The 72,089-nt window shown below is 32.9% G+C and overlaps 3 protein-coding genes across 42 annotated transcripts; 2 read left to right on the forward strand and 1 right to left on the reverse strand.

Annotated features, from left to right (window-relative positions):
- Positions 1-4,273: 4,273 nt before the first annotated feature.
- LOC127708773 (recQ-mediated genome instability protein 2-like) lies at positions 4,274-28,216 on the reverse strand. 9 transcript variants are annotated; one of them, XM_052213914.1, is made up of 5 exons: positions 27,730-27,817; positions 21,130-21,239; positions 18,649-18,839; positions 17,706-17,808; positions 4,274-4,501 (listed from the first exon to the last, which is right to left on the reverse strand). In XM_052213914.1, the coding sequence occupies exons 3-5, from the start codon at positions 18,814-18,816 to the stop codon at positions 4,350-4,352; spliced, it is 423 nt and encodes a 140-aa protein (XP_052069874.1). In that variant the 5' UTR covers positions 18,817-18,839; positions 21,130-21,239; positions 27,730-27,817; the 3' UTR covers positions 4,274-4,349. The 9 variants fall into 9 exon arrangements, with proteins under 9 accessions (XP_052069874.1, XP_052069864.1, XP_052069886.1 ...); XM_052213904.1 differs by having other exon boundaries at positions 27,649-27,817; XM_052213926.1 differs by having other exon boundaries at positions 27,759-27,804.
- LOC127708565 (uncharacterized) lies at positions 27,857-48,995 on the forward strand. Of its 32 annotated transcripts, none has more exons than XM_052213518.1 (9): positions 27,857-28,029; positions 35,510-35,600; positions 37,864-37,916; positions 39,790-43,042; positions 43,416-43,643; positions 43,794-43,943; positions 44,020-44,318; positions 44,394-44,542; positions 44,618-48,995. In XM_052213518.1, exons 2-4 carry the CDS (start codon positions 35,510-35,512, stop codon positions 40,696-40,698), a joined length of 1,053 nt encoding a protein of 350 aa, XP_052069478.1. In that variant the 5' UTR covers positions 27,857-28,029; the 3' UTR covers positions 40,699-43,042; positions 43,416-43,643; positions 43,794-43,943; positions 44,020-44,318; positions 44,394-44,542; positions 44,618-48,995. The 32 variants fall into 32 exon arrangements, 28 of the variants coding, with proteins under 28 accessions (XP_052069478.1, XP_052069508.1, XP_052069456.1 ...); XM_052213548.1 differs by having other exon boundaries at positions 44,468-44,542; XM_052213496.1 differs by lacking the exon at positions 44,618-48,995 and adding an exon at positions 43,192-43,344 and having other exon boundaries at positions 43,419-43,643; positions 44,394-44,611.
- Positions 48,996-52,104: 3,109 nt separating this feature from the next.
- On the forward strand, positions 52,105-54,861 carry LOC127738033 (uncharacterized). Its single transcript, XM_052249093.1, has 2 exons — positions 52,105-52,856; positions 53,402-54,861. Exon 2 carries the CDS (start codon positions 53,419-53,421, stop codon positions 54,859-54,861), a length of 1,443 nt encoding a protein of 480 aa, XP_052105053.1. The 5' UTR covers positions 52,105-52,856; positions 53,402-53,418.
- The last annotated feature ends 17,228 nt before the right edge of the window (positions 54,862-72,089 follow it).

The following is a 72,089-nucleotide window of genomic DNA, read 5'->3' on the forward strand; positions in this document are numbered from 1 at the left end:
GTCGAACATTGAAAAAAAACATACTTAAAAGAACGTTAAGAATCAGAAGAATTACAGGAAAGAGAGGGATATCAACAGTGCAATATTATGTAGATAATGTTATATCACACGAGTAGTTGTGGTTGTGTGTGTTTGAATTCTTGTATTATAATCTTATAATTTTGTCTGAGTCTTTAGTTTTCTATGTTGTTTTGTGTTCTGTTGTTTGTCTTTTTCTGTTTAAGCCATGGCTTTGTCAGTTTATTTTCGACTTATGAGTTTGAATGTCCCTTTGGTATCCTTCGCCTCTCTTTTATAAGATCACCCTGCGGCTGGACCCTCAAAACAATCAAACATCTGACCCCAATGCGTGTATCTCATATATCCCATGGATCTTGAGGTTAATGATACTACCAAAGCAAACAGATGTTCTTCATATCTTTATCTTTTCCTCGATACTGAAACAGATGGACGACTTCAAACTAAAATCTATGACAAAAAAATGATGATTTTAACTTTCCAATTGTAAAACTTACAATTTATCAGCTGTAACATATCCGCCGCTAAAAACTGTCAACCGGAACCAAAAGAAAATTCAAAATGTAAGTCATCATTATACATTTTCCTCTGTCCCATCGAATGGCGTTTACATATTTCAATTAATTCGTTACGCTTATGCATGTTCACAATATACGGATTACATTTTACAGGGGCGTGACCCTTACACAAAAACTGCTCCAAAAGAGTTATGATAAAGAACGACTAAAATCGACACTACATAAGTTGTTCGGTCACCATCACAAATTGGTTGACCGATACTATGTCTATGTGTCACAACTCACTACCGACATGTTTTCGCGGTCTAGGATCTTTAGATAACAGATTAGTCGTCTGGTTTGTAATGTTATCGATTGTGACATTTTGACTGAGTGTACATTTGCGTGATGGGTAATGTATGCATAGCAGGAGATTTGAACATCGGTAAGTTACTGCTGACTACATCTAGGATAGCGACACATGACCATGTGCACACGACACAAGATTTGACAGTCCTTGATAGTATTTTAAAATGTGTTTGCTCATTCGGATTAGTTAAAAATTGACATGGTGATGAATTTTCTATTCCACATTAGATTCCAACATTGCTTTGCTCTACTGGTGATGCAAGAAGGTTTATTGTTATGCAAACCTTTTCCTTAATTAAAGGTTATCATAACACTGTTTTCGCTAGAGAGAGAACCATGCATATCAAGAAAGGTTGGGGAAGAACTTATCAATCTAACTTCCAATGACTGGAGGTGCGCTGAAAGGTTTCTTCAGCAAATTGTCGGCCACCATTTTATTGGCAGACGACTTACACGGTCATCACGAACAACTGTTTAAACATACGACTACAAAACAAGCCACATTAGTGTCCATTCGAATACCAAATGTCTGTTGAAATGTTAATCCATCACAGTCAACAATTATGTTGTCGATGAAAAATTCAAATATTTTGATGATATCATCTTCGGTGTATTTATTGTTGGAATCAGTGTGGTTCTTCACAAAGTAAGATGTTCCATCACCTTAAACAAAGAATTGAATTAGACTTCAATATTTGTTTAATGAGACGATGTAGTCAATCTCTCAATTGAGCATTGGGAATAGAAGTATTAAGTGTAGAAAAATCAAAATTATGACATTACTAAACATTGTATAAGGATTGTGTTTGAAGATTTTGGAGTAGATCTTTAGAGATTTTAAGAATCCACATCTGATTAACACCGCTGGTTGATTATGCCTCATCATAATATTTCTGAAGGCCATATTTTACTGTTGAAAGAATAGTGGTAAGAACTGTATAAAGATGTTTAGTTGACGACCCTGCTATATATCATTCTTTACAATGCTTTTTTGTGAAGATTACGTATCCAAAATAAAGACGAAAAGGGTGGATTTGTGAAATCTCCTCTTTTGTGTGTGATGTATGGTATATGTGAGATTCCCAGTTGTGCTGTGAATTGAAAATTCTTAAGTAAGACATTCCACGTAACGATTTTGGCAAATGAAACAATAGTGTTAGAGGCTTTGTCTGCTGGAAAGACTGAAATAATAGTCCAAAATTGTTTCATAAAAACAAGTCGAAACATAGGTACAAATATCTTGTTTAAGGAAGTGTTAAATCATAAAATGCAAAACAAAAACTAGTCTGATTCGAACATAAAATTATCTGAAACAGAATATCAAGATGCTTTTTATTTCTTTTAATTGAAAACATATTTGTTACGTTTGGAGGACGTGTTTTTTCAAATGATAAAATGCATGCCACATTCATAAGGGATGCAACTGTGTTCCTCTTCTTGTCGATTTGTTCCTTTATTTATATGAGACAGACTTCATACAGGAGTTTTTTATGACAAATGAAATGAGCTTACATTATCCTTTTAACTTAACGTTCTGCTATATAGATGATGTCCTCACTAAATAATTCAAAATTTGGTGACTATGTTGAACTCATCTATCGAACCAAGTGAAATAAAGGATTCCATAAATTCAATTACATGACTTGCATCTAGACATTAACAATGAGGGTCAGTTGATAGCACAACTTTATGACAAAAGGGATAATTACAACTTTCCAATTGTGACGTTTCCATTTCAATGTAGCAAAATTTATGCAGCATCTAAATATTGAGTATACATCTCCCAGCTGATACGAATCTCTAGATCTTGTGTGTCATATCATGTGTTCCTTGATAGAGGATTGTTGATAACAAGGAACATGTTGAAATAAGGGTTCCTAGAGGTAAATTCATCCTTCGAAAGTTTAACTGGCGTCATCATGAGTTGGTTGACCGTAATAGAATATCTGTGTCACCGACAACTATGGATATATTCCAATTTTTGTAGCCATTCCCCCGTCCTCTTTTCTAAATGGTGACATCACAAATGAGAAAACATCGAATTTGTACTGACCATGAACAATTAAGACGGGTGCTATATGTGGAGCAGGATCTTCAAACTCTTCTTGAGCACCTGTAATCACCCCTGGTTTAGTTGGTGTTCGAGTTGCTTGTTCTTATTGTTTTGTATGTAGTGTTTTGTAAACTTGCTTGTCTTTTCGTTTTTTGCCATGACTTTGTCTGTCCCTCTTAGACTTATGCGTTTTAATTTGCCCTTTAGTATCTTTCGTCTCATTTTTAAGTAGTTGGATCTTAAAATGAACATTTTACTTACACAATGAAGGATAAAACAGATGGAAAAGGTAAATTCAAAATGTTGGAATAGCCAGAATAGACCGGTTTACTCCTTCTCTGCCCACATGTAATTATACCAAATATCAATCAGTTGACCAATAAAAAGGACCAAGGGTTCAGGGGCAGACCCAGCATCCGGTGAAAGCAGGGTATAATTGTATAAAATGGAAAAATCAACCACTGAAAGTAGCGAGACAAATTTTGTTTTTAACAATTTCAAGCAAAAGAAAATTTGTTGTCAATGAAAAGGGGAGCGAACTCCTCTACACTTTTTCCTGAATCTGCAACTGGGGTTTACTGAGCATAAAATTATGTAGTTTGTTCAAAGTATATAGGTGTCATGTATCTTTTTAGGTAATTTATTTATCACTTTGTAGTTTCTTTTTGTGTGTTAATAAAGAATAATTAATTACATTAGATTTATGTTTCATTATAATACGTTATTCTGATTGGCTAACTGCAATCTCGCGTTATTCCTTAATCAACTTCATTACACAATGAAATTTATCATTCATGATGACACAAGGTCCCACAATAAAGTGCACATGTAAATTAAATAAAAACTTGATAAAAATCGTGTTTTCATGATCCTAGCTAAAAAATGTAATTATAAGTATTGAATGCTTCTTTTTGTAACTTCATAGGGTTGTAAAAGCGTTGACTGTGTGCACATTTTTAGAATGAAGCACTTCATACAAAATGTACTTTGATCAACGCTTTTACACCCCAATGAAGTTACAAAAAGAAGCATTCAATTCTTAAATAAAAAACTTAAATCAAAATATGTTTTCCGTTCACTGATATTTATTGGCAGTCATACTACATCTCCTTATTTATACTGATACATTATGTATAAATTTGAACATTTTTTAAAAATGTTATTGTATATCTTTCCTATGAAGTAAGTGTACATATAAAATTAGGAAGGAGCTTCTATAAATACTCACATCAGGACTTGTTGATTGCTTACCAAATAAACATGTCCTTGCTCTGAAAAATATATGTATTTGTAAGAAAGAACAAATTTGAAAATGTTCTTAATAAATAAAATTGAATTACATGTTTGCTTAGAAAAATATATTTATTTGTAAAACAGAACACATTTGAAAATGTTTGTAATAAATAATATTTTTATTCTTTATTTAAAATATGTTCCAGAACTTCCAGTATCCAACATGTTTCTAAGTCGACAATGTGGTTTGTTAAGTTCTGGAATTTAAGAGCTCTCATTACTGGTATATTTCCTACTGCCATCAACTGTCCAATAACCATAGCATACTGTCCTGTAATATAAACATCAGCTGTTAAATACCAATAGCATATTATACTTGAATATAAACTGTTTACACCAGGATATTATACTTAAATGTAAACTGTTAACACCAATAGCATATTATACTTTAATATAAACTGTTAACACCAAAAGCATATAGTCCTATAATATAAACACTAACTGGCCAATAACCAAAGAATATTGTGCTGTAATATAATCATCAACTGTGAAAATACTAAGTGTACTGTCCTGTTGTATGATCAACAACTGAAGTGTTCCTCAACATAAACATCAACTGTCCAATCACAATATAGTAATATTAGTGTAAAATATTAAATATCCTATTTTATCAACCATAGACTACTGTATATAATCAATTATACAATAACCATGTATACTTAAGAAATAATTCATGGGGGCTTTAATTTATACTGATATCACCACAGGTTGGCCTTTATTGTTTAAATATTTTACCAAGAGCGATAGCGAGGGGTAAAATATCGGCATTAAGGGCAAACCCATGGCAAAATCAAAGTGTTTGAGGAACGTCCTAATAGAATACTAATTTAAACATGAAATGTCTGATAACTACTATATTGTCTTGTTATATAAACATCAAATGTTTATAAATATCTATTGGTGATTGCACACCATCTTGTCATATGACCATCAGTCGTCTGTAGCATAGTATCCAGTACTATGAACTCTAAAAAAACTATGGGATAATGTTTAGTAAAAACTGTCCAATAGCACATTTTCCTGCAGAAATGCTAAAATACATATGGTTTCAGGGCCATTTTGATTCAAAATCCTTGAAGTTGGCTTCCAAACCACTTAAAACCTTTTAAAATGACCCAACCTACAGCCTGTAAGTTTTGTCCATGGTCCATAATTCTTTCAAAAGTAATTCATTCAGTAAGAAAGGCTAATTTCAAATATATACAAAAAATCATCATGCAATACTTCTAAAAATAAAGTCAATTCAAGCATGAAAAGAAAGTGTATCACTTTTCATAAAATAAGTCAGAGTGAAATTTCATCAAAAGTAGGACTCATTATGGTATTAAATTATAAAATTCAAATCCATGTCAATATCTAGATCTACGGACATGACAAAAATTACCAACTGCTGTTCTAATTTAGAATTACAGACTGATGGACAATGGTAAATTGATATGCCTGAGCTACTCTGTAGCAAGTTATATTTGAACATATATTCAGACTTCTACAACTGGCTCTTTTCACTGAAAGTGGACAACAAATTATAGATTTAAGTAGAATGACTTCACAAACATAATTATTCATTAGCTGTTGATTAAACTTCCTGAAATGGTGTAAAAGGTGTCAGAAGACTGACATTATTCACAGAGTAGTGAGTAATTTATGCAAAGGTACCAGGTAAATGACACAGGGTCCTTGGAACTACTAGTTTTGCAAGAAAAATTTTGTCTATGTGTACCACCATAATTTGTTTTTAAAAAAATAACTTGTATTTTCATTTCCCTACATTGTACTATGTACCAACACAAAAAGTACTTAATGATGTTTTAAAAACTTGTAAAATAGCCTCCTACTGGTTTTGATTTGAGCGCCACTGAGTCTTGTGAAGATAAAACCTGTGTCTGCATACTAAAATACAAGCCTGATATCTTTCATGACTTTTTATAAAAGTAAATGGTTTCCTGAAAAATATATGTTGTGACATGGAACTATTTTATGCCATCAATAACAAATTGTTTATCCTCTCAACATCTTTTCACAGTTCCTATTTCCTGATTAATGTTATTGTTCATTATCAATGAAAGAAATCTATTCAATCAATGACAACTCTTACAAGTTTATCATGCAAGGAAAATTATTCTATTTTTTCTTTTTCAACATCAATTTATGTAATTGTTAATCTGCACTTTCATTGACAGCAGTAATGTAAACATATTTTCTAGGAAAAAACAAATTCAATAACAAATTTCAACTGTCAGATCAAAGGTTAGAAAAGTACACAACAGGTTAACAGATCATTAACCATATTCCTTACAAATCAATATACAAGACCATGAGAACCAAATATCTGCAACAAAAACAAAGAAACTATTTTAAAGCTGATCAGCTGACAAGTATTTTACTGTGATTGTAGATCTGGACATTTATGAAGCCCACATCTCTCAACTGCTATTTATAGCTATATCAGAATAATTAACCATTTATGTGCTTTGATCTAAATGTCTCATGTGTGATTATTCTGCTAAGCTATTTTTGAAGGAGTTGTGGATTACTGGAGTATGTCATAGACAACAAAGAAGTGATCCAAGGTGTCACAGACAACAAAAAAGTGATCCAAATATGTCACAGACAACAAAGAAGTGATCCAACGTGTCACAGACAACAAAGAAGTGACCCAAAAGTGTCACAGACAGCCAAGAAGTGATCCCTATGTATCAGACAACAAAGAATTCATCCCAATATCTCACAGACAAGAAAGAAGTTATCCAATGCCTGAAATGATCCAATGTGTCACAGACAACAAAGAAGTGATGTCAATGTGTCACGGACAACAAAGAAGTGATCCCAATGTGTCACAGACAACAAAAAAGTGATCCATATGTTTGTCAGACAACAAAGACGTGATCCAATGTCTCACAGACAACAAAAAAGTCATCCCAATGTGTCACAGACAACAAAGACGTGATCCCAATGTGTCACAGACAACAAAGAAGTAATCAAAATATGTCACAGACAACAAAGAAGTGATCCAAATATGTTACAGACAACAAAGAAGTGGTCCAATGTGTCACAGACAACAAAGGAGTGATCCAAATATATCACAGACAACAAAGAAGTGATCTAATGTGTCACAGACAACAAAGAAGTGATCCCAATGTGTCACAGACAGCCAAGAAATGCTCCCTGTGTGTCAGACAACAAAGAATTCATCCCAATATCTCACAGACAACAAAGAAGTCATTCCAATGTCTGAAATGATCCAATGTGTCACAGACAACAAGGAAGTGATGTCAATGTGTCACAGACAACACAGACTTGATCCAATGTGTCACAGACAACAAAAAAGTCATCCCAATGTGTCACAGAAAACAAAGAAGTGATCCTAATGTGTCACAGACAACAAAAAAGTCATCCAAATATGTCACAGACAACAAAGAAGTGATCCAAATATATCACAGACAACAAAGAAGTGATCTAAAGTGTCACAGACAACAAATAAGTGATCCTAATGTGTCACAGACAACAAAGAACTGATCTCAATGTGTCACAGACAACAAAGAAGTGATCCCAATGTGTCACAGACAACAAAAAAGTGATCCAAATGTTTGTCAGACAACAAAGACGTGATCCAATGTGTCACAGACAACATCAAAGTCATCCCAATGTGTCACAGACAACAAAGACGTGATCCCAATGTGTCACAGACAACAAAGAAGTAATCAAATTATGTTATAGACAACAAAGAAGTGATCCAAATATGTTACAGACAACAAAGAAGTGGTCCAATGTGTCACAGACAACAAAGAAGTGATCCAAATATGTCACAGACAATAAAGAAGTGATCTAATGTGTCACGGACAACAAAGAAGTGATCACAATGTGTCACAGATAGCCAAAAAGGGATCCCTGTGTGTCAGACAACAAATAATTCATCCCAATATCTCACAGACAACAAAGAAGTCATCCCAATGTCTGAAATGATCCAATGTGTCACAGACAACAAAGAAGTGATGTCAATGTATCACAGACAACACAGACGTGATCCAATGTGTCACAGAAAACAAAAAAGTCATCCCAATGTGTCACAGAAAACAAAGAAATGATCCCAATGTGTCACAGACAACAAAGAAGTAATCCAAATATGTCACAGACAACAAAGAATTGATCCAAATATATCACAGACAACAAAGAAGTGATCTAATGTGTCACAGACAACAAAGAAGTGATTCTAATGTGTCACAGACAACAAAGAAGTGATCTCAATGTGTCACAGACAACAAAGAAGTGATCCAAATGTGTCAAAGTCAACAAAGAAGTGATCCAATGTGTCACAGAAAACAAGGAATTGTCCCAATGTGTCACAGGCATCAAAGAAGTGATCCCAATGTGTCACAGACAGCCAAGAAGGGATCCCTATGTGTCAGACAACAAAGCATTCATCCCATTATCCCCTAGACAAGAAAGAAGAACCCAATGTCTGAAATGATCCAATGTGTCACAGAAAACAAAGAAGTGTCCCAATGTGTCACAGACATCAAAGAAGTGATCCCAATGTGTCTCAGACAACAAAGAACTGATCTCAATGTGTCACAGACAACAAAGAAATGATCCAAATGTGTCACAGACAACAAAGAGGTGATCCCAATGTGTCACAGACAACAAAGAAGTGATCCCAATGTGTCACAGTCAACAAAGAAGTGATCCAATGTGTCACAGAAAACAAAGAAGTGATCAAATGTGTCACAGAAAACAACAAAGAAGTGTCCCAATGTGTCACAGACAACAAATAAGTGATGTCAATGTGTCACAAAAAACAACAAAGAAGTGTCCCAATGTGTCACAGACAACAAATAAGTGATGTCAATGTGTCACAGACAACAAAGAAGTGATCACAAAGTGTCAGACAACAAAGAAGTGATCCCAATGTGTCATACAGACAACAAAGAAGTTATCCAATGTGTCAGACAACAAAGAAGTGATCCCAATGTGTCACAGACATCAAAGAAATGATCCCAATGATTCACAGACAAAAAAGAAGTGATGTCAATGTTTCACAGACAACAATGAAGTTATCCCAATGTGTCACAGACAACAAAGAAGTGATCCCAATGTGTCATACAGACAACAAAGACGTGATCCCAATGTGTCACAGACAACAAAGAAGTAATCAAAATATGTCACAGACAACAAAGAAGTGATCCAAATATGTTACAGACAACAAAGAAGTGATCTAATGTGTCACAGACAACAAAGAAGTGATCCCAATGTGTCACAGACAGCCAAGAAGTGATCCCTGTGTGTCAGACAACAAAGAATTCATTCCAATATCTCACAGACAACAAAGAAGTCATCCCAATGTCTGAAATGATCCAATGTGTCACAGACAACAAAGAAGTGATGTCAATGTGTCACAGACAACACAGACGTGATCCAATGTGTCACAGACAACAAAGAACTGATCTCAATGTGTCACAGACAACAAAGAAGTGATCCAAATGTGTCAAAGTCAACAAAGAAGTGATCGAATGTGTCACAGAAAACAAGGAAGTGTCCCAAAATGTGTCACAGACATCAAAGAAGTGATCCCAATGTGTCACAGACAGCCAAGAAGTGATCCCTATGTGTCAGACAATAAAGCATTCATCCCAATATCCCCTAGACAAGAAAGAAGAACCCAATGTCTGAAATGATCCAATGTGTCACAGAAAACAAAGAAGTGTCCCAATGTGTCACAGACATCAAAGAAGTGATCCCAATGTGTCACAGACAACAAAGAACTGATCTCAATGTGTCACAGACAACAAAGAAATGATCCCAATGTGTCACAGACAACAAAGAAGTGATCCCAATGTGTCACAGACAACAAAGAAGTGATCCCAATGTGTCACAGTCAACAAAGAAGTGATCCAATGTGTCACAGAAAAAAAAGAAGTGATCAAATGTGACACAGAAAACAACAAAAAAGTGTCCCAATGTGTCACAGACAACAAATAAGTGATGTCAATGTGTCACAGACAACAAAGAAGTGATCACAATGTGTCACAGACAACACAGACGTGATCCAATGTGTCACAGACAACAAAGAACTGATCTCAATGTGTCACAGACAACAAAGAAGTGATCCAAATGTGTCAAAGTCAACAAAGAAGTGATCGAATGTGTCACAGAAAACAAGGAAGTGTCCCAATGTGTCACAGACATCAAAGAAGTGATCCCAATGTGTCACAGACAGCCAAGAAGTGATCCCTATGTGTCAGACAATAAAGCATTCATCCCAATATCCCCTTGACAAGAAAGAAGAACCCAATGTCTGAAATGATCCAATGTGTCACAGAAAACAAAGAAGTGTCCCAATGTGTCACAGACATCAAAGAAGTGATCCCAATGTGTCACAGACATCAAAGAAATGATCCCAATGATTCACAGACAAAAAAGAAGTGATCCCAATGTGTCACAGTCAACAAAGAAGTGATCCAATGTGTCACAGAAAACAAAGAAGTGATCAAATGTGTCACAGAAAACAACAAAGAAGTGTCCCAATGTGTCACAGACAACAAATAAGTGATGTCAATGTGTCACAAAAAACAACAAAGAAGTGTCCCAATGTGTCACAGACAACAAATAAGTGATGTCAATGTGTCACAGACAACAAAGAAGTGATCACAAAGTGTCAGACAACAAAGAAGTGATCCCAATGTGTCATACAGACAACAAAGAAGTTATCCAATGTGTCAGACAACAAAGAAGTGATCCCAATGTGTCACAGACATCAAAGTTATGATCCCAATGATTCACAGACAAAAAAGAAGTGATGTCAATGTTTCACAGACAACAATGAAGTTATCCCAATGTGTCACAGACAACAAAGAAGTGATCCCAATGTGTCATACAGACAACAAAGACGTGATCCCAATGTGTCACAGACAACAAAGAAGTAATCAAAATATGTCACAGACAACAAAGAAGTGATCCAAATATGTTACAGACAACAAAGAAGTGATCTAATGTGTCACAGACAACAAAGAAGTGATCCCAATGTGTCACAGACAGCCAAGAAGTGATCCCTGTGTGTCAGACAACAAAGAATTCATTCCAATATCTCACAGACAACAAAGAAGTCATCCCAATGTCTGAAATGATCCAATGTGTCACAGACAACAAAGAAGTGATGTCAATGTGTCACAGACAACACAGACGTGATCCAATGTGTCACAGACAACAAAGAACTGATCTCAATGTGTCACAGACAACAAAGAAGTGATCCAAATGTGTCAAAGTCAACAAAGAAGTGATCGAATGTGTCACAGAAAACAAGGAAGTGTCCCAATGTGTCACAGACATCAAAGAAGTGATCCCAATGTGTCACAGACAGCCAAGAAGTGATCCCTATGTGTCAGACAATAAAGCATTCATCCCAATATCCCCTAGACAAGAAAGAAGAACCCAATGTCTGAAATGATCCAATGTGTCACAGAAAACAAAGAAGTGTCCCAATGTGTCACAGACATCAAAGAAGTGATCCCAATGTGTCACAGACAACAAAGAACTGATCTCAATGTGTCACAGACAACAAAGAAATGATCCCAATGTGTCACAGACAACAAAGAAGTGATCCCAATGTGTCACAGACAACAAAGAAGTGATCCCAATGTGTCACAGTCAACAAAGAAGTGATCCAATGTGTCACAGAAAACAAAGAAGTGATCAAATGTGACACAGAAAACAACAAAAAAGTGTCCCAATGTGTCACAGACAACAAATAAGTGATGTCAATGTGTCACAGACAACAAAGAAGTGATCACAATGTGTCACAGACAACACAGACGTGATCCAATGTGTCACAGACAACAAAGAACTGATCTCAATGTGTCACAGACAACAAAGAAGTGATCCAAATGTGTCAAAGTCAACAAAGAAGTGATCGAATGTGTCACAGAAAACAAGGAAGTGTCCCAATGTGTCACAGACATCAAAGAAGTGATCCCAATGTGTCACAGACAGCCAAGAAGTGATCCCTATGTGTCAGACAATAAAGCATTCATCCCAATATCCCCTTGACAAGAAAGAAGAACCCAATGTCTGAAATGATCCAATGTGTCACAGAAAACAAAGAAGTGTCCCAATGTGTCACAGACATCAAAGAAGTGATCCCAATGTGTCACAGACATCAAAGAAGTGATCCCAATGTGTCACAGACAACAAAGAACTGATCTCAATGTGTCACAGACAACAAAGAAATGATCCCAATGTGTCACAGACAACAAAGAAGTGATCCCAATGTGTCACAGTCAACAAAGAAGTGATCCAATGTGTCACAGAAAACAAAGAAGTGATCAAATGTGACACAGAAAACAACAAAAAAGTGTCCCAATGTGTCACAGACAACAAATAAGTGATGTCAATGTGTCACAGACAACAAAGAAGTGATCACAATGTGTCACAGACAACAAATAAGTGATCCCAATGTGTCATACAGACAACAAAGAAGTGATCCAATGTGTCAGACAACAAAGAAGTGATCCCAATGTGTCACAGACATAAAAGAAATGATCCCAATGATTCACAGACAACAAAGAAGTGATGTCAATGTTTCACAGACAACAAAGAAGTTATCCCAATGTGTCACAGACAACAAAGAAATGATCCCAATGTGTCATACAGACAACAAAGAAGTGATCCAATGAGTCGGACAACAAAGAAGTGATCCCAATGTGTCACAGACATCAAAGAAGTGATCCCAATGTGTCACAGACAACAAAGAAGTGATCCAATGTGTCGCAGCACCTTGACATTGTCATACAACACAAAAAAGACATTCAATCCTGATAAAATCACACTGACAAACACATTTTTCATTAACTTAAGTAAAAAACAGACAAAGGTGGCTTAGGCTTTCAATAAAAATCATTAAAGAAAAAGATTCCACATCCATTTCTTCTGTCAAAAAATAATTTCTGCACTTGCAACCGTAAAATTTCTATTTTTTCAAGCAAACTTTTTATTTTAAAAATTTGAAAATTTTTGAATTGAACGGACTCAAGAAAAGACAGTCAGTAGATATAATGTGGACACTTATAAACCATAAGTCACAGATAAACAGACAGACAGACAAGTAAAATGATAATGGGCAAATAACAGTCCACAATCACCACCAAGGAAACTAAATACCAAGCAAAATGCACCACATCAAAAACAGTGGGTGAACAGAGGAACTTGTGATTATATTTATGATAAATGTAACTCAACTGCAACACAAATCATGTTGAGTAGACATTTTCTTTGAAATATTCAATAGACACTAATTTTCAAATTTATTTCTGATATTACTGATGTAAACTGCTGACTTTAAGTTCATTAATTTTTATGAGACATTTAGATGTAGCACTAACTGTGATTGTTTGTATTCTTTGTATTTCAAAAGGACATAACTTCCCAGTAAAAAATTGATGATCTCTGATGTTTAAACTCATCTGAGATATTACTTGTAGGAATAAACCTTTTTCATTAAATTTCAATGTTAACTGAGGGGGCAATAAAAAATCATGAATTGAAGCAAAAAACAGACAAAACAAAGTGCAAAACACTCAGACTCTGTATGTTAGAGAACCTGATAAGCAAACCCTCAGAGGGTCCATAAGTAACTAGTTAAATAGCTACAATTGTAAATTTCTTACACTGCCTAATAGGCCGTTTTTCCATTGAAATTCAAACTTATTTGTCTGGTTTAATAACATTTCAAATCCTGTAAACTGTTCTATTGATAACACTTTCTTTATCTGAATATGAATAAAATAAAGGCAACAGTATATAAGCAACAACCATCAGGAAATGCTGCAGGAATGAACACATTTTACCTTGGTTACAGTAATTACACTAGAAAAACAAAGGTTCAGGTGATTTATTTAAAAATCACTCTGAGTGGTGATTTTTTCACAGTGAATGCTGGTAATTATAGGTGATTCACTCTGAAATATCTCTCTGTATATTTATTTGGTGTTACCTGAAAGGATATTAACCAGAGTGTTATCACCTATTTCACAGTGACTCACTCAAAAGCTGAAAGAGTATTTTTTATCGAATCGCTTTTTATGTGTGTGTGCTGTACTTTATAGTCATATGACTTCCAATTTGAGTATACATATAAACAACATATGATATAACTTTCAGTAAGAACAACATGTCTCTCTGGAATAACCTTCATCAACATTATGGGATGCAAAAATGCAAAAAAATCTAAAAACAAAATCAAACAGAATGGTGTCTAATGGTTTATGAATGTAATGGACAAATTTAACAAAATGTTAAATTTGGAGAAAAATTTAGAGAAACAGAAATTTAAAATTTGATAATGTTCTGAATGTCATCCTATGCTAGTCCTACAACAATGCTCGTAATGTAACTTTGAATTAACAATTGCCAACAAATCTCTGAATTTGTGCATTATCACGACATCAAAAGCAACAGTTTGGGTTTAGTGGTAGTACTTCGCTTGTGTTAATTATAGAAAGACGTGTGTATATTTCAAACTCTGTTTACTATACTGACTAGAGACGTTATGCATACAATAAGCGTAATTTAATGATATGACGTTACAATACGTTACGTTATCAATTAGAGTTGCATAAGTAAGTGTCTCTATATTGCGGTTAATTCGTAATACTCCGGCCGCAGGAAAGTGAAAAAGAAAAAACTTAAATAAAATCAAAATTTCAAACATTCACATTAAATTTAGATCACTTTAGAGTCCATGTTTTAAAACGAATAACTTCTTTAAAGTTCATATATAAAGAAATTAAGTTTACTGAACAGTCTCTATGTAAATCACAAACATGAAATTACAATGTCCATTTGTCTTCCTTTGATCGTCGAAATTTGGTAGCCTTTTCGATTTGTAAATGTTCATTAGAAACTTCAAGTCAATGCGTATATTTGATCAATCGGATGATTTGCAAAGCCGTTTTTTCCTTGATCGGCTACTATATAATTTCTGTATTTCTGGTTCCCTGTTCAGTTTACTGATAATTCTCGATGTTCTGTTCTTGATTACGTTAAAGGTCCTCGGTAGGTCAGGCAAATTCTCTTTACATTGTAATTGTGTTTTCAAGTGATTGTCGCGATGTGATAGAGTTGACTCGTATGTCTCGTAGTAGTGTTTGTCCTTTTTTGTAGATTCATCATGCGTTACTCCAGTAGAGTCCAATTTCCAAAATAGCTCCAGATATTCCCCTTCCTTCTTGTGTTGTACCAATACATTCAACGTAGTAGCTGGTATTATTGATTCTTCTATTATTGGCATTGGTCCAGACAATAAATGTCCCAGTTTTGACTTAACTGCAGTGGGACCCATTCCTCGTAGTATATTGTTTTCGACGATGTCCTAGTAGTAATCTGCTCCAATTAACATAGCTATATTAAAATGTTCATCCTTACTCATAGGATGGGCCAATTTTATACCTTGAAGATATGACAACTTTAACGCTTCGTAATGGGGACGATTTGATAGCGGTGCGGCGATTGTTGCTACTATGAGTACTTCCATTGATAATTTACCTCCATGTATAGTCTCCAAATGAACAACGGCTTTTTCTAGGTCTCTTACATTACTATTAGTTTCTCCAAAGGCAGCAAGACTGAGTGTACTCATTCCACAGGGTTTTAATTGTAACTGTTTTGTAGATCCTCCGTTATAAAAGATTGTTGTGACCCTTCGTCTTAAAGAATATTTGTTACAGTGGAATTATTGCCTACTGAAACTTGTGATACTGCTGTCTTTAAGAGTACGTCGGTTCTCTGTTTCACAGGATTTTCATACGATGTGTAAACTGTAGCTGTGTGTGTTTCTACTTCACTATTCATACTATTTACGGCTGCGCTTGTTTGTCTGGTTGTTTGGTTCTCAGTGTGTTGTTTCTTATGACATAAGCTAGTGTGATGCTTTCTGTTGCATTTTCGACATGTATATTTAGACGTACACTCTGAAATTTTGTGACTTCCAAAGCAGTTAAAACAAAGATTTTTCTGTTTGATAAACGCATAGCACTTTTCATTCGTTGCTACTTTTGTGCACTCAGATGCAAAATGTGGTTCTTGGCAAAACACGCATAATTTTACCTTATTTTTTTTGTTCTTATTTCCTCCGTTCTGTTGTATACTAGTGATGTACCTTGGTGTTGCTGCAATACGGAATGATGCGGTAGGTGTCAAAGTGTCGGACATTTTGAAATTTCCTGCTTCCTGTACATATGCTTCTTTGCCAATGGCTTCTCTCAATGATCTAATATCCCAGCTATTATTACAATGTTCCCGAGTTAGGCTTTTACGCATTTCAGTGGGAAGTTTACCAAATATAATCGGTACAAGTAGTGACCCAAAGGTATCTTGAGATTGTCCCATTGACTCTAATCCCTGTATACTGGTTTCCATTTTATCGTAAAAGTAACTAATGTTTGTTGGTGAGAGTGACGGGCTGGGCAGTTCCAACAAGTTTTGCATGTATGCATTGATAATGTGTTGTTTTTGTCCAAAATGCTCCTTTAATAGATGAATTGCTTGTTCATAGTTGGCGCTAGTGAGAGCTAGTCCTGAAATGCATTGCTCAGCTTCCTGAACGATTTGGGATTTTGAGTAGCTGAATTTCTGTACATTCGTGAGAGACGGATTTGTGTGTACTGTTGTTTGGAAAGAATCCCAGAAGGTTTGCCATGCTAAGATATCCCCAGAAAATGTCGGTAATTCAAGTTCAGGTAGCCTGTGATAAAAGTTTGACGGGATTACGGAAATATGTTGTGACGGGTTTGTTTCTAAATCTTCATGAGTTTCATTACAATTCTGATTGAGTATAGTATTAGTAGTGTGATGCGATGAAGAATGTGCATAATCACTCACCATTTGTTGTGGCACACTTGCCTTTGAGTTTGACAGTATATCCTTAAATTTGCGAATGGTGATTTCCATCTGAAAAGTGTAGTCATCCGTATCCAATATTTCTTGTTCCATTTCTCCGACATCTGTAATGTCTATAATCTTGTTGTCCAAATCCTGTAAAACGTCCCTTTTCTTCTCGAGTGTTTCAACTGTTGCACATAGTTCCTGGTTAGAAATGGTATTTTCAGCAATTTTTTCATCTGTTCTATTTATAAGTCTGGTGACGGCGCTTCTGTGTCCGCCACGTATAGCTTTTATCTTCTCCATAGGTCACGGCACCAATGTTTGGGTTTAGTGGTAGTACTTCGCTTGTGTTAATTATAGAAAGACGTGTGTATATTTCAAACTCTGTTTACTATACTGACTAGAGACGTTATGCATACAATAAGCATAATTTAATGATAGCAACATTACAGAAATCAAATTTAATTTAACTTTTTTAAACTGACCTACAAAAATAAATTACGCAACACTGAAAAAAATTCTTCAGAGAGAAAGCTTTAAAAATAGCTTCTATTATCCCTGGTCCTTTTATAGAAATGTGTATACATATTAAAAAGGTGAATTACCATGTTTCAATTTTTCAGACATATGAGGTATTTTACAGCAACCAATTACTTTTACAACCCCAGTTCCATCATCTACCAACATCATGTCTGAGTCATTAGATACCTTTAAGAAAAAAAGAAATGTTGTTGTATACATTCATGGATACATTGCAAATATGAAAGAGAAAATACATTCAATTAATTCCATGTTAATAGTTTTTACACATTTATTTTATCAATAAAATTTTTCAAAAGGGTTCCCTCTAGCTTGTGATTGCTGCTGTCAGCATAAAAGGGTAATGTTGACTGCCAAAAGCCAAGTCCATTTTTCATTTAGATACAGGGGAAAAAAGTAAACTTTTTCTTTGGATGCTATTTTTTTTATAATGAATAACTTTGTGTCCAAATTTTGTAACATTCTATGAATATTTGACAAAGTAATTGATGTCTAAAAAAAGTACAGATTGAATCTTAATGTTGATCAGTCTGACAATGTAGAATGGCCATGTCTCACTTTCAGGTCAGACAAAAAGCTCATGTTGATTATGTTCTCTAATTATTTAAGCATTTAATTCATTAAGTACCAAATTGTTCAGATTTTCAAATGGATTTGTCTATATTTTCACAACACAAAAGATGACTTTCTTGGATTTAAAGTGCTCTAATAAAAACCTCAAATTGTGTTTTTGAACCCACTAGACATGATTGTTTTTCCAGTGTTGTCTCTTTCAACTCTTTTGACAATAATGTCCTGAAACCCACACAATAAGAATTTTACAAGTATGGCATTGTCAGCTTCATCCTGTGTAATACTAAGGATTCATATTTATATAAACCATGCAAGGAACCCCCAAAACTGTGTATTGTATTTGTTTTGTTCCTGCGATTTTACGTGAGGTCATGTTCCAGAAATTCACACAATATTGAATGTTGTTGATGTACTGGTTTTTCACAGTCAACTAACCTGAAGTACTGTTCCCTGAACCCACACAACACTAAATGTTCTTCCCTTAGACTGCCATTCCTTTATACTTTTCTGTTGATTTTCTGTGCTACTTGCTACACATTTCACTGCTTGTTGCAAGTCTTTTATAAAAATCTTTTTTGATGGCAAATCCAATATTTTTGACATTCTATGGTTCTGTGTCTACATATCTGAAGAGACAAAAAAATATCTTATATAAATAAGAAGATGTGGTATGAGTGCCAATGAGACAACTATCCATCCAAGTCACAATGTGTAAAAAGTAAATAATTATAGGTCAAAGTACGGCCTTCAACATGGAGCCTTGGCTCACACCGAACAGCAAGCTATAAAGGTCCCCAAAATGACCAGTGTAAAACAATTCAAACAGGAAAACCAACGGTCTAATCTATATAAAAAACGAGAAACACTTATGAACCACACCAACAAATGACAACCACTGAACAACAGGCTTCTGACTTAGAACAGGTGCATAAAAATGCAGCGGGTTTAAACGTTTTAACAGGCGCCAACCTTCACCCTAACCTTAACATTTTAATAATATATAAATGTTCACAGATTAACCTCGGACATTATTATTATTATACATGTAAACTGTAAATGTCTTTTATCATCAATTTTCATGGATTGCCGAATAATTGTATTCTCTTGGAAATTTGTTTTGCTGTTTTGCCTAATTTCTGCACACAATCCTACAGAAAATTTGTACTTCGTTTAACATTTAAATTTGTGGTTAATTTATACCCCACTAATAATAATGATATGTTTGGTCATCAACTTGTGCTAGCACTTTTTGAATCTGTAGGACACCTTTTTCCTAATTGCTGATACTTTGAATGAACTTGAAATTTTACTCACACATTTCTCCAGTACTAAAAAACAGAATTACTTCATATTTAGTCAGCAGCTTGACAGTGTGAAGTTGTTACATAAAAACCTTTTTTTGATCCGTAAGACATTTACTTCCTATTTTCTGATATTTTGAATTACAAATGGGGTATGCTTTATATATTATATTATACATGACAACACATGCTTTTTTGTTATCTTTTGTTTTATACAAGATTTTTTGTACAAAGCAATTCTTTTGAAGTAAATCGCCTCTTTTTCCAATATCTCTTATATTTTACTACTTATTGTAGAAAGATTCAAAGTGTTTCAGATCAAATCTTTCAAACAAAATAGAAGTACAAATAGAAATATTTTTCCAAATTGTTGTTATTTTAATACACATATATTGATAACATAAGCAGCATGAATGATTGTAATTAAAAGTACAAAGACAAAAAAATGAATGATTATAATTAAACATAAAAAGACAAAAGATGAATGATTATAATTAAACATAAAGTAAATAGAACGTCTTCAATTTTAAACACTGTTAGGAGTCACCCTAGGGGAGACAATTTAATTCAAATTTTAATAAACATTTAGAGTTATCTCCCATTATATATTAGCCCTCTCTTTTCTTTTTCATTATTAAAGAAGGTAAATGTGGGTAAATATTATGAAAATATATATGTATATATCTAATATTTTTGTCTGTCAATAAATGAAAATGACATTTTTATACAGTACATTTTACTTAAAACTGGTAAATCTAGAATTTCCCATAATGCCAGAAAACTAGTTAATGAATTTTGAATACTGGGTCACTATACAGTAGCACTAATTTTGTAGGCTAGTAAAGTTTGCATATGTTTTATAGGTAATAATAATTAAATAACTATATCAAGAATCTATATCAAGTTTAACTGTTCATTAAATTTACTTATTTTCAGGGGGGAGAGTTTCTTTCTCTATAAAAAATAAAATAACAAAACCAAACCCCAAGGAAAATTCAAAGCGGAAGTTCCCTTATCAAATGGCAAAATCAAAAGCTCAAACACATCAAACGAATGGAAAACAACTGTCCTATTCCTGACTTGGTACAGGCATTTTCTTATGTAGAAAATGGTGGATTAAATCTGGTTTTATAGCTAGCTAAACCTCTCACTTGTAAAGGATAACATAGTTGTGCAGCTTCTGCTTGTATTGGTTTCTTATTTAGAATGTCAAAATATATCAATGGGCTGCAATTTAATGGTGGTATTATAATAAAGGGTAGAGAATTTAAATCCCAATGAGTCATAAATGTCCATCTTCTGTTATTTAAAGATTCCTGAAAAAAATGTGTACTTATCTTTTAATCTAATAATAAGAATGATCCCATGCAGTTAACATCTAATAAAATAGCACATATTGTATGTCTGATATATGTTAGAAATGTATAAAATGGGTTATGATTTTTCTTTGAAAAATATGTATGGTAGGGAATTTCACAAAAATCAATAGTTGAATAGCGGGTGTTTTTAAACTCCAGCCCGATGTCTGTACCCAAATTTGAATGTTGAGATCCCCCAGTGCTTATTCTATTGTGTCTAGTCTCAATTGAAACTAATTTTGTAAGTAAATATCTACCGAATTTTTCTGATATATTTTCGTCCACAGCTGTCATAAACGATACAAATTTCGATCGGTATTCTATATATTTGACGTTTTAAGCTAGTTTAAATAACCAGCACTCAGAACTGTAATAAAAGAAAAATTTCAGTTGAACATCAATTTTTGATGACAGAGATTATAGTCAGCTGACAATTAGAGATTTTCATGTATGTTTAAATAGTAGCGGTACCACTTATTTTAATTCAAAGATGAAAACATAACACATTTCCAATCAAGAAATATAACAACTTTTAAAATCTCATTTATCAAAACTAATTTGTTAACTTAAAAAATAATTCATGAAGCAAGAACACAAATGAAGAAAGAAAGTGATTTTGTTATTGCTTTTTAACGACTTACATAAAATATATATGGTTCTGATTTCATTGTTGAAAAAAAATATCTAGGTACGTTTTTTAATATACGTATATACAATTAATGTTGACATGACTGTGTCATTGTTAATTTAACAGTGCTTTAAATTAAAATGTTTAAGGTAGGGGGCTCAAAATAAGGGTTGGCAGGAAAATGGAAAGCAAAAAATTCATTTTGTTTGACCTTTTACTCATTGCAGATAATTAATTATCCTTTTCCAACTAACATAAGTGAATCGAAAATAAAGCCAAGTAGGCTTGTCACACACATCTGCTATATAACATGGTGGGTAATTGGGTATTCATGTACATGTATATGTCATATCAAACGAAATATTTGGCACAAAACTTTCAGGGACCCAGTCATAGGCAAGACATTTCATTTCAAGTTTAGATGAAAATTTTAGACCAAGACTGCAATAATGTGTGTGCTGAGACTTCAATTTCTCAAGAGATAAGTCATTATCGATTTCAAGTATCAAACAGCGTCTTCTGTACTGATACAGCTGTGATATAAAAGTGTATTTTGTACACAAAGCTAAGTTAAAATAATATATTTCTGTAGCAGTCAGCAATCATACATCCAATTCAGCAATTGTACCCACTTTAACCTAACCATGGATGGGTATTATAACAAGTGTTTAAATAAAGTAAGATAAAAAAAACTAGAGGCTCTCAAGAGCCTGTGTTGCTCACCTGATTCTACTTGGGTTTTGGAAATCATGTAAAAATGGATTAAAATCATAACAGATACCCTATTAATGATTGAGGCCAAATTTGGTTTAATATTGGCCCCGTAATTTAATAAAAAATCCTGCTGGCCATCTTGAACAGTAAATCGGCAACGAAGTAGCAACACTTCATCAGCACCTCATAAGGAACATTTATGCCATGTTTGGTTTCATTCCATTCAGTGCACCTCTAGAAGAAGCATTTGTATGTATTTTCCAAAGGGTCTTATGTTTAACTCAGGGAGCTACCATTTGATTTTTATGGGGGGGGGGGGGGGCTAGATGAAATTTGAAAAAAAAGGGCAGGACAGGAGTTTTGAGTAAAAAAAGAGGCAGGATGAGCAACTTTGCAAAAAACAAAAAGGCAGGATGACAATTTATGTATAAAAAGTCAGGATAAACTAATAAAAAAAATTTGTAAGGGTTCCGCGGAACCCAGTGTCTCGCCTACTTTTGCTGTTAATTGCAGGCTCAACAAAAATGAGGAAAAAAATCAATAAAAATATTCCTTTAGATACTATCTTTTGATTGTAAGAAGCTTCTGTCAAAGTTTGGTATAAATCCAGGATAGTTTATGAATCTAATAAATGTTTTAAAAACTTTAACTGCAGACTGTATTTAATGTTAACTGGAAGAAAAACTAAGTCCATTTATAAGTAAAATACGGATAAACAGGTACAAATTTTAACAAAATTTCCTTCTAGATACTAGCTTTTGATCATAAACAAGCTTCTGTTCAAAATTTGGTACAAATCCAGGATAGTTTAAGAAAGTTATTAAAATTTTAAAAACTTTAACCACAGAGTGAATGTATTGTTTCCTGGCAGAAAAACTAAGTCCATTTATAAGTAAAATACGGAAAAAATGAAATTTTTTTTTTAACAAATTTACTTCTGGATACTATCTTATGATCATAAACAAGCTTTTGTCCAAGTTAGGTACAAATCCAGGATAGTTTAAGAAAGTTATTAAAATTTTAAAAACTTTAACCACAGAGTGAATGTATTGTTTCCTAGCAGAAAAACTAAGTCCATTTATAAGTAATATACGGAAAAAATGAAATTTTTTTTTTAACAAATTTACTTCTGGATATTATCTTATGATCATAAACAAGCTTCTGTCCAAGTTTGGTACAAATCCAGGATAGTTTAAGAAAGTTATTAAAATTTTAAAAACATTAACCACAGAGTGAATGTTATGTTAACTGGCAGAAAAACTAAGTCCATTTACAAGTAAAATACGGAAAAACAGGAATTTTATTTTTACAAAATTTACTTCTGGATACTTTCTTATGATCATAAACAAGCTTCTGTCCAAGTTTGGTAGAAATCCAGGATAGTTTAAGAAAGTTATTAAAATTTCAAAAACTTTAACCACAGAGTGAATATTTGTGGACGCCGCCGTCGACGCCGACGGAATGTAGGATCGCTATGTCTCACTTTTTCGACTAAAGTCGAAGGCTCGACAAAAAGGAAGGACTGAATAGAGTGAAAAATAAAAAGGCAGGACAGAGATTACAACTAAAAACTACAGGCTCCCAAGAGCATGTGTCGCTCACCTGATTCTACTTTGGTTTTGGAAATCATGCAAAAATAGATTAAAATCATAACAGATACCCTAATAATGATTGAGGCCAAATTTGGTTTAATCAAAAGCAGAAGACTTTTGTAAAGTTTACAGAAATTACCAATAAATTCATTGAAATTGTAGAAAATGACTTTATAAGGACAAAGACAAATCAGCTTCAAAGTAACAACACTTGGTCACACCTCAAAAGAAACATTCATACCATGTTTGGTTTCAATCCATTAAGCAGTTTTCTAGAAGAAGACATTTGTATATATTTCCCATAGAGTCCTTTGTTAAACTAAGTCCTCCGCTGGCAGCCTTCTTGGATGATGGATCACCTACAAAGTTACAACACTTGGTCAGCACCTCATAAGGTACATTCATGCCATGTTTTATTTCATTCCATTTAGTGGTTCTCTAAAAGAAGACATTTGTATGTATTTCTCATAGGGTCCTATATTAAACTAAGTCCCCCTCTGGTGGCCATCTTGGATGATGGATCGGCTTCGAAGTAACAAAACTTGGTCAGCACCTCATAAGGAACATTCATGCCATGTTTGGTTTCATTCCATTCAGTGGTTCTCTAAAAGAAGACATTTGTATGTATTATCCATAGGGTCCTATGTTAAACGAAATCCCCCACTGTCGGTCATCTTGGATGATGGATCAGCTTCAAAGTAACAACACTTGGTCAGCACCTAATAAGGAACATTCATGACATGTTTGGTTTCATTCCATTCAGTGGTTCTCTAGAAGAAGTTCAATATGTAAAAAGTTAACGACTACGACGGACGCCAAGAGATGAGAAAAGCTCACTTGGCCCTTCAGGCCAGGTGAGCTAAAAAACTGTAGTAATAGTTGATTGGCATTCATTACTTTTGTTTTAACATTCTATTTTTACTTCAAAACAATAAAAATCATGTAGCTGATGCATGACAGGTGTGAATATGTGTGTACTAATTTACAGAAATTTCATACATTTAGTTGTATGACAAAGGTACAGCATGGTTGTTAAATGCAGCCAGTATAGAATTATTTTACTGTGAAAACAGGTCCATGTAGCTATTTCTAACCAATATTGGGAACTTAGAGAATTAAATATAAATTTCACAGTTATGTACCTCCATATACACAATGGCTTTTAAGTAAGATCTGAAGTTATCTCTTTATTACAATTTTTTATTCAAGACTAAGTTCAAAATAAATAAAATAATAAAATGAATGCACATAAATTCTTTTTTGCTTAGATTATCATTTCCATTAATTTTAATAAGAGTTTAAATGAACTGTCTTATAAACGGCAATATAACAAAGGGAGATCTGTGTAAACTTAGTAAAAGATTCAGAAATAAACTTCATAGGCATACAATACAAATCAAAATTAATTCATATATAATAAATATTTTATTTTTCATTTCTTTGATCTAAAATAACCATAGCAGCTTCAACTGAGTAGAAAAATGGCGGGTTGGCTTTCAAATAAAATGAATCTATTTATCATGGCCAAAATTTATACACCAGTCGACAGGATAATCACTTCAGATTTCAAATTCTTTAATAGAAAGGTAAATCCTTAAATATTGAATTTAACCCAAACTTTGCAAAAAATTGACTCAATCCGTCATGAATTCAGTATATTAATACATTTAATAAAAATTCAAAAGACAAAACATATACTAGAATATTAAAGCTTTTTTCTTCAAGACAAAATGTTGGACTGTCTACTTTGTTTGCAAATCTTCCAAAGTTGCAGAAATCACAATTTTTCTGAATTATTTTCATACTATTTGACTGGGAATAACAAGAAGATACTTATCTCTGATTGATACTAGTCTCAGTTTCAGGCCTGTAATGAACAGAGTTCATACAATTTGACTGAGAATAACAAAAAGATACTTATCTCTGATTGATACTAGTCTCAGGTTCAGACCTGTATTGAACAGAGTTATTAAGTCACAACTGGAGATTTTACGATTTTCAGATGGAGTTTTGGACTTCATAACTGGATATATTTTTATGGATATTTATGGTATTCATTTCAATAATAAAACTACGTATTTCCCATTTTTTAATATAAGAATATTACAATGATTAATGTATTGCCTTAAAAACCAGATATTGATGTAAATATAAAAATAAGAAGATGTGGTATGATTGCCAAAGAGACAACTCTTCAAAAGAGACCAAATGACACAGAAATTAACAACTTTAGGTCCCCGTAAGGCCTTTAACAATGAGCAAAGCCCATACCACATAGTCAGCTATAAAAGGCCCCGAAATGACAAATGTAAAACAATTCAAACGAGAAAACTAACAGCCTGATTTATGTACAAAATAATGAACGAAAAACAAATATGATATACCGCAACAAATGACAACCACTGAATTACAGGCTCCTGACTTGGGACAGGCACATACAGAATGTGACGGGGTTAAACATGTTTGATGGGCGCCCAACCCTCCCTCCAACCTGGGACAGTGATGAAACAGCACAATGTTTGTTCTGCCCAACTGCTTTGATCTCATTTTGACTTAAAAAAATTAGTTTTCAAACATTGATGATAAATAAGAAGTTATAAAAGTTTATAAGTAAACAATTTGTGTACACAGTAGTAAATTTCACTATATCTTGTCCACTGAATCTGGGTCCGTTCGCCCCAAAACACGTTCGCTCCCATTCATGTTTGCCCCCTTTCACGTTCGCACCCCAGGTCCGTTTGCACACTTTTTATTGGTTTTGTGTTCAATAATTTTTCAATTGTTTTTTGGTTAGTGTATTGCTATACATATTTTTTGTTCATTGTTTCAAAATGAAGTGACTTTCTTAAAACGATTTTTGTGTTGAATAATTTTTTAATCTAATTTTGGTTATTGTATTGCTTTAAATAAGTTTTTTTGCATTGTTTCAAATAAAATGATGTTTTTTTGTGTTGAATATTTTTTTAATCGTGTACTGTTTTGGTTAGTGTATTGCTATAAAAAAAATTTCATTGTTTCAACAAGGATTTGACTATACAAATCCTTGGTTTCAAAATAAAGTGACTTTCAAAAAAGGTTTTTTGTGTTGAATATTTTTTTTAGGTTTATATACAAATCCTTGGAAATACCAAACCGCTATTAAACTTAACAACAATAACATTTTGAGTCTTCATTGTTTTTTACTCATACCAAGCTAAATACATGCTAACTACATGCAGAATTTAATCAAAACTAGTTAAAACAACAATCATGATTTTCAAACATATAACAATAACAGCAAGTTTAGCTGTGTAAACACCATATTAACAGTAATAATACATAATTAACATATAATAGCAGGAACGAAAAAAAATGCTCATAAAAATCCAAAAAAGATTTTCTTTTTCTGAAACAAAAAATGTATTTAACTTTTGAGGGGGGGTAGGACCTTTATCGGGACTCCGGGATCGGGTGTTTTTAAGCTCGGGATTACGGGATTGATCCTTTCGGGATCTGGGAATTCTTTTTTCGAATTTCGGGATGTCGTGATTTAAATTTTTTAAATTCGGGACCTCTGGATTCCATGTTTTTAAGCCCGGGATTTCGGGATCAGGACCCCTCCTACCCCCCTCTACTTTTATATATCTAATGTGCCAGGCCTTAAAACTCTTCAAATTGCACATGTATGTTAGTCTGTACTCAGAGTAGATTTTGAGGTCTAAACAGCCATTTTTGTCCATTCGTTATATGATGAACCTTAATTTTTTCACGTTGATATTTTATAGATGAACCAAGGATTTGTATAGTGAGATCTCACTATACAAATCCTTGGATGAACTATGAAAGATTATATTTAGTCTCACCAAGGATTTGTATAGAAATCCTTGGTCTTATAACCGCATTTTCTGCTTTGATGTGAACTTAACATTCAAAATGAGATTTACATGAACTATGTGTTCACTCAGATAATTACATGTACCATACTACGGGAAAGAGAACGAAAAATCAAAAAAAAAAATCAGGGTAAATATAAGTAATGGGGAATGGAATCAATATTATGGTACTTCCGGTTAAAGATGGTTGAGGCTGGCTCGTTTTTCCATCATGACATCATGAGTCCCCCATCAGTGTTTACATAATCTGTTAATATACCATTGATTATTTATTCACCCCTGTAGTGGCAACCAAATGATTTTATGATTAATCACACAGCGAAGACAGTTGAAGGATAATAAGCTAACAATGTATGTAACATTTTTTTTCTATTTCGAAACAATGAAAGATTATAAATTGCCGAATAATTTCCCTGTTGGGATATTGAGGTTAGGGATGTATTTCTGATTTGGCTTCCTACCGAATGACTTTGTTACAACGTTGAGTATACACAATTTTCATGATTTGCAAACCTGAACAAAGGAGCACTGGTTTCTTCCTGCCAATCCTGGGAACAGTCAATATATATGTTCCTGCTTCTTCTTATAGTTATACAAACAGCTCCATCAAGTAGGCTGATTATTAAATGCTATTGCATGCATGTCCTATGTACAAAAATTAATCAACATAAATGTTAGTAAAAATATGGAAATTCAGTGCAACATTGTACAAATTTTTTGATAAGAGTGCAGATTGCAAAAATACATAAATATATTGGAACATTCTTAGAAATGTGTAAAAAGTGATCCAATGGTAATTTTGAATAATTTAATAAAAAGGTTCTACTCTAGGCTTTTGAAGAGACTTGCCTCAAGATTGGAAACTGTTTATTTGTAATTGCTTGCAGCTCCTACTCAGACTTTTTAAATGTCACCAGTGTCTGAGCAGAAAGTTGATGAACCAGGGGTATGTCAAAGAACGTCTCGTCCTTTTTCTAAAAGAGTTCATCAGAAGGTACCAAGACCTTGTTGATAAATATTCCGTATCAACTTCACAAATGATACACAATGGTCTTGAAGTATAGATTCTGCGTGCTGACGTTGTTTATCATCTTAATAACGTGTTATAGTATTCTCTTATTTGTCTTTATTAATATTACTTTTATGGTTAAGTCTGTTTTTTGTGATATCCACTTGATGTGACTCTGTACTTATGTATCCCGTCATACTTTGAACGACAAAATTATTTTATTTTATTAATATTACTTTTACTGTTAAGTCTGTTTTTTGTGATATCCATTTGACATGACTCTGTACTTATGTATCCCGACCCCGTCATACTTTGAACGACAAAATTATTTTATATCTACCTGTGTGACGTCAAATGCACGATTCTACGCCAGTACTTAAAACCTTCCATCCTTTACTGGTGGATTTTACATAGATAAATAAAATTATATAATAAAAAAGCAAAATGAGGATGTTAATTTTGATGTATGCCTTTTTGTGCTTCTTTGTTACATTTCTTTGTTTTTATAGTGATTAAGATGATAACACAATGTTGACTGCTGTACCCCTATTTTTGACATTTTTACCTATTGTGTCTGTTTGTTTTGTTCACGCATTGTTGTCAAATGTATAATCGAATTTGATGCGACTTTCATACAAGTGAGAGGTTTAGCTAGTTATAAAACCAGGTTCAATCCACCATTTTCTACATAAGAAAATGCCCGTTTCAAGTCAGGAATATGACAGTTGTTATCCATTCGTTTGATGCGTTTGAGCTTTTGATTTTGCCATTTCATTAGGTACTTTCCTTTTTGAATTTTCCTCGGAGTTCAGTATTTTTGTGATTTTACTTTTTTGGACCAGTATTTCATTTACATTCAAAAAGATTTTAAAGTTAATTTGACAGAACAGTTTTTATTTTGACTTGACCACTAAGTGGATGAATGCAGATCTTAATTGAAAAACATATTGTATTAAGTATTTGGCACTAAATTTTAGTAGGTACAATGTAGCAGCTAAATAAAATTTTGTGAGGTTTTGTAATAGAATGTTACTTAAGGTCCATAGTGGCATATGTGTAGTGTGGCCACAATGCAGGACATATACCATAATGGTTCCATTGATCAGATTGAAAACTCCTTTTTATTCAACAATGGCACTTATGTCCTCAAGCTCCTTTTTGAAATAACTTTGGCCTGTTTTTATACAAAAAGTGAAAGGATTAATTTACCATGATATGTAACAGTAAAAATCCTAAAATTAAACCATGTTTGTAATGCATCAACAAAATTTGACCTCTTGAACTGAAGTGTGTGTAGAACAACCCCTTTATCAATAAAAATAACACTTTAAAGTAGAAGGATAAAGGTTTGAAAGTAATAAATATTTTATGAAAAATATATTTTTTGTATGATTAATTTTAGAACTGAGCTGTAAATACATGTAGTGCATGGCAATATGTTTAGTCCAAGTAGTACATGCATGGCAATATGTTTACCAGATAGTTCATGGCAATATGTTTGCCAGGCAATGCATGGGAATAAGTTTAACAGGTTTATGAATGCATGGTAGAGATGATGTCAGTGGATTTAAGAGTACACAATAATGCATGCAGTTTTTTTTCCCATCAAGGTAAATATTGATAGGTAGATATAATAACATTTTACGGTCACTAACATTGCTTTTTAATTTTAGGGGCAGGAGAAATCCCTTTAAGATCACCACCTGTTTTAAGTTACGTATGTGTTTATCAATCTTTAGTTTTCTGTACTGTTCATGGTGTTGTCTGTTTTTTTTAAGCTGCGTTTTTTTTATTACTCCTTGCCATCAAAAAAAATTATGAATTGAAATTTTTTCTGTAATTTTCATTTTTATTTTTTGCATGTCATGTGCTTTACTCAATGAAGTAAAACCATTTAGGAAGGGTAAAAAATAAAAAAATTTAATTGATTAAGTTGTAAAATTGAACAAAAAAAAAACTACTGTCATTTAACAAATATGGTGACAGATTGTTCATTTATAAAATCAGATTGAAAATTTTTGTTTTACATTTATTTTTATTTATTGATGACATATACATGATATATATATATATACAGAGATTCTAACATGACGTTCTTCAAACGCTTTGAGTACACACCCGTGGTAAAATATGAATATATTGTTTGGGCTGTTCCGATCGTACTCCCGCGTCATATGCTTTTTTGTGAATGAGCTACCCGACGTCATAGAACGATGACGTAAGAATATAAGCATTTTACGGGAAAATACACGCTTGTGAAACCGAAAATCATCACAACAAGGAAACGTAAACAAACGATGCTAAAATGTGTTATATAAGCCTTTTTTGTATACATATAAGACATATAAGTACAATTATCATTTAGATTCATCCAAACCTATCTAAATATGCTATTGTAAATAGTTTAAGCATGTCATTTATTCAGTTTGCTCCGGTCTTTTACGTCAATTTAATAGTGCGTTTATTTATGGGAACGGCAAATAATGCCTTCATCTAGAGTGCTTCGATCCAAAACAATTGTCGTATTTGTCCTATTAGAATTGAAATAATTCATGGGGGCTTGAATATATCGTGATTTTACCACGGGTTGTCCCTTTATGCCGATATTTTACCCCTCGCTATCGCTCAGGGTAAAATATTTGTCATAAAGGGCCAACCCGTGGTAAAATCACAATATATTCAAGCCCCCATGAATTATTTCTTAATTTTATTAAAAATATTTAAAAAAATCTTTTTTATAGACCATATTTAGGTTTAAACTTAATTTTGCATGATCAAGCATGATGAGATGGGAAACTATTGAAATGCAAATCAAAGGCCATAAAACATTCAGTGGTGATTTATGAAGTTTCTTCGGGTGTTAGTTGTTCACTGTGTGGGCAATTAAGTCAGACTAGGATAATACTACTGTGACGAATAAAAGGAGAAGTTGGGTATGCATCAATGAGACAGCAAACAAACAACACAAATAACAAAAAGTTATCTATATTGACTCCATAAATTTTTCACATTTAAGTTAGGAACTTAGGATAGTAAGAGAATGTGAATATTGATCAATATAAACTTGATAAATGAAGAGTTTAATATTGCGGATTCATTTATTTTCGTGGATACCAATTTTCGTGGATTGAGGAAACTTGCATTATCGTGGATATTTGATTTCCTGGTTTTGCCAAGGTCTCCATACAAGCCTATATAAAATTTGTCATTGGTTGAACATTGAAATTCCTGGTTCATCTGTACCCACGAAACCCACGAAAATTGGTGTCCAACCAATAATAATGAATCCACAGGAATATTATTGCTTGACACATTATTAGAAACAGTTTTTTTAGTCCTGCATGAATAGATTACTTTAGCCTGTTGTTTTTTATGCCTTCAAACCCTTCTTTGATCCAAACAATTGTCCGAAATAACACTGCATGATTACTTAGAATCAATATCAAAACAAGCTTTTAACAAGGTTTATTGTATCTTCAATATTTTTGAATCATTTATAATAATGAAAAATTATGCCTAGAAAGCTATATAAATAAATAAATGGTTCTTATCAATGAAGTTTTAATTTTTTGAAAGGGAATCTAGGAGGAGAGACAAGCTTATTTTGAAAGCTTTTACTTGTGTGTATAATACACATAAGGACACAAAATTAGTGGCTACAAGGAATGTTTACCATAGGTTATAATTCAACACAGGCACTTGTCTCTGAATTTTTTTCATATATATATATATAGCATTTGTGCCTATAACATTAAGCATGTTAAGGTATATGATTTTTTTTCAGACACAAATGCTTGTGGTATTCATTATGATATACAGACTTATTACATTGGTAGCAATGAATTACATTGATTTCCCAGTTAAATAAAAACCGATAATTTCACATGTGAAATAAACGTGGTTATTTCACTCTCTGACGTCATACAACAATAGGCGTTGTCAAGACGTCGATAACGTCGGATCAAAACAAATTGTGAATGCGTAGAAAAAAGATATAGTTCCTTACATTTTCTACATTAATTTCATTAAAAAAGCCATTTGCCAATGTAATAAAAAGAATAACTAATCAAAGAATTCAAATATCGAAAAATATTCAACTCGTGACCGAACAACACTGATAATTAACTCATGCGCTACGCGCATTCGTGAATTAATGTGTTGTTCGGTCACTCGTTGAATATTTTTCTCTATTTGAATTGTTCGATTAGTTATTCTATAATTAATCTGAATTTAAGTTAAAAAAAAAAGATAAACATACATAGCTTTTTTATTACAGTAGATCAAAATGAAAGGACAAAAAGTCATAATGACTGAAGAAAGGCATGATACAGTTTTAGGTACTAGATCACCTAACCGTTTGTAATATATATACATGTTCATATAGATGCACATTTATATATGGTGTGAAACAGCTTTTATCACATGCTTCAAGTTATTCACATGTTCTAACCATTCTATCACAATTACAGTTCTATTTCTAATTTTTGCTTTTGTAATTGCTTACATATGCATTTAGCACTGCTTTATAACTGGGACATAATATAGTCCTAGTGTATACCAACTTCAGCAGTTTTTAACGTGCTAGTTCACAAGATAACAGTCTCAAGAAGTACTTAACCAATTCCTGATAAGTTCATATGCTGATAACTGTTTTTGGAGTATACTATTTTGAAATGTATACTTTAAACAAAAAATATTTTTATAACAGGTATCCATTTTAATGTTTTATTTTTACTTTTGGTAGATTGAACTAAATGATTGTTAATTTGACAATGTTTACATCTTTATTGTATATGAGGGCCTCAGGGAAGATAAGTTGTTGAAACTATCTATGCTACCATCTTTAAAAAAAGAATTTATAACTATTATTATTATTATTATTATTATAACAATTACTTGGGGCAATTATCTCAGAAATAGGCAACATTAGTCATTGTTTGAAAAGATTAAAATTGATGTATCAAATTACATTACTACTCCACATTAGGTATTGTATGAAGATATATTATAGTTAATTTCTCACTTCTAAGGACTGCACTCTCTTGAAGAGGTCTAAGTTACTTTAAAGTGTGAAATCAACTGCATACAAGTTCTGTTCTAAAATGGTAGGTATAGGACAAGTAGACTTATTGGAATCTGATTTTCTTTTTTGAAGTTGCAGTTTGCTATAAATAATAAGTTTTTCTTCTTCCATATACTGTAAATTCAGAAATTATTGAAAGGTTTTTATTAGAGTAAATAATGCGACTGAGTGGGTATCGCAGTAATAAGAACTGGAATTCTTATATCTGACACATATATCTGTATGCAGATTTTCCTGAAATAGCAATAATTAATCTTACATTTTTGTCCATTCTTCTAATATCGCAATAATAAATGCACACAAAAATTTCTGAATTTACAGTAAAAGCTGGGTTTCTGTTGACACAAAGCTCTTTGAAACTTTGTGTGAACAGTTATAACTAGAACTTTTTGCAATAAAACAGATATATTCTGCAGATAAAACTATAAATATGCACATTCAGTCATTACTCATATATACTTGAGTGTCAAACGAAAATTGTGTGACTTATTCCATTATTGTTGTATGCTGCCTTAGCACAAAAGACTTTATTGCAGCAAGGGTAATTAGATATATTCAACTTGACTTGCCAAGTTTTCTGTTCCGTCCTATCCTGGCTCCCTATCGATCTTTTCCTACAGTTTCCATTTGGCTAGGAAATAAACTCTTGAGTAGCAACTGAGTAAGAGTTAAGCAAAATCTGGAGCCATAATCTCATTTTCTTGAATCTTATAAGAATTTTTTTTCAATATTCAACAAAATAGGAGATAAATATAATAGATATGGGTTGGCTGCCCTTTTTTGATTGATAGGGAAAGAAAAATCAAAAGCTCAGATTTAAGGTATACAAAACAAACAATATTGAAAGCTTTTGATATTACTAATTATTGACAAGATATACATGCATCTGAAAATAATTCAATTTAATTGACTCAAATGTATAACATGTTAGCCTAAATTTCATTGGACAATGTTGGAAAACAGAAAAAAATAACATTGATAAATTCCATTCTGTGAGTATTAAAATTCTTATGCCGACAAAACATTTCTATAAATATTCATTTATTTTGTTATGAAATATTTTTTAGAGCATTTAATTGGAATTCAAATTGATAGAGGTCATTATATCATTTTGATTGGAAAACTTGGTCCACTGAATGATAAACTGAATAAAGTCAGATTGATGCGTAAACTTGGCATAATCACTCACAAAATTAATTCATGTAAATTTGGCCTATTCTCTCTAATAAACAGAATAAATTCAGAAGAATTTTGTCTTTCTCTTCAGTTTGTGAGTGAGAAAGCGCAGTTTAAACATCAATGAATTTCTTTAATAATCTGTATTAATTGTTGTAATTAAAATATGTTTAAAGTAGGGTTGTCCAGATGTGACAGTTGCACATGTTACAAAACATTTAGTATTACATTTTACTGATGTTCAATTTTAAAATTCAATCAAAAACAGATGTGATATATTGAACCAATATTTTATTGTTTAATACATATAAAATTATATCTGTACAAAACTTTTTCAAAAGGTTTTTTTTTAAGGATGAAAATTAAAACACCATATATATGTAAGCTTAAAAAAAGTTAGGGTGTACAATTTCTTTCAAAAATGCCTTGAGAAAAGAACATATGGTGCATAGTGTACTAGAATTATTCAAAGCAGTTAATAGAAACCAGTGAAAAAAAATTTCTGAAATGTATATAAAAAACGCAAAACATGCTTTACCCATTTTGAAAATGCTGTTTTTCAGATGTTGTACAGGTTCAAGGTATGGCTAAAACTTTTAGGACCAGTACCATATGTTTTGCCAGCAGCCGTGTACCTGGTAATGTTAGTTTTCTGTAAGTAGGCTTTTAATGTGTTTAGAGGTGGAAGATACCAAAGGGATATTCAAACTTATATAAGTTGAAAATGAACTGACAATGACATAGCAAAAAATACCAAAAGACTAAAAACAGTCTACATAACACATCATAGAAAACTAAAGACTGAGCAACACAAAACCCACAAAAAACCAGAGGGTGGTCTCAGGTACTCTTAAATGTTAGGCAGATCCTGCTCTATATGTGTCACCCGATGTGTGGCTTTAGCAAAATTTAAATGTACTAATTTTTGCTAACTAGATATAAGAAGATGTGGTATGAGTGCCAATGAGATAACTCTCCATCCAAGTCACAATTTGTAAAAGTAAACCATTATAGGTCAAAGTACGGCCTTCAACACTGTCACCATTTCATCTCAGTGATTGCAATGTACCAATTTAAGCAAATGTCATTATTTTGTCTCAGTGTTTGCAATATAACAAATTCGGTAAAAGTTGTTATTTTGTCTCAGCGGTTACAATGTAACAATTTAAGTAAAAAGTTGTTATTTTGTCTCAGTGCTTGCAATGTAATAAATTAAGTAAAAGTTGTTATTTTCTCTCAGTGGTTTCAATGTAACAATTTAAGTTAAAGTTGTTATTTTGTCTCAGTGGTTGCAATGTAACAATTTAAGTAAAAGTTATTTTGTCTTAGTGGTTGCAATGTAACAATTTCAGAAGAATTTGTTATTTTGTCTCAGTGGTTGCAATGTAACAATTTCAGAAAAAGTTGTTATTTTGTCTCCGTGGTTGCAATGTAACAATTTAAGCTAATTATCGTCATCTAGTCTTAGTTATTCCACTGTACTTAATTTAACTTCATTGGCTTATTTTCATTGTCTTTATTTTTCTAAATGATTCAAATGTACTAATTTAAGCTCATTGCCATTATTTTGTCTCTGTGAATCCAATGTCCCAATTTAAGCTAATTATCATAAGTCTGTCTCGGCGATTCCAAAGTAGCAATTTAAACTACTTGTCATTAGTTTTTCTCAGTGATTCAAATGTACCAATGAAAGGTCTTAAGGATGATAAAAAAGATAGTATAATCTTATTCTGATATATATATTTTGGTTCAAAAGTCTGTATGAAAAAACATCTTTTCACATTAACTAGTAGCTTTCAATATAGTTCCATTTTTGTCGAGCCTTCGACTTCTGTCGAAAAAGCGAGACATAGCGATCCTACATTCCGTCGTCGTTGTTGTCGTCGGCGGCGTCCACAAATATTCACTCTGTGGTTAAAGTTTTTGAAATTTTAATAACTTTCTTAAACTATCCTGGATTTCTACCAAACTTGGACAGAGGCTTGTTTATGATCATAAGATAGTATCCAGAAGTAAATTTTGTAAAAAAAAAAATCCTGTTTTTCCGTATTTAACTTATAAATGGACTTAGTTTTTCTGCCAGTTAACATTACATTCACTCTGTGGTTAATGTTTTTAAAATTTTAATAACTTTCTTAAACTATCCAGGAATTTTACCAAACTTGGACAGAAGCTTGTTTTTGATCAAAAGCTAGTATCTAGAAGGAAATTTTGTAAAAATTTATTTCATGTTTTTCTGTATATTACTTATAAATGGACTTAGTTTTTCTTCCAGTTAACATTACATACAGTCTGCAGATAAAGTTTTTAAAACATTTATTAGATTCATAAACCATCCTGGATTTTTACCAAACTTGGACAAAAGCTTCTTACAATCAAAAGATAGTATCAAGAGGAAAATTTTTAATAATTTTTCCCCATTTTTGTTTACATAGCGATCCTACATTCTGTCGTCTCCTGAATTAAGGGATAAATCATCAAACAATGTAAAAATTATCTTCTTTACCATTTGTTCATTCAATAAATTTATGTTTCAACTCTTTTATAAATCTATAGATTTGATTGCATACTGTATTCATTTTTAGGAGCATAACTTTTTTCATACATTTCAAACGTTTTATTTCATTAACTGTAAATCTATTATGTGCATTCCCCTATCACACTGAAAACATAGATAACAGCAAAAGTAGGCGAGACACTGGGTTCCACGGAACCCTTACGAATTTTTTATATCATTACTGCATGTACCTTAATTTCACATTAAAAAAAATTATTTATAAATTCAGAATAAAATTCCTACACAAAAAAAAAACACAATGAATTATATTTTCTTGTGTATATTGCTACATTTGCTTGTGTATACAGCTATATTTTCTTGAGTATAAAGCTATATTTTCTAGTGTATGTTTCTTCACAGATTGTTACCAAGATTATATATTAACAGATGGATGGTCTGATGTCAACTGTAAGGTATGATCAGAAAGGTCAAAGTTTATGCAATTAATTACTTTGGATTCATTTATTTTTATGGGTACCAAGTTTGGTGGTATATTTTCGTTGGTACTTGATTTCGTGGTTTTACCAAAGTTTGCGTATAATCCTATGAGGAACTTATACTTTGTTGAACAGTTAAATTTGTGGTTCATCCATATCCACAAAATCCATAAAAATTGGTAACCAACAAATAATAATGAATCCACTGTACAAATTGCTGATAGTATAACGTTTCAATATTTTTTAAGTGAAGTTTCATGTAGTCGCAGTTAAGCCTCAATGTTACTGTAAAAAGCTGGATAAAAACATCGCTTTGTCTTAAATTCATGCAAATAAGAGTCATACCTCAAGATAAATATTTATATTTGTTTTAAAACTTTGACCAGTTTATGATATTTATATCCTAGTTGTAAAAGTGTTTTAGTTAATAATTATTTTGTTCAATGAATTCTAATACGACACTGTAAACAAGGGCATATACAACTGAGAAACATACACTCAATAAAAAGGAGCCAACAGAACATCAGCATGAATCATAGGGAAGGAAAATGGACAGGGTGGGATAAGAGCCTTATTTGGCCTATATTTTTACTGAACTTTGAACTTTATATTTAAGGTTTCCATTTATGTCTGTTTTACAATGAAAAAAACAGGAAGGATGACAATAAATACAGTTGTGATGTCATGGAAAATTCCCTTTTCATATTTTCATGAAAAATATATAGATTTTGGTCAAACAACAAAACAATTTAACACTGTGAATTTTGTGGTTCTTACAAATATGTGTGAAAATCTGCAATTATTAAATTTTTTTTTGTAGAAAAATTGGAATTATGCTAACTTTCAACCATAAAATCTCAATGAATATTTGTAATATTCAATAGATTCTACAGTTTATCCTGTTCACATACTAACAATTATCTTTAAACCAAGGTTACTTGATTGTGTAATACTTCATTATTAGTCCCCTACTGACGAAGTCGAAGGGGACTTTAGGTTTGCACTCTGTCTGTCTGTCTGTCTGTCTGTCTGTCTGTCTGTCTGTCTGTCTGTCTGTCTGTCAGTCCGGCAAATCAGTTTTCCAAACATTTTTTCTTCGTGCTTGAAGATATTGATTTGATATTTGGTTTATTGATTTATCATGACAAGTTACAGGTCAAGTTCAATTTTCACGATTTTAGCTTTTCTCTTTGTTCAGTTAAAGCCCTTTCCCTAGAATTAAATTTTTTATGAAATACATATTAATTAGTAGATTTCTGTTCAAAGGGAAATAACTCATTTTTTAAAAGACTTTTAAAAGACAAAATGACATTTTGGTTTTTTTCCTTTTCTTTGGTAAATTGTTTGAAGAATTTAGTGGTAGGTTTGTTTGTCATTCTTGAAGATATTAATTTGATAATTAGTATATAGTTTTATCATGACAAGTTACAAATTTTTAAGGCCAAAATGCAACCTTAGCTTGTCACCTTATCACCTTATCATAAATTTTGGTATGAAGGTACCATGAGAAATTCTTATATCAACTTTTTAAAAAGGACATTGGTCACTGACTATTATAAGATTTAGTAAGATAAGAGTGAGTTGAGGTTGAGAAATTTCATTTTTATAAAGAAAAATCTGGATTTTTTACACAAAATGTCTGCAGGATTTTTAAATACATGTACATCTATCTAGACTGACAGGGTGTTTTGTTGACTTTATGAAGTCAATATACTGTTACTGTACATGTATGTTGATATTACCTGGTATTACTCTTTGTTACTGTACATGTATGTTGATATTACCTGGTATTACTCTTTGTTACTGTACATGTATGTTGATATTACCTGGTATTTCTCTTTGTTTTCAGGAGCCTGTACCTCCAAATCTGTTGGAAGGATCAGAGGAGTATTCAAGTCGAAATCAAAGCAATGAAATAACATTTGTCACAGCTTATTTTAATCTTGGAAAATTCAGAAAAGGTCCTTTCAAAACATTCAGTACCCAAACATATTACAGCTGGATGAAGAATTACGCATTTGTGTACAACGATATTATTCTTTACACTGATTTAGAAGATTTAGCGATTAAATTTAAATCAGAACGATCTCATTTTCCAGATCATATGACCAGAATATTTTTAGTAAAGCAAAATGAATTTTGGGCATTTTGGTTAAAACCAAGTATAGAGAAAATTTACAATCAAACAGACTATCCGAAATGGTATCCAAATACAGTCATGGCTTCATATTCATGTGCCATGCATGTAAAGTATGATCTTATTAAGAGGGTGATAAAGGAAAAATTAGTAAAAACTAAATATTTAGCATGGATGGATATAGGTTATTTTAGAGGCAATGAAAAAGGTACTTTTTCATTAAAACCTCCGCAAAATATCAAAGACGATCATATAGCATTTGTACAGATTGATAAATACGTTGATATGACACCAAAACAAATCATGTTTAGTAATAGTGTATTTTTAGCAGGTGGATTATTCATCGGTAGACCTGAGTATTTACTTTTTATGGTTGAAGATTATAAAAAAGCAGTTGAAGGATTGATTGCAATGAATATTATGAACACGGACCAGCAGGTGCTTTACTGTATGTACTCGCCAAAATCTCCATTCCAACCTAGAGTACCGATTCAGAGATATTACAGCCAGAGTCGTTTGTTATGGTTCTATCTTGGTGACCTCTGTAGAGAAAATAGTTTATTTTCAGTGAGAAAAAAGACAAAATTAAGTGAATTTATAGCAAGTAGTATATTTTTGTGATGTAAGACTTTTGATAATGACATTGTTAAATTTTGTTTAATCTATATATTTAGGAATTTGCTGTTTCAGTACAAAAAACTTTTTTTTGTGATACATTTAATAGGTTGAATACTGGCAATGAATATTCAGCCAATAATGGAAGGCAGAGTACTAACAATGGTTTTTGGGGGTAAAAATCGCAATCATGCAATCAAAACCCGTATGTGGCTGGATTGATAATTATCAATTTTCCAGACCTCTCTTACTTTTGAGATAAAAATACATTCTATACATCTTATCCATGAACATTTCAAGATATCTATCAATGTAGTATATAATCAGATATTCAAGTTACAAAATAATGTGTATGTGTATAACCATAATTGTCAAAAAAAATTACATAAATTGTGCATGAATCTGGAATCTGTTCTAAAAATATCAATGAAGTCATTGTTAAAGTAATATTTAAAATCTGACTTATCTTTATTTGTCCATAATTGTAGTTGTAGAATCTACTACAATTATGGACAAAGGAGGATATCTCCAATTCATAATATTGGTTTCCAATGCTTGATACAATGCAATGTTTAATTTTTAATTCCCACTTCAAAATGAATCTTTACCCTGCAGTGCTCACAAGCAATTTGATTTAGTTTTGCTCACAGTATATATGTACGTTCTACTGATTATTTTATTGTATTTGTTGATTCAAATATCTTAGGTCTGTCAACAATTTTTTTTGGTTATTTATTATTTTTATGGATATGTGTTTTATTCATTTGTGTTGTGGATATGTGTTTTATTGATTTGTGTTAGGGATATATATGTTTTATTGATTTGTTTTATGGATATGTGTTTTATTGATTTGTGTTATGGATATGTGTTTTATTGATTTGTGGATATGTGTTTTATTGATTTGTGTTATGGATATGTGTTTTATTGATTTGTGGATATGTGTTTTATTGATTTGTGTTATGGATATGTGTTTTATTGATTTGTTTTATGGATATGTGTTTTATTGATTTGTGTTATGGATATGTGTTTTATTGATTTGTGGATATGTGTTTTATTGATTTGTTTTATGGATATGTGTTTTATTGATTTGTGTTATGGATATGTGTTTTATTGATTTGTTTTATGGATATGTGTTTTATTGATTTGTGTTATGGATATGTGTTTTATTTATTTGTGTTATTGATATGTGTTTTATTTTTGTTGTTGTTTATTTTGTCAGGTAAACTACAAGTTCCTAACTTCCAATGGAAATGATCAATTATCTACTTATAATTGATCAACTTTTGTGTTTTTTATCATAACTGTTGTGATAATAATGTTATATTCTTCAGGTTTCATTTATTATCAAACCCATAACTACTTAGGTATGACCATCCAATGACACATTGTGGCCATCCATTGGCTTGGGTCAGATCAAGTAACCATTCATCCGTAACACCCACTAATTGTGCTGTTTTACGCTTTATTTTTGAAGTTTTACTATACATGTTTTAAAATATTTTTTTTAAAAATATAATTTATATAGCCAGACTTAAAGTATTTAAATGAAGTAATACTTCGGTAATAGATCGGTAAATCTCCATGTGGATTTCCATGACCTCCTACAATAGAGAACCCTAATCCAGCTGGTCCCCTGTTCAATGTTATAGTCTTGTACTGAGGTGGAGCTCTGTAAACAAAAGTATACACTTTAAATATTTGAAACAGGGTAACTTTTATTCAAAGTTCTGCAAAAGCAAAGTAACACTTATTTATTGGAGTAAAATGTATTTATAGTGAAAAATGTATCTGTTAACATAACAAACATAATCCAAAAGTCACTAAGCACATTGTTTTATCCAGTTCTTCTTTACAGATGGTTGCATATAAAGTATTTAATTGTAATAATAGAAAATGTCTGTTAAAGTCTTCCCCAATTATATAGATTTACTTCAATTATAAGTTGAGTGACTTCCCCTTAATCATTTCTTAGATGTAAAAAGATACATATTCCTATTTTGCCTGAGAAGGTGTTGTTGCTAAATATAGCCAGTTAATATAAACATGTATATATTTTTAATGGGATATAGTGAAATATTGTTAAAGTTGTAATGCCAAAATATTATTGTTACTGTTATATAAAATATACTTCAGAGAAATTATTTAGAATAGGTAATAACCTGGTACCTTGTTATTTTGTTAAAGAATCAGTTGTCATTTTGATGTTGTGAGACTTCAGTATTTATTCTTGCCAATAAATAACAAGTAAATTATTTTAATTTGTAACTCTAAAGGAGGAGGTATGTGACTTTGACATTTATTCTGCCAATAAATAACAAGTAAATTATTTTAATTTGTAACTCTAGCGGCGGTGGATATTGACTTAGACATTTATTTTTGCTAATAAACAACAAGTAAATTATTTTAATTTGTAACTCTAACGGAGGAGGTATGTGACTTTGACATTTATTCTGCCAATAAATAAAAATTAAATTATTTTAATTTGTAACTCTAGCGGAGGAGGTATGTGACTTTGACATTTATTCTTACCAATAAATAACAAGTAAATTATTTTAATTTGTAACTCTAATGGAGAAGGTATGTGACTTTGACATTTATTCTTGCCAATAAATAACAAGTAAATTATTTTAATTTGTAACTCTAACGGAGGAGGTATGTGACTTTGACATTTATTCTGCCAATAAATAACAAGTAAATTATTTTAATTTGATACTCTAGCGGAGGAGGTATGTGACTTAGACATTTATTTTTGCTAATAAATAACAAGTAAATTATTTTAATTTGTAACTCTAACGGAGGAGGTATGTGACTTTGACATTTATTCTTGCCAATAAATAACAAGTAAATTATTTTAATTTGTAACTCTAATGGAGGAGGTATGTGACTTTGACATTTATTCTTGTCAATAAATAACAAGTAAATTATTTTAATTTGTAACTCTAATGGAGGAGGTATGTGACTATGACATTTATTCTTGCCAATAAATAACGAGTAAATTATTTTAATTTGTAACTCTAACGGATGAGGTATGTGACTTTGACATTTATTTATGCTAATAAATAACAAGTAAATTATTTTAATTTGTAACTCTAACGGAGGAGGTATGTGACTTTGACATTTATTCTTGCCAATAAATAACAAGTAAATTATTTTAATTTGTAACTCTAATGGAGGAGGTATGTGACTTTGACATTTATTCTTGTCAATAAATAACAAGTAAATTATTTTAATTTGTAACTCTAATGGAGGAGGTATGTGACTATGACATTTATTCTTGCCAATAAATAACAAGTAAATTATTTTAATTTGTAACTCTTAACGGATGAGGTATGTGACTTTGACATTTATTCTGCCAATAAATAACAAGTAAATTATTTTAATTTGTAACTCTAGTGGAGGAGGTATGTGACTTTGACATTTATTCTTGCCAATAAATAACAAGTAAATTATTTTAATTTGTAACTCTAATGGAGGAGGTATGTGACTTTGACATTTATTCTTGCCAATAAATAACAAGTAAATTATTTTAATTTGTAACTCTAGCGGAGGAGGTATGTGACTTTGACATTTATTCTTGCCAATAAATAACAAGTAAATTATTTTAATTTGTAACTCTAACGGAGGAGGTATGTGACTATGACATTTATTCTTGCCAATAAATAACAAGTAAATTATTTTAATTTGTAACTCTAATGGATGAGGTATGTGACTTTGACATTTATTCTGCCAATAAATAACAAGTAAATTATTCTAATTTGTAACTCTAGCGGAGGAGGTATGTGACTTTGACATTTATTCTTGCCAATAAATAACAAGTAAATTATTTTAATTTGTAACTCTAACGGAGGAGGTATGTGACTTCGACATTAATTCTTGCTAATAAATAACAAGTAAATTATTTTAATTTGTAACTTTAACGGAGGAGGTATGATAAATTGCAAAAAATTCTTCAAACTTTCAAAAACTACTTGGCATGTTAATTTTACTGATACATGTATAGGATAATATTATCTGTACGCTTCAGTTTAGAAAATTCATTTGTGATGTCACTGACTTCACCAACATGCTAAGATTGATCTAAAAGGGTCATTTGATGATTTTACACACACAATGTAGTGTTTGATAAATTTAGCTGTGAGCCAAGGCCTTACCCAAAAAGGTATATGAAGTTTAAAGCCCTAATTAAAAGTAGATATGTAAAGCACAATTAAAAAATGTTATCACTGATATCTGACAGACAAACGTCTTGTGAACATCTGAAGCATATCAATTGATAGATTTATAATCCTTCTTAATTTTCAATTCAAGGACCAATGAAGTAGCCTTATCAAACTTTCTCCTTTGTATTTTTTATGCCCCCGGCGTAGCGGTGGGGGCATTAAGTTTTACCCTTGTCCGTCTGTATGTACGTATGTACGTACGTCTGTCCGTACGTCCCAAAATTGGTTTCCGTTCTCTTAACTTGAGTTTGCCACAACCAAATGTTATGAAACTTATACACAATGCTTATTACCACAAAACACAGATCAAGTTTGAATTTTGGTGGCGTTACTTTAACCGTTCTAGAGTTATGCCCCTTTAAAAATGAAAAAATTGCAAAATTTTTAGTTTCCGTTCTCTAACTTAGGTTTGCCTCAACCAAATGTTATGAAACTTATACACAATGCTTATTACCACAAAACACAGATCAAGTTTGAATTTTGGTGGTGTCACTTTAACTGTTCTAGAGTTATGCCCCTTTATAAATGGAAAAATTGCAGAATTTTTATTTTCTTCTAAATATCAAGTAATTATTAAAATTGGAGTTATCTTCCTTTGTCCATGATTATAGTTGAATCAACTACAATCAATGCTTTATACAATGCAATGTTTAATTTTGACTTCCACTGATAAAACGCAGATCAAGTTGAATTTGGGTAGTGTCACTTTAACCATTATTGAGTTATGCCCCTTTATAAATCGAAAGATGCAAAATTTTTAGTTTCCATTCTGTAACTTAAGTTTGCCCCAACCAAACATTATGAAACCTATACACAATATTCATTACTACATAATACAGATTAAGTACGAAATTTGGTGGTGTCACTTTTACCATTCTTGAGTCATGTCCCTTTATAAACATAAAAATTGCTGAATTTTTTAGTTTGTCTCAACCAAATGTTATAAAACTTATACACAACCGTTCTAGAGTTATGCGTGTTTACAAATAGAAAAATTGCTGAATTTTTAGTTTCTGTTCTCTACTGAAGTTAGCCTCAACCAAATGTTATGAGACCTACACACAATGCTTATTACCACAAAACTGAGATCAATTTAAATTTGGGTAGCGTCACTTTTACCGTTCTTCAGTTATGTCCCTTTATAACTATATGATATGCAAGTGGGGGCATCATCTGTGTCCACACGTGGACACTATGCACATTTATTTTTTAATCAAATTTTAAATAATAAATGGCTTTTCCAGATAAAATAATGTTAATACATTTATTAGAAAACTGTATTGTTCCAATAATACACAATTCAAGATATTATCATTGGTCACTCTATTAGACATGAAAATGTTATTGAATATGTTGGATTTATTGTTTGCTCAAGATGAAAAATAAGTAAAGATTAGTATGTAGTTCTAGCATAGTTTAATATGACCTGCTACCTTGGGGGGTTTTGGTAGGTGACCTTACGACAACAAAACAACCACTACTTTTCAAATTCATAATTTTATTTCTTGAAAGGCCCTTAGTTTCTAATAATTTATTTCAATAATGAATTACAAAATTTTTAGTTGGTAAAGATAACATATTTTTTCATGTTTATCTTCATTTTAAATACTCATTGCTGAATTTTAAAAGTTTTATGGTATGAATTTTGCATATAAATTTAACTGTATTTCATATAATAGAAAAAGTATGTGTGTATTTCAATTTAATGCTGTTTTATTAGTCTCCTACCGACGAAGTCGAAGGGACTGTAGGTTTGCATTCTGTCCCTCTGTTTGTCTGTCCATCCGTCAGTCCAGCAAATCAGTTTTCCACACTTTTTTTCTTCATGTTTGAAGATATTGATTTGATATTTGGTGTATTGTTTTATCATGACAAGTTACAGATCAAGTTCAAATTTTGTTCCGGTCTGATGATTTTGTGCAGAGTTATGGTCCTTTGACTTAGAAAATTCACTAAAATAATCAGATTCCACACTTTTTTTTGTCATTCTTGAAGATATTGATTTGATAATTGGTATATGATTTTATCATGACACGTTACAGTTCAAGTTTGAATTTTGTTCAGGTCTGATGATTTTGTGCAGAGTTATGGTCCATGGACTTAGAAAATTCACTCAAATAATCAGTTTTCCGCACTTTTTTTCATCATGCTTGAAGATATTGATTTGAAAATTGGTATATAGTTTTATCATGACAAGTTACAGATCATGTTTGATTTTGTTCCGGTCTGAGAATTTTGTGCAGAGTTATGGTCATTTGGACTTAGAAAATTCACTTAAATAATCAGTTTTCAACACTTTTTTTTGTCATGCTTGAAGATATTGACTTGATATTTGTTATATAGTTAACACCATGACAAGTTATAGATCAAGTTAGAATTTTGTTCCAATACAATGAATTTTTAACCGGTAGGGGACTATGTATTGCCATTCAATACTCACAGAATGCTTGTTGTATTTCATATTTGTATTTGTATTTAATTTATGTATGTTTGTATTTCAGTTTAATACTATTTTACTGTATGGGTTCAGATTTCCGCTGCTTTTTTTCTAATTGGTTGCCAATTAGAAACTGGGTGCAATTTGGGTACTGTGATGTTACAGGTCTGTTTTTTTGTGGTTAAAAACATATATGATAAAGTATATTTTTTTTAATATTCTATAATATGAAAAGGGTTGTGTACAGAATATATCAGATGATCACCCCTACCACATAGGGATTGAAGTGGCCCCAGAGAAGGGAGCCCAATTATTTCCCCCATTAGTTCAATGCAATGTTATCATAATTGAAGGGCAGACTTTTTATTCCCTATATGTTACTGCCAAATTTAAACTGCTTTCTCATACTTGTAGTCCCCTTCATGGTTTCTGGGAAAATCCTTGTAGGGTGATTACCAACATTTAAAAACACAATACTTTTTGAGTATTAATAGGGTCATTTTATTCACTTCCTGCTTTAAAAAAAAAACATCAATGAAATATGGACCATTTACTCAGTCAATCATCCACCATATACTTTTCAGAATCACACAAAATTTCAAAGAAGTTGAACAGATTTAAGTACTTTAATTTTCATACTGGTACAATATCCCATTGAAAAGATGGTTGTTGAGGGACCTACTGTACTGGTATCCTGTCAACTGGAATCCTATTCCTATAAGGTTAAGCAGTAACTGGCTTCAATTCAATTATCATGTTTTAAAATTTGAGATGCTTTTTATTGGGAAGCTGTATGAGAATGAGAAGATTTAAGTGATTGTTCAAACTGTTATAAGAGTAGAATTATTACTGAACTTATTTTTTTTTTAAATGTAGTTATTAATCTGGTGCTAAGTAAGTTTGTGCAAAATGATCCTTGGTGATTGTAGTTATATACCAGGGTAATTGTTTCCATAGTTACAATGAGTGTTGTTTTACATAATTGCATTTTATACATGTAAAAATTGTTGCATGCTTTTTTGTTATATTTTTGTTAGTTTTTTATTTTATTATATCTAGATAATTCCTATATACCTAGTTCATTTCTGTTAAAATAATATTCAGACGTGCTCAGTTTTAATGTGATACACAGTAAGCTGGGATAGATAACTATTTTAGGGGATATTTTGAACTTTTGACATAAACAAGTTTGGTATGTTTAAATCTAAAAATTTTAATATGTGAAATAAAAAATTTAGCAAATTTAGATTAAACACCATTTTAAAGAAAATGAAACTTGAAAAAAATCTCTTCTTTCTCTTTGTCCATCCGTATGTTTGCACAAATTAGTAAAAGGATCTGTATGATAAAAATATTGTTTTTCAACAAAAAAACATTCCAAAATAAGATCTATCCCTTTAAACAGTTTGTAGATAAAAACAGTATTTTAAGAAATGACATTTTTAGCCTTTTTCAAATTTTTGTTTAAACAGTATAGATCACTGAAAATTAGTATATTGTCTACATATAAGTCTGTTATATAAATTGCCAATTTTTTAGTACCATAAAAGCATTAAAGTACAAAAAGTATGTAATTAGTGTTATTGGTTAAGAATAAACAGTCTAGTCTAAAACATTTCTGTATAATAATAAAGTTCTAGGAAGTACATGTGTTTTTTTCTTTAAATGTGTACCTGTAACTTGATAATTATCAGACAAGTTTTACTTTATGACATCACTTGATGTTAAACAGTCAATATATATTTCTTTCTCATGATGAAATCTGTGTAGAAAAAAAGAGAGGAAGATACCAAGAGGCAGTAAAAAATTATCCGTCAAAGAATACCCTAGTTAAAAAGAAAAGCCACAAAAAAAAAAAGTATAAAAAACATTACAAAGAAAACTAAGGACTGAGCAATACAAACTACAACAACAAGTAAAAACAGGATGATCTCAGATGCTCCGGGAGGGTAAGCAGAACCTGCTCCACTAGTGGCACCCGTCATGTTGCTCTATCCTTGAGCTTAAGGGCATACGATACAGTAGCAGGGGCAGATAATAACGTTTTCAAAACTTTTCGTGTTGTTTTCGCGACGTTGTTAATCAGAACGATGTAAATTCGTGATGTTTCTAATAAGAACGATAACATTTCGCGACGTTGCTTTAGATGTAGTCACATTTGCGGAAATCCACTGACGTCATAATCCCGATTGCACGAATTTGAAAAAAGTACCTGCAATGAAAATCGGCCAAATCACGAGAATTGTTATATTTATTCATAAAAAAGGAAGTCAACAATATTAACTTCGAATGGGAAAAAAATCAAATCCACATTCTTAATTTTGTATGTTAGTTATTTCATATAGGAAATGAATAAGAGATATGAAAAACATAAGACGTCCATGAGAGAGAAACCCAACTACACAACAAAAACATAAGTAATTTATATATAGCAACTTCACCATTTGGCTAACTCTAAATTATAATGAGAATTGTACGGATAAATTTAACAGAGACTATCAACAAAATGACAAAAAAACGTAATAAATCATGACAGCGCAACTTACTGTTTCTGACTTTGAAAAGTTACATTAAAGAGTTAACGGCATTTTTAGAATTTAACCCGTGGAATATATAAGTGTATGAAGAAGAATTGTCAATTAAAATGACTCAGTTATAAGCCCCGTATTATAGACCAAAAACAAAAACGCACCCGTTGATGTGCTAAGCATATCCTCTATGTACATATTGAGAGAGAAAAATCAGCACACAGGAATTAGGTATTTGACAGACCAGAGTTGCAACTCATTGATGTTAAGTTACTGACCAAATACAAAGTCTTTTTGTAAAGTAGTTTCTCAGATAAGAAACAAAATATTTGTTGGACCGGACAAACAATGTGGTTGCACTCACTCCTAGATTGAAGGTATAATACAGACAAGTAATTCAATGATTATATGTACCGTAATAAAAAAAATATCCTGAAGACAAGCTTAGGTAACTAATCTATTGATACAGAATCATTAAATTTCATGCTCTAATATCGACTGCTGTATGAAATGTTATACTACAATGTAATGGACTAAGCTGACCCGATTTAATGTGGGTATGATTTTGTGTTCATGTAATGCCTATAGAGTTGGTCGTTAGTTTTCTTGTTTGAATTATTTCACATTTTCATGTCTGGGCTTTTTAAAGCTGACTATACGTGTGGCTTTTTCTTTTTCTTTTTTTTTTTGTGTTGAAGGCCGTAGGGTGACCTTCAGTAGCGTTTATCTTCGTCATTTGAACTATGGTTGATAGTTGTCTCTTTTGCAATCATACCAAATGTCCTTATTTTTATATCATCCCCCTTACTTTATAATTAGTGCACATTTTGTCATGTCGGGGCCTTTTGAATAATTAAAACTATGTTCAAGCTGTGTTGTCTACATGAATTGTGTGACTAATGTCGGACAGAGATGCAAATTATTTTTTTTATTATATATATCTGTTTTGTTTCCGAACATTTCTTTTCTAAAGTAATTTACTAGAATACTAATTCTATCCAAGTTTGAATTTGTAACAATTCATTAAGGTTTGGCAAATATGATGCTATTTTACGAGGAGCCAGCTTTATTAATTTTCATGATTAATATCATAGGTTTAAAAAAAACACCTTGGCTCTACCACTGAAATTGACTACGTAGTAGTGAACGGCGGGAAAGATTTCACGACGTTGTTGCGAATAAAACTTATTTCAATTTAGTTAGTCGCCTTATTGGCAAACGTCCTGTTTAAAAATTAAGGTTTATTAATTGCTTTTATTGAAAAAACAAGCACATGGACCCCCAGTTTTTAAAGGCAGTGCTTTAATGCCTTTCTGGTTGCCGTGTTAATCTTTCTTTCCGCGATATCCAACTTATCTACTTGGGGGGGGGGGGGGGGGGGGGGGTCATTAGGCTCCAAGTAGATCCGGAAAATGTTGATTCTCTCCTCTTCTTATTGTGATATAAAATGTTTTTTGTTTCATTTCATTTACATTGGGAAATAGAGAAACGATCATTGTGTTTTGTTAGTTTTAAAAACTTTTGATATATTTGTATTTTACATTATAAGCAGTCAACCGATTGACAAACTAGAATTATTTGAATTCCGTGTGGAAAGAGGTCGGGTTAATTTCGAGTGTTATCTGCAATCTAGATGTTTATAAATCATTTCATTCGTTGATATAATAATTAAAGATCGACTGAACATGAATTATATAATACAATTTAAAGCGCATTTCTGTTTATGCACGCGAACCCGTCAAACGTTATTGTTATTTCGCAGTTATATAAAGTAGCAAATTATCGTTCCTGAATAGATGGCGCCGTGGTAGTCGATCCTTATCCTGGTTCCCGGTACTACGTTCCAGGTATTAGTATTATTAACTCGTGACAGAGTATGGCTATTAGCTAATACCTGGAACGTAGTGTCCTCCTCTTAAATGACATCCAGGTACACAACAACAAGTACTTGGCATCGTTAATTAAAAACGCAACTCTAATAGTTGCACAGTGCAGAAACCGGAAGTTGAAGAACAGGATCGACTAGACTGGTTCCCGATCGCAATATTCAGTATGTTACACATATACCAATATTGACATGCATTTGGGTTACACTAATGTCCTGACAATGTCCTGACAATGTCCTGACAAAGTCCTGACGGATATGAAAATGCTAATTACGTTTTCATTATTTAAAGGATTTACTTTAAATTTGGAACCAAGCAAGATGACAACATTAATTTATTAAATAAAAGAAAAAAATTAAAAAAAATATTTTTAAGAGTTAGAAAACTTGACCTGACCAACTTCGACTTTGAAATCACTAATGTCCTGACCGATATGAAACGGCTAAATACTTTTTTATTATTCACAGGATAGACTTCAAATTCGATATCAAGGAAGATTAAAACATTTAATCCAAAAATATAAGAAAAAAATGAAAAAAAAATAATTTTTAGAGTTAGAAAACTTGACCTGACCAATACGATTTTGCCGCGACTAATGTCCGGACCGATATAAAACTGCTAATTTCTTTTTTATCTTTGGAAGGATTAACTTCAAATTTAGTAGCAAGGAAGATTTCGACATTTAACAAAGAAATAAAAAGAAATGAAAAGAAAGCAAATATTCAAAAGACCAAAAAACTTGACCTGACCAACATAGGCTATTCACCAAAAAAAGACATGTTCGTTTAAAAAATAGAAAGACTATGTATATTTCTTAAATAAATGTCTTTAAGTTTGATAAATATCAATATTTTATTAAATATTTAAATGACAAAAAGAAAAAAATGTGAACAAGTATTGCAAGGGTAAAAATATATTGACCTGACATTGTCGAACTTGTCCTGATCAATTTTCTAACTGAAAGAAAATGTTAACCTCTTACCTTAAATTATTGAAATTGAAAATATCCGATCACAATGATATTACAACATTGAACGCAGAAAGATACTGTTGAAATGAAACGAAAGAGAAATATTAGAACCAGTTGCTGAATGTGAGTATTGTTTATGCATGTTAACTTTCTGTTATTGCTCTAATTGTTTATCTGATTAGGGGCTTGTTATGATTAGATTAATCACCTACTTGTTAATCCAATTAATTAATTATGAACGTGAACTGTGACCAGCTATTATTAAGACTGATAATTTATGATAAACAATACATTGGTATTTATGGGCTTCTACAAGCTTTGGTGATTGCTTTTTAAAAGTGAACATTAGTTACTTACAGTTATAAATATAATACATATTTTTAGTCTCTTTCAAAAGTTTTCATAGTGCTCTAATACATACAACCTCAGTGCTTTTTATTCGAATTGATATATTGCTTTAGTGCTATTTTTCTTTGTATATAAATCTCCTTGCTTTTGTTTAGTGTAATTAATTGTAGAAAATTGTAAATATATTTTTTGTGCTTTTGTTACATATTACTTGATTCAAATCATGTCTTCATTTCCAGTGCTGATTGCTGGCCATTCCCAGGCCAAGTATTTTAATCAATATTTATCTTTATCTGAAACTAATGTGCTTTCTTATTCAGGTTTTCGTATTGACCAGATGTTCAACGAACTGCAACCAACCATCGACAACTACAACACCGTGGTACTTCACGTTGGCGCCAACGACCTCTCCCGTGGTTCATCAGTAAAGACTCTACTCAGGAAATACCAACAACTGACATCAGACATTTGGCACAGCAACCCAACAGCAGACATCATCATATCTGGAGTCCTACCTAGAGCCGACAACCAATTCCCAGGGGCACTTCTGCGCACCAACTTCCTAACGGAACTCAACCAGAGAGCTCGGCTACTCAATACCAAACTACAGTTACTAGCTACCCGAGTTCCAAGACTCCACTACGTTGGTCACCCGTCATTCGCCCAGAAAGGTACTATCCAGAGACACCTACTCAGTCGAGATGGTCTTCATCTAAGCTACCGTGGTACATCAACTGTGGTGAAAGACATCGAGAGCGCCATTCGTCATCTACGCAAAACCAAGGATACTCATGACAGCATCTGGGAACTACCAACGTCAACACCAACGTCAACACCAACGCCAACACCAAAAGCACCTACACCAATGCCTGACCCAACTGAACCAGCTGTAGACCAATCACTGTACCGAACTGCACTACTCACTTTACCGATACGAACACCAACACCAACACCAAAACCAGTACTAACTTCAACAGGTATTCAGGTGATTGAAGAGTGGCCTGCTCTTCCACGGGTATGTTATCTGGTATCTTCTCTTATTAACACTTCATCTACCTCTAACACTGTGCATGTTCCTACCACCACGTCCTCATCTGTTCCAGCATGTACCATCTCACCAAATCCTGTTTGTGTCGCACCTACCTCCACTTCTAGCCGCTCACCCACTTCCACTTCTTACCGCTTGTCTACCTCCACTTCTAACCGCTTGCCTACCTCCACTTCTAACCGCTTGCCTACTACCACTTCTAACCGCTTGCCTACCTCCACTTCTAACCGCTTGCCTACCTCCACTTCCAACCGCTCACCCACTTCTAACCGCTTGCCTACCTCCACTTCTAACCGTTTACCTACCTCCACTTCTAACCGCTTGCCTACCTCCACTTCTAACCGCTCACCCACTTCTAACCGCTTGCCTACCTCCACTTCTAACCGCTTGCCTAACTCCACTTCTAACCGTTTACCTACCTCCACTTCTAACCGCTTGCCTACCTCCACTTCTAATCACTCACCGTCGTCTGTTACTAACACTCCCATCTATTTTAAAGGTGCCGGTCATGTTTTGTCTAATTTTTATCCATGTATTCTTACTTTCCAGGGGTTAACCTTCAGTAGTTCTGAACATTTGTATCAGTATCGCAAGGCTGTCGAGCATTCCGATTTCCATTTGGCGCATCTTATTCGTTCAGCTTCGACAGCCAAGGACTGCAAAGTCCTTTCAAAACATGTAAAAACTAACCAGAATTTATCTATCGAACATAAGAGAATTACTGCGTTGTGATAGTGTTGAAGAATACAAGGAGAAAAAACAATTGCTTATGGTAAAGTGGTCAAAACCGATTGTTTCATATTTCAACAAAATGGAAAAGGATATATTATTTCATTGTGGGAAGTGGATAATTAACAAGTACGAAAATCTTTATGATCCGTTTTCTGGTGTTACCAACAATGCGTGTGAAAGCATGAATGCCGTTATCAAACGATTAAACAAATATAAAGAGCTTCCTGTTGATTGCTTCGTTTTAAGCATGTATTACCTTCAAGTATACTACATAACAGAAATTCAGAGAGGATTAGCCGGTGTAGGAAATTACAATTTGAGACATGAATTCAGACACGCCCGCATTCCAAAAGATGAAATTTGTATACCGAAACGTGTGATTAAACCTGATGATATTGTGAAACATGTGATGTCCGAAATAGATTCTGTGCGAGAAGAATGCGTTAAGGAATATACTGAAAATACATCAACAACTGTGCCGTTAAATCAAGATTCAAATTCTGTGCCGTTAAGTGAAGATTCAAAGTGTGTGCCGTTAATTGAAGATATCGAAAGTAATGAACTACAAAGTGTGGTTTGTGATAGTGAACAATGTACTAAAAACAGTGAAGAAATAACAACCGAAATTCCGAAAGTTGTGTCAATTATTGATAAGAATCTGTCGCAAAAATCGTTAGCCCGTCTTACAGTAGAAAACGACAATGTAACATTTGTGCAACAGCAGAAGGCATTTATGGTGAAGGGAACTCAAGGAAACATATATGCTGTAACCTTACTACCGAAAGAAACATGTCAGTGTCCATCGACAACACAGTGTTACCATATATTAGCTGCAAAAATGTTTTTAGGTGATGAAACCGATAATAAACCGAGAGTTGTTAATTTAAGACTACTATCCAAGAGAAATTTGAAAAGGAACGACAAAAAATCGGGAAGAAAGAAACCACGTGCGAATGATTATGATAACACCGAAGTTTTACCAGCGCCGGATTCAGAAATAGTGGAAAATATCGATATGCCAGAAACACCAGGAAAACAATCGTCCACAACGGAAACACCTAAATCGAAGAAAAAAAATAAATTCAAATGTAAGGAACAGGATATGAACACTTGTGATACACCTAAACAAGGAAAGAAATTGCGATTTTCGGAGGATGAGGATGAAATACAGCTTATATCGCCGTCCGTGTCACCGAAGAGTACCTGCCGACTTCCGATGAAAAAGCGTAAATTAACAACAGACGCTAAAAGTATAAACCATACACCTTGGGTTGCAAGTTTAAATACAGAACACAAACTTATGTTGGAGAATAATTCATGGCTATGTTCCGAAATTATAAATGTGTGCATGAATATGCTAGCGAAACAATTTCCAATTATATCTGGATTTCAATCAACAGGTTTAGCGCCTCTTTTTGATGAAGATAAACAGTGTTGGACAGAAAATTTCGGGACATTCACCAGTCAAGATACACCATGTGTGCAAATTCACCATACCGGAAAATCTCATTGGATTACATCTCTTCAGACTAAAAAGGATAGTGCCGTTTATGTGTTAGATAGTTACAGTAAAGATTTCAGATTAACACCATCGACAGAAATTCAGTTATCAGCTATTTATTCTCATGGAAAAAAGAACTTGCTTGTTAAATTACCTGATGTTCAACAACAAACAAATGGATATGACTGTGGTGTTTATGCTATTGCCAACATGGTGGAATATTGTCATAAAGAAAAACTCAACACTCAAAGACGTACGAAGTTTATTGAGAAATACATGCGACCACATTTAATATCGTGTTTGGAAAAAGGACATTTTACACCATTTCCTCAAAATACAACATCAAGTACAGACTTTGTTAGGATTTTTGCCAGAAGAATTGAGTGTAGTTGTCAGTGTGGTAAACCAGATGTTTTTGAGAACATGATTGGATGTGAAGCGAAAAGAGGACGGATCAGCTGTACTAAGTGGGTTCATCAGACATGTTCAGGAGTTTCAGAAGATTGGTACTGTGATGAACATCGCGATGCTTGAACATTGTATTGTATTGTATTGTATTGTATTGTATTGTATTGTATTGTATTGTATTGTATTGTATTGTATTGTATTGTGTTGTGTTGTATTGTATTGTATTGTATTGTGTTAACTCCTATATATTAGATATGAACGTTTTTCATTGTGGTAGGTAATCGTGACTAAATTGTTCTTTTCCATTTATCTTTATTGAACTCAATTTAATTGAATGTCTTCTTTTTTTCTGTTAGTGAAAATTGTGTGTATTAATTTATTTTATTTCTTTGTGATTCTAACATAATTGTAATTTATATGCTTGTATATACATCGTTTTTAAACAATACGAATCTCATTTCCTGCCTTTATATGACATGTATAATCACTCAATAACTAGATAAACAAAAAATAAATAATCAGATAGGAAAGAAAACATTCCAATTTGTGATTATAGTAATTAATATAGGTGTGATTTTATTTTAATGGTTCATATCACCTTCCTTTGCGTTTACTTTTATACAGTTTTTTTTTATTTAATTGTTACATCAAGAAGAAAAAACCTTTCCATTTACTTAGTTATTAAAATCATTAATGTAGGTAACTAATTACATTTCACTTTTATAATTATTTAATTGGGTTTAATAATTCAATAATTAGTTTCATTAGTCACACTTATTAATCAAATCAAATGAAGTAGAGTTGTGATGAGGGGTAAACAATACTCACAGTCAGCAACTTGTACTCATATTTCCCCTATCTTTTCATTTAACAAAATTTATTTGCTTTGGATGTTGTGTTTTATGGATAAGATAAATATAAATTCAATGACAATATAAGGTAAGAACTAAAAACGTTTTTGTTTGTGTATTAAGTTTAATAAATTGAAGGTGGTTAGGTCAAGTTTTTATTTCGTATGAAATATTGTTTTCCAATTACTTTATAAAAAGTATTAAAAAGAAAACGTTATAATTTGACTTGGTTTCAAATAAGAACTCAATCATACCAACAATGTTACAAGTATTAGCACTTTTATATCGGTCAGGACATTAGTCACGACAAAGTCGATGTTGGTCAGGTCAAGTTTTTTTACCCTTAAAGTATTTTTTTCCCAATTCTTTTCAAATAAGTATTAAATCAATATTACTTTCTTGTCTGGTGTCAAATTTGAAGTCAATCCTTCCAAAGAAAAAAAGGAAATTAGCAGTTTTATATCGGTCCGGACATTAATCGCGGCAAAGTCGTAGTTGGTCAGGTCAAGTTTTCTAACTCTAAAAATTATTTTTTTTGCATTTTTTTCTTATATTTTTGGATTAAATGTTTTAATCTTCCTTGATATCGAATTTGAAGTCTATCCTGTGAATAATAAAAAAGTATTTAGCCGTTTCATATCGGTCAGGACATTAGTGATTTCAAAGTCGAAGTTGGTCAGGTCAAGTTTTCTAACTCTTAAAAATATTTTTTTTAATTTTTTTCTTTTATTTAATAAATTAATGTTGTCATCTTGCTTGGTTCCAAATTTAAAGTAAATCCTTTAAATAATGAAAACGTAATTAGCATTTTCATATCCGTCAGGACATTGTCAGGACATTGTCAGGACATTAGTGTAACCCCATGCATTTCCAAATGACTTAAAAAGAAGGAAAAGTTGGATCAAAAGGGACAAAGTCACGTGGTGCAAATGATTTAAATAAAGTACCTTTGATTTTGCCATATGTCGTGAAGTCCATCTCAATCAGCTGTTGTTTGCAAGACACATTTTACTGAAAAAGACTACGTGCAGGAAACTATTTATGGTAAAACTCTATTTTCTTTTTAAAATATATAGTTATATATGTAATCGCCATGCAAATAAACCAAAGTCTGTTTACAACCGCAATTATCGTTTTAGAATAAAAGGAGGTGGTTAATTCAAGACGTCATAATTTTTTGGATTACGAAAGCCAATACCTGAACCCAGAAAACCCAAAGTGAAACAACAAAACCTGGATGATCCAACACTACCTAAACTAAGTGAACTAAGAGCAAGAGAAATTAAAGTTAAAAAAGTAGAAGAGCAACTTAAAATTAAGGAAAAATCACTAAATGAGATACGAAATGAGAAAATATTGCTAGAATCAAGATGTCAACAGCTAGAAGCCAGGAATTTCGAATTAGAACAAACTGTTAAACTACCCAAAAGAAGGATTGAATCTGAAAGTCACCTAGCTATGCCTGCTTCACCCAACACATGTGAAGCCCCAACCAGTAGTCAGGACGTCTATCATAAGAGCTTGATCAAAAACTAGCAAATCTCCATACAAAATTATCAAACATCGTACTAGACGAAATGGATAGACAGCTCGACAAGATTAAGCTCTTTGATGGCAATTAGCAAGCAGCTACAGAATCACCAAAGACAGACAGTAGTAGGCAAACTGAAAAAACTGTAAATCATACGCAGAAAGAAAATATAGCTCCAATAACACAAACCACAGTACAACACCTTACTGGGCAACCACTGAGCTACAAAAAATCAGCAGACCAGAATTTGCCAGAACAGAGAGATATGCATTACAATATCCCACCGCCAATGCAAATACCGACATATGCAGACGATAAGCCAAATATAGACTATCATACTGCTCACCATCAACATCTGTGGCCAAAGAATGCGTCATACCCTGCAACGCAAAATAAACAAAAGCTTAGTGGCAACAGAAATATTATACCAACTTCAGCACAACAGTCTTTTTTAGCACTACAAAGCCTCAACCTGAACCGTATGTAACAGAAGAAACAGGCGTCGAAAAATCAGAGAGTTCTCAACTACAACTTGTCTCATTCAACTGTAAAAACATAAAAATGTGTGGACCAATAGTACATAAACTTTTACAAAGTAATAATATAATTCTCATTCAGGAGCATTGGCTGTTCCAAACACAGCTACATCTACTCGGTGAACTTAATGAACATATAAACTATATAGGCAAGGGGGTTGATATGAATGAGCCGCTATTACCAATATGTATACCTCGAGGATACGGAGGAGTAGCCATACTATGGAAGAAAAAAATTGATCACATGATAAAACCAATAGACCTAGGTTCAGAAAGAATACAGTGTATAGAAATCAAGGAAAACTCCAACTCCAATATACTCTTAACATCAGTATACCTACCAGCAAAAGGGAGTAAAAACCATCTACCAGAATACCAAGACGTAATTGATCAATTATATGAGCTCTACCAAAAATACAATGAAACCCATAAAATTATCATAGGAGGAGATACAAATGAGGATCTGAATGAACAAACAGGCACAAAACGTAATCTATACCTGCGAGACTTTATAAATGAATGCGGCTTAAAATATGACAACAAGGCAAAAACTTTTGTTAATTTAATAGGACAAGAATCCTCAGAAATTGATTACTTTTTGCATAACCTTGCAGATCAAGACTTTCAAGCAAAACAAGTCCTGAACGAACTGATAGAAAATACGTCAGACCACCATCCTATCCGTATGAGCATCAAATTCAAGTACAAAAATGCAGAAGTTAATCATAAGCAAAACAACAGCAGGATAAAAAAGAAGGTCAACTGGGATAAGGTTGACAAAGAATGGTACTCTGTCCACATTGATACACATATTGACAGTCTCCAAATAAACGAAAATATGGAAGAAACAGCAGTAGAGGAAGCCATACTAAAATTGTGTGAACTACTTAGGGAAACAGCCGACCTCACCTCATCATCAAAGGCAATATTCAATGCCAAACCAAAACTGAAAGTGTGGACACCAGAAATCCAAGTAGCACTAAAACAGCGAGGTAAAAATATAAAGTATGGAAAAATCACGGGAAACCCAACAAAAAAAATAATAAAATGCTTATGAAGAAGAAGCAATCTAAAAAGGACTTCAGACGTGCAGTACGAATTGAACTAGCTAAACAAAAAAACAAGGAGAAGGAAACTATCCTCGAAACAAGAACAAAAGATGCAAAAATGTTTCATAAATTGGTCCGTAACAACAGGAAAAAAGGAAATGATGCGATCATGGAACTAGAAGTCAATGGTGAAAAATATGTTGAGAACGATAATATTATCAATGGATTTCAAGAACATTTTAGCAGTCTGGCAACATTCAATGAGAAAACACGTATAGACAGCCTTTATCATAATTTAGTTGAACACGATATTCAATCAATAAACAAGCTTGTACAACAAAATAACATCAAAAACGTAACATCTGAAGAGATAACAAAAGCTATCCGTTCTATAAACAAAGGAAAATCGGCAGACTACCATGGTATAACAATAGAGCATATCATCCACGCAGGATCTGATACAGAGAATCTTCTTGTTCCGCTGGTACAATGCATATTCAAACATGGGATCATATCAGAAACACTCAAGATGGGCCTTTTAACACCAGTATTTAAAAACAAGGGAACAAGGCAGCAAGCTATCAACTACAGAGGGATTACTGTGTTGCCAGTCATAGGAAAGATTATCGAAACTATCATCAAAGAACGTACAAATGACCGTGTCCTAGAAACACAAAACAAAAAGCAAAGAGGTTTTACAGCAGGGTCATCGCCACTGAATTCAGCCTTACCAATAGAAGAAAGCTACAGAGAATCAAAAGACAACAATATAACTCTCTACCTTGTACTCCTAGATGCAAAAGCAGCGTTTGACACAGTAATACATAGCCACATGCTTCGAAGGGTATTCTTGGCAGGAATTGATGGACATTGGGGACTGATTAAAGACCTGCACGAAAACGCAAAAAGTGTAGTCAAATGGGAAGGAAATATCTCTCAACCATTTAAAGTTAACCAAGGAGTCAGACAAGGAGGTATACTCTGCACTAACCTGTATAAACTCTACATCAATCAACTTCTTAATATGTACGAAACAACTGGAGCTGGCTATAAAATAGGAAATGTTAGTGTAAATAGTACAGCATGTGCAGACGATATCGCGCTTATCAGTCAAGACCCTGATCAAGCACAAATACTCATTAATATGGCTTATGACTATGCATATATGGAAGGCTACGAACTACAACCAACAAAAAGTGTAGTCCTGAACATCTCCCATAAACAGCGAAAACAGGAGTCTAACAACCAGACCTTTAAAATGGGAACAAACGATATGCCATCAATTGAGAAAGCCACACATCTAGGAATCATTAGAACTACATCACTCAAGGGCAACATGATAGCAAATGTGGAAGAAAATATTAAAAAAGCAAGACGAAGTGCTTATAGCCTGCTTGGGGGAGGATTCAATGGCCACAACGGTCTTGACGTAGAGACAATGGTGCACCTGTACAAAATTTACATCTCTCCAGTACTAGTATATGGATTAGAGCTAATACTACCAACAACAAGCTCACTAACACTTCTTGAAAACTTCCAGAAGAAACTCCTAAAGCAAATACTTTCTCTACCAACCTGTGTAGCAGACATAACTGTTAACATCCTAACAGGAATACTACCTATTGAGGCACAAGTACACATCCGAGCATTAGGCCTATTTAACAACATCTGCAACCAGCCTGACGACACTGTAGAAAAATCACTTGCAAAACGCCAACTTCTTATAAAAAAACGATGGAAGTTCTAGCTGGTTCATTGCTATTAAGCATATGCTACGAAAGTATGACCTGCAGGAGGCAAGCTGGTATTTGAACAACCCAGTTAAGAAGACCGTATGGACCTCAACTGTCAAGAAGACAATATACAATCACTGGAATAGATCAATAGTTCAGTTACAGCCATTATATAAAGGGCTCAATTTCTTAACAACTAAAAATTTGAGAACCAGAAATATACACCCTCTACTCAAAATCAACTGCCACTCTACTATTGATACAGCAAGATTGCCAGTAAAATTAAAGCTGCTTACAGGCTCGTATATCCTTCAGAGCAAAAGGATCAGAATGTACAAAGATGAGACTGATCCGAAATGTCTGTTATGTGCAAAGGAAGAAGAAAATATAGAACACTTTATTTTGAAATGTGAAAGCTTGAGAATAGTGAGGAACACCATACTTCACGAAATAACTACAACGCTGAACGCAATGGGAATTCAATTTGATGAACTATCAAGGAACGAAAAACTACAACATATTCTGGATATAACGCCGGTAGCGAAAGCAAAGAAACTCTCTCCAGTCAGTGTAGTACAAATAGAACGCCTTACACGACGTCTGCTATATCAACTTCATATAGCCCGTTACAAGATGGTATGCGGATGGTAATAAATCTAGTGCGAGGTGACAATAAAATAAGCGATTCCGTTATCTCAACATCTTTAAGGGCGTGGTTGGGGGAACCACACAAATTTCTGGAATCAAGTGAACTAAACTGTAAAATAAAGGATTTTACGCAAATTGTGTGGGGGTAGGACTTCAATGTAAATATGCGCACATCAGATATCGAATGGTGGAGGGAGTAACAGCACTGTATATAGATTGCACCCGAGCTGAGCATGTACATATGGTTAGATGTCCAATGGTGGAAGGAGAAGCAGCACTGTATATAAAGAGAGCACCTGTTCTACATATGAAAATATGGTTCCTCTACAAAGGGGGTTTAAAGATAAGTTAGATTAGATTAGATTCAATGTGATCTGTTTGAGATTTTTTGGTGCTTGCTACAATTAAAATGATTTCTTACAAGAGATATATCATACTGAGAATTATTTTAGCAGTAATTATGCTAATGTAGTAATGACAGGAATGCATAAGCTATGCCTCATAGACTTTCTTGAAAAATATCAATGACAATGTTAACAGGAACAAAACAATGACATGCTCTCATCTATATTATATTTATTTAGGTACAAACAATGTATGTTTGTTGCATACGTCTCTCATTGTTTGTCCTTTGGATTTACATAACATACATTTTGATGTACATTGAATCAGGCTAACATAGTTTTATCCAGATTGTAATGAATAAATCTAAATATTTTGCCAGGTAGTACAAAGTATGCATTGCTAATGGAAGTTCATTTAATTATAAAAAAAACTAATGTTTTATAACCTTTTTCAGGGCGCAAACCCACCATACAGAGACTTAAGTCTACTGCCATTCCCAGCCTATTTTCCTGGACCAAGCAAGAGACTGAATCGTCCGCAAAAAGAAAAATCAGGGCAGTTTCCTGTGAAAACAAAAGAACTAAACTTGATGAATATTGTAGTAGAAATCTAGAGGAAAGTTTTGATTGTAAAGTTGGTTTTCCTGAAGAAATCATTCATACTGCAGACAGGATTTTTGACTGTCCACCACCAACTGCCGAGCTAATGTTGAGCTTCACAGATGGAATTACGCAAACACCATCAATGCCTATATTTTCAGCAGGGAATTTTGAAAAGAAGACACGTGACACAGCCATGCATTTTTATACCGGTTTAGAGTTGTATACTAAATTTTTATTTGTTTTGACCACACTTGGTCCAGCAGCACATTGTTTGAGATACATATATTTTCAAATTGATAGGGTGTCATTTGAAAATCAGTTTTTTTATGACTTTGATAAAATTGAGGCATTATACAACCAACTTTGAACTGTCTAGATTCTAGATTGAAACTAGTGTTAAGAATATTGTGTAAACATGGATTGTTTTTATGCCTAAACAGTGGCGTGAGGCTAACACTTGGCCATTTAGTGGTTTAGTCAGGTATTTTTCGCCATCAAACTTCAAATTAAAGTTTCCTACATGTACAACTTGGATTATTATTGACAGCACAGAATATCCCGTGATAAAACCTAAAGCTCCTAGAGCTCAGGCAACCTTTTCATCATATAAAAACAGAAACACTGAAAATACTTGTATGTTCGACACCTGGTGGTTTAGTCAACTATGTCTCTAATGCATATGTTGGTTGTACCAGTGACTGTGAAATAGTTGAAAGATGTAGAATAGTTCAATCATCATGATTATATGATCCAGGTGACAGTGTGACGGCAGACAAAGGTTTAAATGTGCAATATTTGTTTGCTCACTTTTTTCAAAAAAAGAAACAGAATTAGTTCCAAAACTCTTATACGGGATAGAAAAGTCTCCAATTAACACGTGCACATAGAGCTAATTATTGGACTTGGCAAAACACAAAATTCTAATAAATCCTATGAATGGAACTGAAACAAAACTTTCATCTGAAATAACATTTAGTTGTTTTATGTTGTGTAATTTTAGAACTTGTATTGTGCCAAAGGATGCATAAATAAAAGTGACGCAATGAAGTTTGTTCTGATATATATATATACATAAATATTATTTACAATTACATGCACTTGTAAATTGTAATGCATATAAAAATAAGGAGATGTGGTATGATATTCAGTGAGTTTATCGAACCTAAGTGCATAAGAAATGGGTTAAGCAGTTACAGGTGTTACTGTCACCATACAATCTCCAACAATTAGAAAAACTTGTACCGTGTAAAAAATTTCAGAGATCTTACAACTAAGTTTGACTTTGGTGAATTGTTTATATCTGTTGATGTAAATATAAAAAAGAAGATGTCGTATGATTGCCAATGAGACAACTCTCCACAAGAGACCAAATGACACAGAAATTAACAGCTATAGGCCACAGTACGGCCTTCAACAATGAGCAAAGCACATACCGCACAGTGAGCTATAAAAGGCCCCGAAATGACAATGTAAAACAATTCAAACAAGAAAACTAACGGCCTAATGTATGTACAAAAAATGAACGAATAACAAATATGCAACACATAAACAAACGACAACCACTGAATTACAGGCTCCTGACTTGGGACAGGCACATACATGTACATACAGAATGTGGCGGGGTTAAACATGTTAGCGGGATCCCAACCCACCCCCTAACCTGGGACAGTGGTGTAACAGTACAATATAAGAACGAACTATAAAAATCAGTTGAAAGAGGCTTAACTCATCAGATGGATAAATACAAATACAAGTGGACGTGGCTGGGTAGTTGTACATCCAAACAACAATAAAATGCTCCGCAGGGCGCAGCTTGATACGACCGCAGAGGTCGAACCCTGGACAGTTGGGGCAAGTATGGACACAACATTCAAGCTTGATACAGCTCTGAATTTGGATTGTGATTAAATATTTGACACAGCATAGGTTTCTGACACAGAATGAATGTGGTCTAAGAACTTAAAAATTTTAAATTGGACATTCACCTATTATGGTCCAATATCCAAAATCTAAATACATGGTTAGATTCAGCATATCAAAGAACCCCAAGAATTCAATTTTTGATGAAATCAAACAAAGTTTAATTTTGGACCCTTTTGATCTCAATGTGGACAAAAATGATAACAGGGCCCAAAAATCAAAAATCTAAATACATGGTTAGATTCAGCATATCAAAGAACCCCATATATTCAATTTTTGTTGAAATCAAACAAAGTTTAATTTTGGACCCCGATTTGGACCAACTTGAAAACTGGGCCCATAATCAAAAATCTAAATACATGTTTAGATTCAGCATATCTAAGAACCCTAAAAATTCAATTTTTGTTAAAATCAAACTAACTTTAATTTTGGACCCTTTGGACCTTTATGTAGACCAATTTGAAAACGGAACCAAAAATTAAGAATCTAAATACACGGTTAGATTCAGCATATCAAAGAACCCCAATAATTCAATTTTTGATGAAATCAAACAAAGTTAAATTTTGGACCCTTTGGACTTCAATGTGGACCAATTTAAAAACGGGGCCCAAAATCCAGAAACTTAATACACGGTTAGATTCAGCATATTACAGAACCCCATATATTCAATTTTTGTTGAAATCAAACAAAGTTTAATTTTGGACCCCGATTTGGACCAACTTGAAAACTGGGCCCATAATCAAAAATCTAAATACATTGTTAGATTCAGCATATCAAAGAACCCCATATATTCAATTTTTGATGAAATCAAACAAAGTTTAATTTTGGACCCCGATTTGGACCAACTTGAAAACTGGGCCCATAATCAAAAATCTAAATACATGGTTAGATTCAGCATATCAAAGAACCCCATATATTCAATTTTTGATGAAATCAAACAAAGTTTAATTTTGGACCCTTTTGATCTCAATGTGGACAAAGTTGATAACGGGGCCCAACAATCAAAAATCTAAATACATGGTTAGATTCAGCATATCAAAGAACCCCATATATTCAATTTTTGTTGAAATCAAACAAAGTTTAATTTTGGACCCCGATTTGGACCAACTTGAAAACTGGGCCCATAATCAAAAATCTAAATACATGGTTAGATTCAGCATATCAAAGAACCCCATATATTAAATTTTTGTTGAAATCAAACAAAGTTTAATTTTGGACCCCGATTTAGACCAACTCGAAAACTGGGCCCATAATCAAAAATCTAAATACATGGTTAGATTCAGCATATCAAAGAACCCCATATATTCAATTTTTGTTGAAATCAAACTAAGTTTAATTTTGGACCCTTTGGACCTTTATGTAGACCAATTTGAAAACAGAACCAAAAATTAAGAATCTAAATACACGGTTAGATTCGGCATATCAAAGAACCCCAATAATTCAATTTTTGATGAAATCAAACAAAGTAAAATTTTGGACCCTTTGGACCTCAATGTGGACCAATTTAAAAACGGGGCCCAAAATCCAAAAATTTAATACACGGTTAGATTCAGCATATTAAAGAACCCCAAGAATTCAAGAATAAAACCCCATTGAAATTGATCAAGAAATAAGCAATTTATACGAAGTATCTTCTTTTGCACAATACTGTGCAATTGATTATTTCTTGCTATTGCGCAATACTGTACAATTGACAATTTCTTGCTATTGCGCAATATTGTGCTATTGGATATTTCTTGCTATTGCGCAATACTGTGCAATTGAAGATTTCTTGCTATTGCGCAATACTGTGCAATTGAAGATTTCTTGCTATTGTGCAATACTGTGCAATTGAAAATTTCTTGCTATTGCACAATACTTATTATATAATAATTTACACATCCTGTTTGGTGTGTATCTCCTACCATATCATTATTATTTGCTTTTAAATATAAATCAGAAATAACCAACTTAAAATGGAAAATTTTAAAAGAAAAAAAAAAGGAAAAAAAAAATCCCCCCCCAAAATTTTTTGAACCCCCTTATGATTCATCACCCCCAAACTCAATCTCAGCCTTCCCTTTGTGGTATGGTACCTTGCAGTACAATTTCAGAGAGATCCATACACTTGAACACAAGTTATTGTCTGGAAACTAGAAAAATGCTTATTTTTGGCCCCTTTTTGGCCCCCAATTCCTAAACGTTTCGGGCAATTACCCCCAAACTCAATTCCAGCTTTCCCTTTGTGATATGGAACCTTGTAGTACAATTTCAGAAATATCCAAACACTTACACACAAGTTATTGTCATGAAACTAGAAAAATGCTTGTTTTTTGCCCCTTTTTTGGCCCCTAATTCCTAACATTTTGAGGCAATTACCCCCAAAATCAATTACAGCCTTCCCTTTGTGATATGGAACCTTGTGGTACAATGTCAGAGAGATCCATACACTTACACACAAGTTATTGTCTGGAAGTTACAAAAATGCTTATTGTTGGCCCCTTTTTGGCCCCTAATTCCTTAACTGTTGGTACCATAACCCCCAAAATCAATCCCAACCTTCCTTTCATGGTATTGAACCTTATGGTAAAATTTCATGGAGATCCATTCACTTAAACTAAAGTTAGAGTGCGAAAACCAATGTGTCTTCGGACGACGCCAGACGACGCCGGACGACGACGACGACGACGACGACGACGCCAACGTCATACCAATATACGACCAAAAAATTTTCAATTTTTGCGGTCGTATAAAAAGACACTAAGTACAGATCTGAGAGTACTCGCATTTACTGACAGCTAGTTCAAAGCCACTAACAACTGATAAAAAAATCTTGCATCTAAGACTAAATTATCAATCCGTAAGCTCCCTTTAGAATTTTATAAATTTTAGATTTTACATTTCTGAGTTATGGGGTTTATTCATTAAAAAAGGGGGGATTTTCCAGATTTGGACAACAACTCAGAAATGCTTTAAGCAGTTCGCATGAAACTTTGGTGAATTATTTATAGCTATTGATGTAATCTCCCTATTGATTTTCATAAATTTCAAATATGACATTGAGAAGAAATTGAACTTTATTTGTTTATAGTCTGGCAACAGATTATTAAGTATTGCGCAACAGCACAGTGTATTGCACAACAGCAAGAAATATTTAATTGAATATAAATTCAATTCATATAACCGATTTCAAGTTCTTTGACTACATTTATTCAGAAACTATATGTCAAATATTTAATTACAATCCAAATTCAGATCTGTATCAAGCTTGAATATTGTGTCCATTTTTGCCCCAACTGTTCAGGGTTGGACCTCTGCGGGTGTATCCAGCTGCGCTCAGCGAATCAATTAATTTCTTAATTAAGAACTCCTTTTTGTCGAGCCTGCGACTTTTGTCGCAGAAAGCTCGACATAGGGATAGTGATCTGGCGGCGGCATTAGCTAACTTCTTAAAAGCTTTATATTTTAGAAGGTGGAAGGTCTGGATGCTTCATACTTTGTATATGGATGCCTCATGTTACGAAGTTTCCGTCAGTCACATGTCCAATGTCCTTGACCTCATTTTCATGGTTCAGTGACTACTTGAAAAAAAAAAGTTAAGATTTTTTGTAATGTTAAATTCTCTCTTATTATTATTGCAAGGTCCTCATGCCCGTCAGACAGTTTTCACTTGACCTCGACCTCATTTCATGGATCAGTGAACAAGTTTAAGTTTTGGTTGTCAAGTCCATATCTCAGATACTATAAGCAATAGGTCTAGTGTATTCGGTGTATGGAAGGACTGTCCAACTGGCAGGTGTTATCTGACCTTGACCTCATTTTCATGGTTCAGTGGTTATAGTTAAGTTTTTGTGTTTTGGTCTGTTTTTCTTATACTGTATGCAATAGGTCTGCTATATTTGGTGTATGGAATGATTGTAAGGTGTACATGTCTAGCTGGCAGGTGTCATCTGACCTTGACCTCATTTTCATGGTTCAGTGGTCAAAGTTAAGTTTTTGAGTTTTAGTCTTTTTTTCTAATACTATATGCAATAGTTCAACTATATTTGGTGTATGGAAATATTTTATGATCTATATGTCAGTCACACAGGTTTTTTTTTACCTTGACCTCATTTTCAAGGTTCATTGCTCAGTTTTAAGTTTTTGTGTTTTACTTAAACTATAAGCAATAGGTCAACTATATTTGTTGTATGGAAGAATTGTTAGCTGTACATGCCTGCCTAGCATGGTTCATCTGACCTTGACCTCATTTTCATGGTTCATTGGTCAATGTTTAGTTTACTTGGTTAATGTTAAGTTTATGTGACAGTTGTAATAAAGCTTTATATTTAGGACTATCAACATAATATCAATGATTAGTTAAGAAGGCGAGACATTTCAGCGTGTGCACTCTTGTTTCATTCATAAATTACTTTATACTTGGAAATATAATTTTGCTTGGAGTTATAGTTTCTAATAAAAGTATTGTCATTGAAAGAGTTGACATGTTGCAATGTACATTTATTCTACATAGTTCTATGGTACCAAATCAAAAGTTTATATAAAAGAAAGAAGTCAAAGGTTTCCCATCATAGTTTAGTTACATACATTTTTTTGTACCTGAGGTCGTTGAATATAGATCATTATATAAATAAGGAGATGTGTTATGATTGCCAATGAAACAACTATCATCCATACATTGTACTTACCAGTAACAAACCACATTTGCAAAGTTGAATAAAATACAGTTGATAACATTTACTTATTACTAAAAAGAAAATGCCAAACTATTTTAAACAGTATTTGACTATAAACATAGATAAAAAAAGGTACAAACTGGACATAATGCACTAGTTCATAAACAAGTGAGAACAATCGCCTTCATATAGTGCTCAGAATATGACATTCATAAAACTTGTTCAATATCATTAGAGAACTTTAAATCTTAAATACTGAAAGCCACCTCTGATAAGTACAATGTACTATGCAAGATAATGATATAACTGGACTAAAAATACACACAACCTGTAATTAACTGCCTTTACAGCGCTTTCGCGCTTTGATTTCTTTTGCAATCGATCAAATTCTGTTTCAAGAACGCTCCGCCAAAATTTTAAGAAAAAATCAACGATAGAATTTTTTCTGCACTTCTGTGTAGACGCAAAAATATGTTCAACTTCTTTATTTCACTTGTATTAAAAGAATTTAGGATATAATTATTTATTTCAACCGTTAACTTGTTACAGCATGCTGATGTCATGAATCAAGGGAACATTCTACAAAAAACCCTGTTAAATTATGACTGTTCGTTCAAAAGTATTGGTACTTTCCTTAAAAGTCCTTATTTATAAAATTTCAGGGTTTTTCCTTCAAATATGCAAATTTCGAACCAAATTATCTCAAAAAGTTAGTCATGAAGATATATTTTTCTTTGCATATTTCAAAAGTACACATCGAAATTGACCTTCTACCAAAATTTCAAGAAAAAATCAACGAGGGATCTCTACCGTATCGTATACCCTTAACCATTAGATACCCTTGGTTCAATAGCTTTCTTGTAAGGAGCAACTCTCTTTGAAAGAAATCATGATAGTAAATACAAGCTCTTGAATACCATATCATTTGCGAGCTATATAGTCCTTATGAGTCAATTTGCACAATTCATTTCAGGTAGGGTAAAAGTCACATTTTCTTCAATGAGTCTGTCCATACCATAAACTTTGATATGTATGATGTCTCGTTTTGAAGCTAAGACATTTTCACATTTGTTTAAAAATTCAGGGTACTGTAGGAGATTCAATTTTTTCTACAATTTAGCAAACTCTGTGTAACATGAATTTATGAGATAATGCTAGCTTCTTTCATTTATTTCGAGAAGCTCCTGTATGAAGTAAGCCTCATATGAATAAAGTATTCAAAAGTTTTCATGGGAAACACGGAAAACCGACTGCCAAACTATTAGGAACAGTAGGGTTTAGGTATGCTATGTATGAAACAAATGCAATGATGTACATCACTAACATTTCAGCATCAATCTTGTCACCTTGTTAAGTTCTGTAAACCCTTGTTAAATCATTATATTGGTGGAAAAGTGCTAGTCAAGAGAGTTTGACATTGTAATATTAAATTACAAGATATCAAAATCC

This window comes from Mytilus californianus, unplaced genomic scaffold, assembly GCF_021869535.1.
Source record: "Mytilus californianus isolate M0D057914Y unplaced genomic scaffold, xbMytCali1.0.p SCAF_1, whole genome shotgun sequence".
Taxonomy (NCBI): domain Eukaryota; kingdom Metazoa; phylum Mollusca; class Bivalvia; order Mytilida; family Mytilidae; genus Mytilus; species Mytilus californianus.

Excerpts from the sequence above, each read along its gene's own strand:
- LOC127708773 (XM_052213942.1), bottom strand. The coding sequence starts at position 18,816 with ATGTCAAAAATATTGGATTTGCCATCAAAAAAGATTTTTATAAAAGAC. Across the intron at positions 17,809-18,648 it reads TTCAGGGAACAGTACTTCAG|GTATCTAATGACTCAGACAT; the intron begins GTTAGTTGACTG and ends TTTTTCTTAAAG. Across the intron at positions 4,502-17,705 it reads GTCTGAAAAATTGAAACATG|GACAGTATGCTATGGTTATT; the intron begins GTAATTCACCTT and ends TTTATATTACAG.
- LOC127708565 (XM_052213702.1), top strand. The coding sequence starts at position 35,510 with ATGTTGTACAGGTTCAAGGTATGGCTAAAACTTTTAGGACCAGTACCA. Across the intron at positions 35,601-37,863 it reads CCTGGTAATGTTAGTTTTCT|ATTGTTACCAAGATTATATA; the intron begins GTAAGTAGGCTT and ends GTTTCTTCACAG. Across the intron at positions 37,917-39,789 it reads GGTCTGATGTCAACTGTAAG|GAGCCTGTACCTCCAAATCT; the intron begins GTATGATCAGAA and ends CTTTGTTTTCAG.
- LOC127738033 (XM_052249093.1), top strand. The coding sequence starts at position 53,419 with ATGTTCAACGAACTGCAACCAACCATCGACAACTACAACACCGTGGTA.